General features: G+C 33.5%; 1 protein-coding gene across 2 annotated transcripts; it reads right to left on the bottom strand.

The window, feature by feature from the left end:
- Positions 1-532: 532 nt before the first annotated feature.
- LOC114164378 (ultraviolet-B receptor UVR8-like) lies at positions 533-7935 on the bottom strand. Of its 2 annotated transcripts, none has more exons than XM_028049028.2 (12): positions 7645-7935; positions 7249-7435; positions 6514-6660; positions 5671-5752; positions 4428-4583; positions 3979-4152; positions 3567-3638; positions 2924-2995; positions 2682-2803; positions 1659-1744; positions 1443-1495; positions 533-1047 (listed from the first exon to the last, which is right to left on the bottom strand). In XM_028049028.2, exons 1-12 carry the CDS (start codon positions 7733-7735, stop codon positions 961-963), a joined length of 1329 nt encoding a protein of 442 aa, XP_027904829.1. In that variant the 5' UTR covers positions 7736-7935; the 3' UTR covers positions 533-960. The 2 variants fall into 2 exon arrangements, with proteins under 2 accessions (XP_027904829.1, XP_027904830.1); XM_028049029.2 differs by having other exon boundaries at positions 2682-2800; positions 7645-7927.
- Positions 7936-52758: the final 44823 nt, after the last annotated feature.

The following is a 52758-nucleotide window of genomic DNA, read 5'->3' as shown; positions in this document are numbered from 1 at the left end:
ACAAGGTCCAAAACAAATCTTACACTACAAAGCCTATAATATGGAGTCCAAAATAAATCTATATTATTAAGAATTCTTCAAGGTAATCCACAAGAACAAGAGTTTGGACCCATCTTTAACAGATGAATCCAACTCTTCTTGAATACGCTTAACCATATTTCTTGTGATTGACCCCTTAACTAAGGAGTTGCCATTATACTTAAATTAAAAACAATAGACAAATAACACAAAAAAAAAACTTCACAAATTAGTTTACATATAAGTTAATTTTAACTTGTACCTTTTTCTATTATTTTAGTGTTTGGTTTCGTAATAAATTTCTCCAAACATGCCCATCATATATGTAAATTCACCAGTCAATTCTGAGTCGAAGATTTGTAAGTCTCAATCTAGGCAGCAAGTGGCAATTCTTAGCATGTGCACCATTTCCACCTTTCTGCATAGCATTGATCATGTCGCAATTCTAAACCTTAGAATAATAGATCGTGCAGACGTTTATTAGAATGAACAAGTGACATCGCAGCACCATAAATCAGTTTGAAATAAAATTTTAAATTAGGATACACTAAATGTATATATGTTTGGTAAATACATATAATAAGGAGATCATATGCAATGCTTCTCACACTCTCTCTTTCCTGAATGTTTGCAACATATTTTTTAATATACTTTTATGACACGATATTAGCTGAAATTTGTTAGGACTCACAAAACAACATGGGGTCTCCATTTTTATATCACAAGTATCACTCTTAAGTCCTGAGTCTCAACAAATTTTAGCCAAGAGTGAAGAGCGTGCTAAAACAAGTGTATTAAAGAATATGTTGCTGTTATTTCTCATATGGCTACAATTTACAATTACTATGGTGAAAGCCAAATAACTAGTGGCCTCTGAGTGGCTCCAGTGAACTGATGAGGCAGAGACATCAATAGCGTGCAGCCTAAGGGAAATCTGGCACATCAAACTCGGATCCGTTTCACATCACTTTCAGGGACACTGATATCAAGCCTATCTCCGTTGCTCGAACTAGCAGTTTGTCCTGAGACCTGTCAAATCATACATGTTGGTGACATAATAAGCTTTTCTAATCTTCAAGGCCATAGCTCTCATTCGAAAGCAATTTCTGTGTGAACAACGTGCTTATAGACACAACCAATCAGAAAGATTAAGATAATACTAAACTAAATCTAACATATTCCAACAGACTATTATTTTCATGGATCTTTTAGCATTTGATTAGATGTACGTCTAGACACTATGGTAATGCAATAACTACTCCTCATACCCAGTCAAAAGGACCAAGTTCACTCCTGTGTTTCTCGTAATCCTAACAGGTTGAAATGACCATTTTCTTTCTAGCTTTCAATACTAATTGTCACATATACAAGTCGCCTTTAGCCCCAGTGTAAACAAATAATGCAAGCTGAAACGTGACACTTACAGTTTCATCCGGAACAACTGCATACCTCTCAGATAAGGAGGCACCGCTTTTCCCTGTTTAAGGAGAAAACAACAGAGCTATCACGATGCCAGATTGCTTTAAGAATGATTAAAAATAAAATATGTGAATCCAAATTACACTACTAAATGGTATCATCATTAATGGCTGAAAACAACGGAACAATATTACTGATGAGTATTGAGCAGAACAAAGCACCTGACAAAAGATCAGTGTTAGAGGATTCTATTTGCTGCCCTGAAGATCCATCCACACTCAAAGCTTCAATAATCTTTGGAGAATTCCTAAAAGAATAAAATCATATCAAGACATGTAATCAAATGCACAAATTACCCAAAACAATGTTTCCAATTAATGATTTAGATTAGCTATATAACTTATTATTCTTAGACGAACATGGTCATAATTGCCACCAAAACTAATGACTTTTTCCAGGATGAATAAAAGATACACAAGGCCATATTCAAATGTCCATGACTGAAAATAAATAATTTGATATAAAATGAATAGGGCACCAAGAGGGAACCAAGGTGGTGCAACGAATGTAGCAATATGAAGCTCAGTTCTGATAGTTAACAAGGATACCCTGTACAGCTACATTATACAAGCTAGTTTTTGCTTTCTCAACCGCGGTCAGAATTAGACCATCCACTTCAAAGGTGTCATTACACACCCAATGCCAATCGTAATAATTTCAGAACCAAGATCACTGATCCAAAATCTAACAGATTAGAAAGAGCAGCCATTACAAATATGATGATATCAGACTCTACTTCCAGTTGATCTATAGAATCACTTCAAAAGTTTCATCAGAATAATTAATTTGTTTCAGATTAAAGGTCTTGTTTGAAGAAATTAATTAGGAAAAATAACAAGCCACTTAGAGTCAGCTGGTAATAAGTTGGGTCATTTGCATATCAGAGGTTCAAATCTCAGTGCAGTCATAACCCCAAAACAACTCAACACTACCAACAAAAAATTGTTTCTCCTATCAAACTCACTTTTATGACCAAAGTAAGAATATCTCTTAAGTCATAAACCCCAAAACAACTCAACACTACCAACAAAAAATTGTTTCCCCTATCAAATATACTTTTATGACCAAAGTAAGAAAATCTCTTATGTGCCTTCAGAAAACATATGAAGAGAAGAAAATTCCGGGAAAGATGAATGCATGCCTGAAAGTCCTAACAAATTTATTCAGGTTGTACATGCAATTACCGGTCAATGGTATCCCCATGCCCAAGTTGGCCATTTGTTCCTCTTCCCCAAGAATATACATTGTTCTTGTCAGTTACAGCAATTGTGTGCCTCCACCCACATGAGATCTGGACTATTTTCTGCTATGTAAAAAAATATATAGAATAGTCGGTGGATTGCTTAAAGAAAGACATTGACGGTATGATGCAAAATTGAAACATTCCAAATGAAAGAAAGAAAGGGAAGAATCCAGTTTCAAGTACCTGATCATGGGGGAACTTCACTTGTACAGGAGAGCAGCGATCAACATTGTCACCGACACCAACCTGTCCAAACTACAATCGAAGGAAAATAGGTAACAATTTTCCAAACTCGTCAATGATAAAAAACTTGTTATTGTGCAGAAAGAGAATAAAGTCTTATACAGTTTTTTTTTTTTTTATATAGTAGAATATTTAGTTGTCTGCACATAAATGTGCATTCTTTAAGCAGACACCTAATGTATCCTCTGCTATGTTCATAAATAATAAGTAAACTGGATTAGAAACTCAAGAAGGGAAAGAACTCACAAACACGGACTCTGAAAAATTTGTATAGAAGTTTCAAAAGTTCACAGATAAACCACTGGCACTTCGAGGGTCCAGAAAGCCTCCCCTAATCAACTAATTTTCTCATACTCCCCAAAACACACCTATATATATATATATACACACACACACACAAGCTTCCCAACGCAACAACAAAATTAACTACCAACATATTTTACAGCTGTTTGAATTAAAACAACCAGCTGTATTTTTCCTTTTTCCCTTGTTTCTTCTTTCATAGACCTTTGTAATAGGAGGTCATGTCTTAACATTATAATACTGTCACATGAACATGGAAGGATAAAAATTTATTGCAAACCTTATTCCAACCCCATCCATAGAGTAGTCCAGTAGATGTAAGTGCCATACTATGCCTCCATCCACCTGATACCTGAAGAAAGTCCAAGCCAAGTCAAGAGACAAACAAAAGAGCTATATATCTAACAACAAATATACTATTGCTCCCAGTGTGCAAGGTTTCAGGGTAGCACAAAATTTTGTTAGAACAATTTTTTCTTGTCCTTAGTAAACACACAACACATAAGGTGGAACCCATAGGTGAGAAATATTTCCAATCTTTTCCCTACCAGAGAAAAATTAACATAAAAAAATGAGACAGGAGGAAGATACAAGCCACTAAAATAGCAGAGCAAAGCGATATGCCAATGCATCCAAAAAATACAAGAAATTTCTATGAAAACACCAACACAGCATAAAATTAAAGGACTTACCTGACAGATTAACTCGTCACTCAGGGCTTGAAGCTTGTGAGGCACAAGAGAATCCTCAAAATTTCCATGACCTAGTTGGCCATATTTGCTCCACCCATATGTGTACAAGCCACCAGAAGATGAAACAGATATTGTATGCCGCCAACCACAAGCAACCATGACCATCTTGTCACACTGTAATGTAAACGACAAAAAAAGGGCAGTAAAATAAATAACTTCTCCATCCATTAGTATGCATGTACATCAATTGTACATGAATCTTAACAATATTATCCAGACAAATCACACAAAAAATCAAAAACCTGGAAATGCTGCTGCTTCTATTAAACAGCAAGAAAACTTTTCAGAAATTAAACAATATCAAATCACATACATTCCATTTACACATATTCCTTATACGATCAGCGTCTAATCAGGAAAGGTAAGATGATACCAGATTGAGGACATACATCAATAGAAGAAACTTTCTCAGGAATCCAGCGATCATTTCTATCTCCCAACCCCAAATTTCCATATCGGCCCCAACCCCATCCATACAGTTCTCCGTTTTCAGTAATAGCTACACTGTGTTCTGCGCCTGCAGCAACCATTTTGATAGGTACTTCCTACAATATAATACATGAGCCAATTCTTAATGGGATTATTCTTTGATGCATTATAACTATCAATGAATAAATAAAATAATATCTTAGCATTATTTCATGACGAGAGTATTGCTTTATTTTGTTGTTGATCTAGCTACTTTTCCCTTCCATTATTTTAAAGTAGGTGATACTTCTGAAATGAAAAACTGTTGATGTTCTCCCAGAAGATCAGAATTAGAAGATTGATTGATAAAATTATCTACCACTCAGTTTCAAGATTTATTACCAAAAGAAAAAGAACAAGGCTAGTGAAGTGGTAGAAGTAAACATCAAAACTGCTACTATTCAACCTATAAAGTTGAAGGGAGAGAATGGGGGCAACAAAGTCAACAGGAGCAATGAAAAACATTATCGATTTGAATTAAATGATACAGTGGGAAATTGGTTAGTGGAGAGAATGGGGATAGTACTATGAAGGATACCTGATGAATTAAGGGTATGATTCTGCATGATTATGGGCGTGGGGAAATGTTAGAAAGAGGGGATGATGGAGAGAAGAGTAAGGACCAATTCGGAGGAAGCTTTGGGCAGTCTAAGGCCTGAAGGGCTGATACATATTTTCAGGGTGGAGTGTTATAGAAGATCAAGAAACAGAACTGGGAAATAGGGAGAAAAGAAATAGTAGTGTTGTTGAGAACGTAGTTGAACAACAAGCGGAAAAAGGAGAGAATTTTCCTTCCAATTTACTCCTTCAACAAATGGATTCCAAAAGACTAGCCCTCTCTTCTTCCCTTTACCCATTTCAAGCTACGCCCCTGCTCTTATTACTCTCAAGTATGAACCACACTTAACAGATTTAATTGTGTTATTCCATCTAACTAATCCAATTATTTTCTCTCGCTTCTTGGCTTTCTTTATTCTTCTGTCCTGAGTCCCATCAAATGTAGAGAGACTGCATGCTTTTTAAATTGATTCAAAAAGAGGGTAAAAGAGTAGTAATTAAATATATGGTAGAAGTAACCTATCATTGTGTATTGATTCTTGATAACTTGATCATAGACTTTTATTTATCACAGATAACCTCGATGAATGTCTTTGAAATAGGTACCTGAAATGTTTGAATCTTTTGTGGCACAAGAGAATCTTCTGTCGTACCAAGTCCAAGTTGACCATTTTGATTCCTCCCCCAACTTCAATAAGAGGGAAATAATAACACAAGAGTTAAAGAGGAAGTGATAATAAAACAACCAAATTTGTGATGAACCAGATGACAGCTGGCTAGCAAATCAAGGTATAGTTTTAAAAATAAAAAAACTGGTCATCAGCCTCACAGAATAAAACAAGGATTTCTATAGGTATTTGTACCTTTTAAAAAAGAATGTGAATTAAAAAATGAGTGTAACAAGTGAGAATTCAACCTTGAGTACTAAAACCAGATGCCTGTACCATCTTCAAGGTAGCAGATCGAGGTTTGTCTGGAAGAAGTTATTTACAGTTTATTAAGACTTATCTTATGATATAAACACTTGTGTAAGCATTTGGAAGAGCTTATGAAAATAACTTATGACATGCCCATAAATTGTTTTACCTCCACGATAACTTGAGAAAAAAGTTCAACATCATTCTTTTCAACTATAAAAGCACCTTTATGTGTGTATGTGTGTTTCTAAAGTTGTTTAACCAAAAAAGCCCCTCCATTGCATACGAAGTCCATACAGTTACTCAGGTAATTAAAATTCTTTCTGTTCCGGTATCAAATATTCTATTTGACTACTCTTTCGGTGAACTGAGAAGACAAAAGATTGAAATTAAAAATCAGGCCAAGGAATCAGCAATCATTACAAAACTGCACTCAACATACACAACCGGGAAAAGTAATTAGTATATGAATATGCATAAAAAAACTGTCAGAACCGAGAGAACGCTAAAATTTTGTTCGAGAAATACAAACCTCTGAACCTCGCCTTCCATGGTAACTGCCAGACAATGACTATCCCCACAGGCAATTTGCTTTATCCTTAAACCTTGTAATGCTACAATAGGCTGAGGAATGAGCAAATCACTAGAATTACCATGACCCAACCTTCCGAAATCACCCCTAGAAAAACCAACCAAATTTGATCTGCTTGAGTATTTAAGAATAACAAAGACAACCATATACAAAACACTATTATTCATAAAAACAAAAAGAAAAATCAGAAATAGAAGGGTGATTAACAGCAAGTAAACTTGAATCCACCTCTCATGGAAAATTACAAAGAGACCGCCTAAAATTAGAAAAATTGTCTTTTAATAATCAATTAACCCAAAATAATAAAAAAAGGTGGCATCCCCTTGTACTGAGAAAGAAGTGACAAATGCAGAGATATGACAAAGAAAGACAATGGATACTAATTTAATCTTAAAATAAAACCCATCTCTTTCAAAATATTAACTTTATGACGACTAGTACAACTCACAACTATACGTAATATAAAAGTCTTGAAAGAAAGAACCAAGTAAACCGACATTTTTACTCTTATAGTAACTATTAAAGACCAATGCTAGGTCAAGTAACATCATTTGAAGCTGAAACTAGTCCCACATCAAAGGATCCACAAATAAACAAGCTTGATCCCATAATAAGAAACAACAGAGAAGCAAGAAAGAGTGCATTAATGAGTATATTAAAGGATGAATTGCAGACCATCCCCAACTATAGAGTTCATTCCGTGACTCGGAGTAGGCAAGGGTGTGATCAGCTCCACAAGCAATGGAATCTATTTCTCGAGCATCCAATGCACTGAGTTGCGTAGGCAAAGGCCTATCATCGGTGTCACCATGGCCTAACTGTCCATCCTCTCCGCGACCCCACGAGCACACAACACTCCCAGCTGCACAGGATCAAACCAAAACCAAACCACACACGAACACAAAGAAAAAGTCAAAATTAAAAAAAGAAAAAAAAACTTTGAACTAGGATTTCATCTCATCCCATTCAAGTGTTGACCCAATCATAAACTAATTTAGAGTGTAAGCATGAAAATGAATTGAAAAGTGTTGTTGTGGATAGAAATAGAAAGACGAGGGAGAAGGAGACTACAGAGAAGAGCGACGGAGTGGCTGGCGCCGGCGGAGATGAGGAGGACGCGAGAGGGAGGAGAAGTAGCGGCGGTGGATTGGGATTGCGTCATGAGAGTGGTGAATGAGTGACAGGTGTTGGTGTGTGGTTGAATGAGGGGAAATAAGTGAGGAGAAGAAAAAGCAGAGAAAGGAGTTTACAACATTGATGGGACCAGTGGAAGAGAGAGAGAGAGGGTGAAGAAGAGAAAAATGAAGAAGGGTACAATCAGGTGAGAGAAGGGAGAAACGAAGGCGGAGAATTGAATGTGCGGTGGGACCCATGTGGAAGTGTGCTTGTCAGCACGGCCAACCATTTTTTTTTCTTCTTTTTCACTTTCTTTGCTTGCCACACTATTGTCTTCTGTGTGTGGTCACCACTCTCTTACCCCTATATCCCCTTCTTCCCTTCATACCCTTTCACAAGCATATTATGTTAGATATTATCTATCATTTATTAAAATTTAAGTCCTTCCTTCTTTTAGCTTAGAGTTTATGTACTTCAACCTAAAGAATTGAAGTCTTCCTTTGAATAAGAGATTTTTGTATTTATATAAAAAGTTTCTTTCAAAGTCTTTCGATGTAATTTTAACATAATTCATAAAAACATAAACAAACGTATTTACAAATCTTTCATAAAAGAAAATCAAAATTAAACATGTCAAAATGGGTTGGAACCTGTGAGCCAACCTGACTTACCACTGGGTCGAAAAATAAAAAATTTTAGTGGTTATGAACTAAAATGGGTTTAGCTCATTTAATCCACAGGTCAGGTGGGTTTGATTCGGGTTAATGAGCTAACCCACAACCCATTTTAATTTAAACAATCTTAACTTTTAATCAAATTAAAATTTCTCTTTCTAAAATCAATTTGAAACCCTCTTTCGCATCCACACTACACACAACTTCACGAAGCAGCTTCGCCTTCTTCATCCCCACTATACTACACACATAAACCCTCTTTCGCATCCACACTGCACACAATTTCACAAAGCAACTTCGTCTTCTTCGTCCATGCCTAACTACACACAAAAACCATCTTTCGTGTCTACACTCCTCCAATATGTGTTCGTCAATGTTGTTTCGTGTCACTGCTCCTTCGCGTCTACGTTTGTGGTCCTCAGCGTCAGTGGTCGTCGACACATCGGTACTACTCCGTGTCACTACTCTTCCACGTCGTTGTTACCCCTTAGACATGTCAAAACGGGTTAGAACCCATGAGCTAACCCAACTCACCACAGGTTCGAGCTAGGCCGGATTGGAAAATTAAAAATTTTACTGGTTATGAGGTAAAACGAGTTTAGCTCACTTAACCCACGGTTCAGGTGGTTCGAGTCGGGTTAAAGTGAGCTGACCCACAACCCCTTTAATTTAAAAAAACCTTAACTTTTAATCAAATTAAAATCCCTCTTTCTAAACTCAATTAAAAACCCATAACCCACTCCCAATGGTTCTAATTTTTTGTTTTGTAATTGGAATTAAAATGTGAAGTTTGTTGAAGAGTTCTTAAGTAGTTTTGAATTCTTACATGCTTAGTTTCATTTGTTCTAGTGAAGTTAGTTGCCATGCCCAAGTTATTGTTAATGATGTTTTGTGTTAATGGTGGGGTCCATTTACATAAGAGTTAGTTCTAATTTTATTGAAGTTGCAATCCCTTATCTATAAGTTAAAAACAAACATGTACATTTTTATTTTCATCTTAGTTCTTAGAGATGTGGGCAGTTGCTTCCTTAGCTCTTTCCATATCCTGGTAGTAGATATGACTTATATTTTTTTTTACAAATTAATGTGCAACATGGAATCTAAAACTATTCATCAGAGTGTTAATGTGAATTTTAATGTTGATGCTAATATAAATAATGAAAAAGCTAATGAGCCAAAGCCATCTTCTGTTAATAATGAAGACAATGAGATTCAAAAAGAGAATAAGAAAGCTAATGCTTCTACCTCTGAAGTCTAGAAATATTTAACTAAAGTTGGAGTGAAAGATGGTAAAGAGAAGGCCAAATGTAATGCATGTGGGCAAGAATATGTAATTGGTGGCACTAAAATAGGTACTTCAACATTGTTGTGTCATTTGAAAAAGGGCAATGTTACCCCAAAATATGTAGGGGGATGATAATTGATAATATGGGAAATCTAAGGGGTAGGGAACTTGATCACAAACATGTTAGAGAGATTATGACAATGGCAATTGTCAAACATGGTTTTCCATTTAAGTTGTTAGTACAAATGGACTAGAGAATTCCTTTCATATTTGAATCCTAATGTGAAGCATGTGAGTAGGAATACAACTGTTTATGATTTGTGGAAATTCCATCTTGAGATGAAGGACAAATTGAAACATGAAATGCATTAATGTCATAATCGAATTTGTTTGACTTCAGATTGTTGGACGGCTTGTACTCAAGAGGGATATATTTGTTTAACAACCCATTTGGTTGATAACATCTGGAAATTGAATAGTAAAATTCTCGCCTTCTATAAAATGGAACCTTCACATACGGGTCTTGATTTAGCAAATAAAGTGTTTGACTAATTGGGGAATTGATAGGAAAATATTTTCCATAACTTTAGACAATGTTACTGTCAATGATCGTATGCAACAAATTTTGGGTGAACAATTAAGCTTACAAAATAACTTATTGTGTGAGGGTGAATTTTTTTCATGTGAGGTGTTATGCTTATATCTTGAATCTGATAGTTCAAGAAGGTTTAAAAGATGTTGAAATTACTTTGTGAAAAATTAGAGAAAGCATTAAATATGTGAAGGGGTCAGAGGCAAGATTAATAAAATTTATTAAATGTGTTGTTCAAGTGAGGGGTATTGATACTAAAGTGCGCTTAAGGTTAAATGTACCTACTAGATGGAATTCTACTTTTTTGGTGCTTGAAAATGGTTTTAAGTATCGTCGACCTTTTGGAAGTTCCATTATACGTGATAGAAACTTTAAACATTGCCCAACAATTGAAGAGTGGAAAAGAGCCAAAAAGATGTGTGAATTTTTAAGACCATTTTATAAGATAACCAATTTTATTTTAGGGACATCTTATCCAACCTCTAATGAATATTTTATACAAGTATGGAAAATTGAGTGGTTGTTAAGGGATACTCTAAGAAATGATGACACCTTAATGAAAGACATGGCAAAAAGGATGATGAATAAATTTGACAAGTATTGGAGTGAATATAGTACCATTCTTTCAATTGCCATGATTCTTGACCCACAGATGAAACTTGAAGCACTTAGATTCTATTATTCAAAGCTTGATCCTTCCACTTGTGATAAAAAGCTTAATCATATAAAAGGAATGTACAAACTTTTTGAAGAATATGTGTGTGTGAGGTCAAATTCACCCAATGCATCAAGTTCTCAACTCACTTGTTCACCAGAAGAACGTTTGAACATGGAAGAAGACCTAAGAGATTGGTCCATATAATGTAAGTTAGTCATTATTCCTAACTAATTTTGTTATTTATTATTATCTTATCTTTATTTTAACCAATTTTTATGTTTGCATTATATTGTTATAGGAAATATCAATTATGTAAGCCAAAATGTGAATATAACTAACAAGTCTGAATTGGATCTATATCTAATTGAAACACAACTTAAGCCAAAGTATTTTTCAAAGTTAGATGCTCTGAGCTATTGGAAGGATTGACAAGAACACTATCCAAATCTATGTAGACTAGTATGTGAGGTGTTAAGTATTCTAATAACAACTGTTGCTAGTGATTCTACATTTACCATTGGTGGTAAAGTTCGTAGCAAGTATCAATATAATCTTCTTCCTGACAATGTTTAAGCTCTAACTTTAACTCAAAATTGGTTAGATGGTTTTGAAAATATTGGTAATTTAATTTATATTACTTTTCAATCTTTTCTTTACATCATATTTCTTATTCTATATTATATCATTTGTTAATAATTTGTTCTTAATTTTAAAGATGAAGATAATGAAGATGCTAAAAAAGAAGAGGAAATTGTTCTAGATTTTTCAATCCATGACTCCAATGTACCTCTTATATAGTAGTTTCTATACTCTTTTTTTCCACAAAAATAAGTTTAAATTAAAATATGCACTACAATATTTTACTCCATTTAGATTTTCTTTATTATTCTAATTATTGTGCCTACCCTTAGCCCACCTTGGATTAAGCTCCTTTGAAGGTTACCTTGGGATTCTTATTATACTTAAAGTAACTGTGATGGGCTCATACTAGGTATATTTAACGTAAAATATTTGTGCTCTCTCATCCTCTCCACTCTATTGCAATCTTTTGTGTTCTCACAAAAGCTGCAACAAATGGGTTACAACTGAAAGGTGGAGATTATATTGAATCATTGTTTGGAGTTAAGGTAATGGCTTTTGATAAAAATGGAACAATAATAAGAGGATAGTGACACAATTTTCTCTTGTAGAAGACATTAGAATTGAAACTTTATTGTACTGGTAACTTATTAATCAAACAAAAGAATATTTATACACTCTGTTTAGAGTGTTCATAGTTTTTTTATGACTAATTTGATTTTTTTAATCAAACCTTTACCGGGTTTCAAGTATCGAGAGTAAATCAAGTCACCCTATGGCAAATGCACTAGTCGAGTATGGAATGCCTAATTTTGTCAGGCCAATCCCTGAAAATGTGGAGAATTTTGAAAATTTTGTTGGTGAAGGAGTTTTTGGTAAAATTAATGGGAATTATATTTATATTGGCAATAGAAGAATTGGTGCTAGGGCTGACTCCAAAATAGGTGATTACTACCATGTCCTTAGTTTTAGAAGTAGTTCTTGTAGTCTTTTTAAAATTTGTGATGCAAAGGTCTAGTTTTAAAATCAGTTTGATGTCACCATTTGTATGCTCAATACTACTTAAATCAGTTTTAAAATTGGTGATGCAAAGGTTTCAGGGGTGAGATTTTATTTTTAATTACCTTTGTTTGTTTTGAATATAGAGTTGGATCCTCGCTATCATCTAACTTGTTGTAAGTGGTAGTAAGATACTGAGATGAATATTTTATTTTATTTTTTAAGCATGGTGAGACCAACTTTGATAATTACATATAATAGATATTCAATGTTGTAATTGATGGTGGCATAAAATGTTTTTAGGATGTTATATTCAGATTCTTTGTTCTTCTTATCATCATTATGCATGTGTTTTTTATGCCTTAAGCTAAAACCTCTATTAGGGAGTGAATACTTTTAAGCCTTATCTTGCATAGCAAGTGGCGGCACACATCTACTCATCTTCAAGGTTGCCATGGCTTCTAGCCTAGCCTTGTAGTGGCGTGCTTCTCACATTTTTACCATTTCTTTCCTATCCATTTTATGTTTTCTTCTTCCTTTAATTGTTCTTTGTTTTCTATGGTTTAGTGCTTTCCATTTCCTTTTTGTTTTGAATCAATCCATTATCTTCTTCTTTTGAGCTTGGTGAAAGGAACCTTCACATCTAGATAGCTTGCTATCTTAATGTCCAGTGGGGATTTCACTTAGCTTTCTTAATCGAATCACACCATATTCAATCATCTTAAAAAAGAACAAGATAATCCTTCATCAATCAGGTAGGAACTTAATTTCATTGTTTGATTGGGATTGATGTTTTCAATCTTAAAGTATCTCTCTTGATTTAAGAAAAAATAGTAATTTAAAATTATATCAGTTTGTTGTAATAATGAGGAAAAGGAGAGTTGTTTTATTCAATGTTCTTGCTGTTTGGTTTTCTTTTAAGAGAACATCAATCTTGAATTTGATTTATGAGCTGTTCTATGTTCAGGAAGATGTTTTTCAGTTAGTGGGTGTTCCCTTGGCTAGAAACATCTTAGTTGGTTACAACATTACTATTATGTCATTTGGCCAGGTACATTTGGTTGCTTGTTTGTAAACTTTCCTAGTGACAAAACGAGTGTCACTTTTTGATGGAATATTGAGGATTATTTTTCATTTATCATCAGTGTTGTGCTTCTTTACTAGTCTAAGAGTAGTAGAAAGATTTACACAATGTGAGGTCCTCTAAGAAATATATATAAAATTTATCACTAATGTAAATTTGTATATATGATTAAAAAATAAGATATATAATTATGTCACGCATAGGTGTGGTAATCAAATATTAATGGACATCACAATTAAACAAGGTTTATCTATTCATTAACTTTTGTTTAAAGTATTTTTATGGCAAATGAAATCATACAGGTAGTCACCATGATAGAAAGTGTTGAACATTATGGAAATTAAACCGAAACCATATATATATATATATATATATATATATATATATTAAAGTTTGAATGATTGAATTTAGATTACTCAATCCTATCCAATAGAACCTTGAGGTAGGCATATGCTTCCGTCATTTTGGTACAAGTTTTCATGAATTTATTGTTTCTCGTTTCTCCTCTACATGCTTGTTACCTTTGTCAAAATTATTGCAGATGAAGGATGATTCAAGAAATGCTCCTTATATTGAGAATCTGATTGAGGAATACGTCACTAATTATGATTATGTGGCACAAATTTTGATTAAGGTAGGGAATCATGAAAGGCTACATTGTTGAAATGTATATGTAATTTATGAGAAGCTAAAAGCTTTGGTTTTGTTAGTTGATACTTTTCGATTAACTATTGTATACATTTGCCCATTAATGACAGCGACCTTTATTGGTTGTATGCTGCAGGACCTTTCAAGAGGTAAAAGGGAGTTGTTTGGTCTAAAAAAAATGACTCTGGCAAACCTTGTAGGAACACTGATTTTCTCTAGTCTCATTGTCAGCACCAAAGCATGACAACACTATGCGTTCTTGCATAAGGCTATGTACGGTTATAGTGTTAAAAAATAGAATTGTTTATGCCAACCTTAGGTGGTTGGTTCATAGTGAACCATATAAGTCTTTTGTTATAAATTTTGAATTTGAAAAAGCTTGATGTACTTAAATCTATATTTATTCCTAAATGTGTCCAATCTATGCACAAAATCAGGTAACATACTTTTGAAGTGTTCATAATACTTTAGTTGAAGGAAGAAAATCATTTTCAACTCACAACCTTTAGTTTATTTTTCTATATTTATTTGTAGTGTTAGATAGGTACATTGTTACTTCTACTTTGTTTAAAAGAAAATGTAACAAGATCTTATTTTCATTGTTCTGATTGTGAGTGTCAAAATATACAATTTAATATCATTTTTATATACATAAATAAATATCCACAAAGCATACATAAGAGCTGATGAGAAAATTAATTAAATTGTAATTAAAAGACCTTATATAAAAAAAGGAACACTATCAAAATCAATTGTCTTTATGTGTATAATTATGTGTCTTTATCAGTGTGAAATTTTGTAAAAGTAACATCTCATTGAATCTTTGAGGAAACCATTGGCTGAAATTAGAAAAACATTAAAAAACTTAGGTAAGAAAGGAAGACATTTAAAAATAAATTGTCATAATGTGTACAAATATATGTCTTTCACCCAATAGGTATAAACATTGTCATTAAAACAATAAACAATTGCACAAGAAATTGTCTTATGCTATTATTTTTGATTAGTTGCATGACGAACTCAAGTAACAAAGTAAGTGTCTTTTTATGGATAAACATTTGTCTTTTTTTTAAAGATTTTGTACACATAATATAGGTGTCTTTTTATGTACAAACATCTGTCCTTTTTTTTTATAAGATTTTGTACACATGGTCGTTCTCATTCAATTGAGTATTTCCACTAGCACTAATTTTGGTTACTCCCAATATACTATTCAGTTTTATCAGTTGCTTGACCAACTCAATGTCCACTGATACCACAAAAGCACATTTGAAAGGCTGCCTCCATACCATAGTAAGTGTCTTTCTATGTACAAACATAGGTCTTTTTCTTTGTAATATTTTGTACACATGGTTGTGCTCATTCAAATGAGTATTTCCAAAAACACTAATTAGTTACTCCCAATATGCTATTAATTTTTGTTAGTTGTTTAACCTACTGAACGTCCACTAATACCGCAAAAGCAAATTTGAAAGGCTACCTCTATACCACACCATATTATCAGTAACAAACGTAAGTGTCCTTATATGTATAAACATCTGCTTTTTTTTAGTAAGATTTTGTAACATGGTCGTACTTATTCAATTAATTATTTCCAATCACACTAATTGGTTACTCTCAATTTGTTATTAATTTTTATTTGTTGTTTCGCCAACTCATCCGTTCAATGCCATCACAAAAGCACATTGTAAAGACTTACTCAATACCATAGTACTAGTGAAAGACATAAGTATTTTTTGTGAACAATTATCTTTTTTTTCGTAAAATTTTGTTCGTGTGATCGTGCTTATTCATAATTCTCATAGCAATAAATAGTCAACCCTAAGCATGCAATGAAACAAAAGCAAATGATTTTAAATAATGTTATATATTGAAAATGGTTATTAAAAATTAAAAATCAAAATATAAAATCATACTAGTGGTTGACTATTCAAACATATATAATAAAATTCAAATAAAAATTTTCTCTTAAATCAAGTAGAAGTAACATTGTACCCAAGCTAACACTAATAAACACAAAAAAACACTTAATTGAATAAGAACGACCATATATACAAAATTTTATATAGGAAAAGACATATAATTGTACACAGAAAAAAAAATACTTAATTGAATAAGAACAAAACACTTAATTGAATAAGAACGACCATATGTAAAAAATTGTATTTCAAAAAAGACATATAATTGTACACAAAAAAACACTTAATTGAATAAGAACTATTAACACTTAATTGAATAAGAACTACAATGTGTACAAAATTTTATTTAGAAAAAGACATATAGTTGCACACAAAAAAACACTTACATTTTTCACTAGTATGTGGTGTTGACTAAAGCTTTAAAATGTGCTTTTATGGTGACAATGAACGGTTGAGTTGGTGAAACAACTCATGAAAATTAATAGTGTATTGAGAGTAACCAATCAATGTTATTAGGCTTATTTCATTAAATAAGCACAACCATATGTACAAAATGTCACCAAGAAAAAAATAGTTACGTGTACACAGACAAACAATTATGTTTGTCACCGCTACCATTTACTATTTGGAGCCTACTTAATTTTGGTAGTTTCCACACACGTAATTCTCACACACAAAATGGTCTAATAGTAACAAACTTAAATGTCTTTATCTGTACAACAATTATACTTAGATCTGTACAAGTATACTTAGATGTCTTTCTCTGTACAAGTATATGTCTTTTTATGTGTATGATTTTGCACACCTGTTAAATTATGAAAAAAAATTATAAAAGTCTAAAAAAATATATACTAGTATAGAAATAAAAATGAACAAAATCAATTGAACAATTTCAAAGTGCTGAAAAGTTAAAAGATACAAAAAAATAGAAAATATTAAAAGTCATTCTGAAATCGTAATACAATTTTACATTTAAATCTAATCCTAATTTGTTTACTTCCACCACTTAATCGTGAGATGGTGCACCACTTTACATATCTGCATATTCAATGAATAAAGAATATAAATAATTGAAATTCAAATAAATTAAGACTAATTTATGTTAATATGTATAAATTTAAACTATAAAAATATGCAAATGTACGATTAAAATTATGTGTAAGGACTAAAAAGATAAAATTGGTACAATTATAAAAATCAAATAAATAATTCAATATAATAAGAAAGCAAATGGATTACTATAATCATTCTGCAATTTTATTCGATGATTGGTGTTGGTTAGTAAATGGAGTCCAACCAATCAATCTATACCCATTGACTTTTCAAAAGCAAAATCTTTTGCCTCGTAGTATCTTTGGATGATAATCATAAATAATTAAATTTTTTAGTATTTTAATATTTATCATATCATCAAGATTAAATATATTTTTACATCTTTCAGGAAAAAGTAAAAACATACTTTGGAACCATTTACTACTTAAGAAATGGATTTAGTAATATGTTTTCCAATCAGCACTTAAGATTTGTTATCATAGTATTAAATATTTTCTTACATATATCATGATATCAATTAAAAGATTTTAGAAGGAAAAGGCTTACTTCCTCCCACTATGCCTCAGCCTGACGTAGATAAATGGTCAAAACAATTCAACCAGGCCTTATGTAGCTCTCTATATCAGTAAGACCTTCAAGAGACATTTACTCTTACTTTATGAAAAAGTGTCTTGTGCCTACTTAGTAAGGTCTTCAAGAGACGTTTACTCTTATTGGGGTATTGTTCTACGTCTTTGGCAGGGTCTCTTTCGGCATATAATCGCATTGAAGATGATTTGCGTGGCTCTGAAGGGTACTGGTGATAGCATAAACAGAAACAAATAGATAAGCTACTGAGGTTATTGGTGATACGCTAAGCAAAGAGCCATGATTTATGTGTGACTCACACTTTGTCTAGTATCATAAGGATTTGGTGTGGTGGGTCTAAGCGGATTCCCATCTCCTTCGCGACAATGAAAAAATGGTTGTCGGAGCCATTGAACTTGACCACAATAGCTTCCTTGTTAAGGCACAAGCAACAGTCGTGGACGAGGTTGACGACGGTGAGGCAGTTCTCACGCCGGTGAGGGCGCGCTCACCGGACACCAAATTGCAGTGCAGCCCCATAAACACATAACCGCCACATCACACGTATAAAACAGAGAAAAATCGAAAATGAAAAATACCCTAAAATCCAATACTTGCAAAATTGAACAACAACATTCAGTCAATCATAACTTTAACAAATAGAAAATTAAAATATGCTTACCAACAAAGAAAGCAACTCAAACCAAACCACACACCAAGCAACGAACTTTTGACTACTATTCGGAAGGAAAAAAATAGAGGTTCGAAACGACTTCGCTAAGGCACCAGAACCAGACGACACATTGGGATGGTTGTCAAGGGCTAGGGTTTTTTTAGAGCATCAAATGAAGGACTTTCGGGGAATGCTTAGACGCTTTTGTATGTGAAAGTTCTGCAACCACAACAAATATTTTAATGGTTTATGTGGTTCACGAGTTACCGAAGAAGAAACAGGAAAAAGAATGCAAACACCAAAAGGAATATCAACAAACATTTCCTCTTTCAAAGAATAACTCACCAGGACAATCGGTAAAGGTTGTGCCACCTATCGAAGGCTTCAATGACGACGAAGGTCTGAGCGATGACGATGAAGGTTTGAGTGACGAGGAAGGAAGAACCAAAACCCTTTTTTCATGCAGACCGCTTCATTCCAAAATTTCTTTCGACAATTTCTTTTTAAGTAGTGTACTCCATCACCCAATCTCACAAATGCACACGCGCTCTCACATTTCACTCAATTGCCATATCACACGACTCAAAAGTTAATTAAAATTTAAAATTAAAATGCCATTGCGGATAACACGTTGGTAGGTTAAAAAAGGGGAAGATTTATCGGGTTAAAGTATCATTACTCAATAAAAAAACAATAAAAGTTATTTATCATTTTATATCAATCATAATATCATTTTATATTAATCATAATCACAAAAATCTCACATTATTCAATATAATATGTTGAGATAAGTGAGTAAGATAACTACTGGGTCATTCAATTAATAAAAAATTCAAATAGTAATAATTCATTTGAAAAATTTAAAAACTTTAAATACTTAATATATATATATATATATATATATATATATAATAAAATTTCATTAAAAGTACTCAAATTTATGAGATACTCAAAATTTAATTAATCCTATATATTATACAAAATTATATTATGGCAAAAAAAAATATAAAAAAAATATTATAAAATGTTTCTTTCATTTCTTCCTCTCCAAATAAAAATGCTTTATAGTTCAAAATATAAGAAAAGCTACAGTGTTACCTAATGGGCAAAAGCATTATGGTGAAATTTTTTTAAATAATTATTGAAATGAGTAAATTTGAAAAAAAAAATATATGGTAAGTTGTGTGACCTTGACACGATTTCATTAAGAAGAAGTTGTGTCAAGATAATACGACTTTAGTGCATAACATTTTTAAGTTGAAGTTATGTTAAAGTGACACGACTTTAATTCAGCACATTTTAAACTAAAGTCGTGTCAATGTGACACGACTTTAGTTCAATTTTGGTAGAAGTTGTGTCAACGTGGCATAACTTAAGTTTAAAATGCTTTGAACTAAAGTTGTGTGATTTTGACACAACTTCAACTATAAAAATACTTTGAATTAAAGTTGTGCTACTTTGACATGACTTCTTCACAATAAAATTGTACCATCTGAGCACGACTTATCCATTTTCGTAATTTTTTTTAATTTACCCATTTTGATAATTTTAAAAAAATAGTATATTACAAATGTTTTTAACTTAATAGTGTAAAAAAAAGACTTATAAAACTTTACCTTGTTTATATAAGGGATTTCAACAATTCCTAGAAATTGAAATACCTTGTAATTTAATTACTTGCAATTGAATTCTTTTCATTTCTTTAATAATTAGTTTGGATGAAGTAATTGAAATATCTTAAATTTCAATTTTCTTATTTGGATAAAACAATTTAATTTCTATTTTAAAGTAAACTCAATTCTACATTTGAGTCTAACTTAACTTAGTTTGACCTTCAATTCGAGACTGCTCATCTAGATTTTTGCTTAAAGTCAACTTGAGCCGATTCAACCTCAACTCTCTCAACCTGGGCCGATTCAAACTAATTCGACCTCAACCAATTTGAACTAATTCGTATTGATTTGATCTGAGTTGATTCGACTCAACCTTTTGTTTAGGTTGACTCAATTCAACCATCGACTCGACTCAACCTACAGCTTGGGCCAACACCACTTGACCTAGGGCCCGAGCCGACTTGGCTAGACTTGGGACTTGGGCCTGACTCGCTCGACCTAGGGCCAAGACCAGCTCGGCTTGACCTTGGGCTGAGACCAACTCGGCTCAAACTTTAATCCGGGCAAACTCAACTTAACATTCAACCTAGGCACACTCGGCTCGACCTTTAATCTAGATCAATTCGGCTCAACCTTCAGTTCGGACTGACCCAACTTGATCTTTGGCCTAGACCGACTCGTTTGGACCTTCAACTCAAACCCACTTATCTCGACATTCTACCTAACCTGACAAAAATTGAATGTCAATATACGTCAACTTTTTGGATTTGTAAATTATTTTTGTTCTAACCAATGAAAAGTTTCACAAGTTGAAAATTTTCAATTTCCTTTTTTTTTTTGAAAAAATTTTAAATTCTACTACTTTATTTTTTTTATTTAAAATATATTCTTAAAATTTTTGAATATCAATTACCTCATTCAAATATATTATTTTCTTTTAAACAATTTTAAAATTTCCAAATAAATAAATTATTCGCTCATAAAAGACAATGACATTATTGCGTGAAATTTCTCTGTACTTCTTATATCAAAGTGATCGTGTTTTGAAAAAAAGCCAAAGAGAAAATTTTCCACAGTAGAAAACATTAAGCAAGGTAAAGAGAGACAAAGGTGGTCAAAGGATATATAGACATATTGGCGTTATTCAATGCTTTAGCAGACAAGACATGTAAAATAATTAGACATGATGTTTTCTTTTTCTGTAATTTGCGTATATATTTATATAGAAAAATATTTATATATAATTATTATTTATAGGATAATAATATTTTGATCTATTTTTTATTTATTTATTTTTAATTTATTATTTTAATTATTTTTCAATTATTTATTTTAATTTTTTTAATAATGTAATGTATTAATTTAAAAATGATTTGAATAATAAATTACAAATAAATAAATAAAATTAACAAAATATTATTATCCTTACTTATATAAATATAAAGTACACTTGTATAATAAGAGTTCACAGGAGTTTTAATCGGTGTCTCCACGTGAGAGTCCCAATAGAAAGAGTTTTGATTATCAAATTTGCAGACAAGAAAAATAAATAAGTTTGATAATATGTGACTTTCAGATGTGACCATACATGAATCCTACGCATCTTTCATAAAGCAAAATCTAACTCTAGAATAATTCAAATACAGCGTCTATTCAGTCATTTCATCGTTTTGGGGAGCAATGTGTACAATGTAGATTATTCAAGATGCTGAGAAAATTTGGAGCATATGAATAGTAGAGTTTAAATTTTGTCTTGTATTTTATTCTTGTGTTTTTAATATAGGCTGTTTTTTCTGTATTGAAATATATTTAATATATTAAAATTAATTTAGTTTGAAGAAATTGTGTCAACAACATTCAGCAGAACAATATAAATCCTTTAAATGTAAAAAGGGTTATAATAAATATTAAACTAATATACTTAATGAAAATCAACATGATATCTAATATCATATACCATGTATTAATATTTTAAATAAGTATTTAAAATAAATTTATTAATAAAAATATTAATTATTATAAAATATTAAAATTCTGATTTTATAAAATTAAGTTTTTTATTTAAATTTTATTGAACTAAAATATTTGTTTTGAGAAGATTAATTTTATTTAATTGTATATTTTAGAACAAATTTATTTAACTTTTCTCACGAAGCATAATTTTATTCATATTAATATTTTATTATGTAATTTTTTTAAAATTATAATTAATAATCATTGTTACTTGAGTTTTTATTTCAAAATTAAATTAGGATATAAGTTATATATTTTTAGAATGATTTTATTTAAACTTTATGTACAGGATAAACAAAGAACACCTCAATCCAGTCAAAGCATGTAAATTTGAAAGATGGTCCAAGAACAAGTATATTTCAACCAGGTGGCACACATCTCAACCAGTGATAGTAATCTAATGTATTTAATAGTCTTGATAATATAGTAATGGGCTAATTTGAATAGTGTGACGGTTAAGATAAGGTATTCATGAGATTCATCGATATTTATGAAAGAATAAAAATGGTCTTGAAGGAAATTAAGTTAGATCTTGAGTTAGGTAATATAAAAAGAGTTCAATACCAAAGTAAGGGATATCTATCAATACATAGATTTACTATTGATATCTAAGATTGAACCCTTGCTAACTTAAGCGTTGGAAACCCTCTAAGTACCTACCCCTAAATTTATGATGAGATAGTCCAGAATCACTTTAAAAAATTGGAAGAATAAGATCAAATATTGTTGAGACGACTCAGTTCCTTGCGAGAACACTTTACAAAATAAATATCAAATTGTAATCATAAATCTCTACAAATATAAAAAAAAAAATCTAAATGAGCATCCATTTGAGTGATAGAATGAATAATATCGAAATTTTCGAATTTAACAAATAAATAGGAGAATTCTATTAAACTGTTAACTGGAGACAATAATTGTCTGTTTTTTCACCTCACTTTAATAAACACTCGTACTCATAAACCCCTTGGAATTAATCTTATAAAAGTCGTTTTGAAAAATTATTATGATTAGATTTTCTAAGCCCGCCACCAAAACATCAATTTGATTTGACTAATAATAGAAAATGGAAAAGAAGTAATATAAATGTGATATAAATTTTAATAAAATAGAAAAAATGAAAAGGAAAATAATTAATTTATTATAGTAAAACTTTTAAATATAAAAATTAATATAAAACTTTTAAATTCATATATTTTAATATAAAAATTAATTTAATACAATAAAAATTTTAATTTTAATATAAAACTTTTAAATTCATATATTTTGCTTAAAATTTATTAATGGTTAACTAATTAAAAATGCGTGTAATATTTAATAATTATTGTGTATGTTAATTAAAAGAATTAATATTAAAATTTAATTATATCCAAAAACAATTATTAACAATTAAAATTTACAAAAAAATAAACAATAAAAATTTACTTAAAAATAATTATATATCAATGTTTTTTTTTTCAATAAATACACATAAAAACTACTAAAACATTTTAATCATTAACCAATTTTAATAATGAAATTAAATTTTTGTTATCAACTTTTTACCATACTAAACATAAAATATATGTATATATAGAAATTGTACTTCTAAACCATAAACTATAACTTCTAACGTCCCATTTAATAATATAAAACTACTAAATAAAGCGCTAAATATTAATGAAACTAAACATATAGTCATAGACATATATAAAATATTAATATATTTATTCAAAATAAATAACTATAGTAATATAAAATATATACAAAATCACTACAGATGTTCAAGAGTTTTTTTATAAAAAAAAAACACTGCATCTATACAACCCTAAGAAGTCTCATTATTGTCGACCAGAGGAGTATCCTCACTTACACTCTCTTTTGCTCACACCATTAAGTGATCATTGCAAAAGAAACAACCAAACACAAGCAATCAAAAAAAAAAAACACACACACACACAACAAACTAATGTGAAAAAGAAAATATCTACATAAAATTTAGATAATGCCAAACGCCTCCAATCATAATATAAAACACATCTATGTCTATAATCACATAAGTACTTGACAATAAACTCAATTATTTGATACATGCACTTGATATTGGACTCACTGGTGGTGTGCACCTGTGGTGGTTCGGTTCAGGCTGGGAAGGTTGTGGAGGGGGTGTCGAAGCAGTCAATGGAGTATGGCGGAAGGGTGGTAAACCATTCGAGGGCAGGGCCTTTAATGGTGGTAGGAAAGGCCTTGCAGAAAACAACATCATGGGAAGTGTAGAGGGCGACATGGATGATGTAGACCTTGAGGTGTTCGTTTGGGTCGGTCTCACCGGTGTAGCGTTCCAGTGTGAAAGGTTCTCATTGGGCAGGGTGGCGGCGGGGGTAGTAGCCGCATTATTTCCTGGGAGGGTGGGATGGAAGTGTGTATGATGGGTTGAGAGGATGGGAGTTTGTTGAGTAGTGGTGAAGGTGTGTGGGGTAGGATTGTACTCGATTTCCTTTTCAGTGGTTTGGAAAGCTAGGGACCTTGCAGCATCAGATGTTTTCTTAGCCTTTCCCTTTTGAGCGGGATCGATGACAATCTTTCGCCTTAGGCGTGAGTTCTCTTGTCGTAGTGCCTCCATCTCATTAGTACTGTGCTTCTTCAAATCAGCCAGCTCCTGTTGCATCTTGGCTTGACCGTCTAGGATGGCAGCCAAGTCCGGGGTGATGTTAGCGAGTCTTGTAGAACCTGCTTCAGCCTATTTTTTAACTCCTGCTCTGCTGCGGGTAGAAACCATCTTCGAGAGAATGCGGGTTGGTCCGTAAGGTATTATCTCGTGCCCCACGGTGGTCACCAATTGTTCCTGCAGAGAACAAATAAGATATGTCAGACACAAAAGTTACCTTACTCCAGTCCGCAATCTCCTCAGTAAACTTCCTCTCGGCCGATCTAAAGATAATAAGTTTGATTCTTTTTTCTTTTAAAATGTTTAATTTTTTCATTATTATCCAGTGCAGGACTCGCTACTGACACTTAAATTGGATCAAATTTGTTAACATTAACCTGACTTACCAAATAAAATAAACATCTAAATCAAATTAAAAAAAAAATATTATCTTAAAAAGAAAATCTGAAGACATAATATTGTGATATCATTCCATCTTTATAAGAACAAATATGATTATAATTATTTTAATAAGGAATATGTTCACATGTTAATAATGGGTGCAAGATTTCTAAAAGCTCTTGTCATTGATCTTTAAAGAATTAAAGTAATATAACTCATAGTCATGAATTAAACGTTTCTTGGAGGTATTATCTGAATAGTATTGGATTTGTTTGAATATCGTGGTATACCGACAAAAGCCTCAAAATCCTTAACCAGAAAATACTTCACATTCGTCTCATACTTTCACAAGAAAGAGAAACAATTTCACAGTCATCAGCCCCACGAAACTGACATGTTCAAAATATATTCAATGCCCTACCAAAATTTCCTATGCCCATTTCAGTTTGACTTTTCTCCTCAATTTGCCAAATCACACACTTTATAAACTGATGGCTGATTAACATGAGGAAATTTCTGTTCTAGATTATTGGTTTCTAGAATAATTTATAATTTTAGTTAATTTTGATTTGTGATTTTAGTTCTTCTATTTTGGTCTTATCATTTTAGAAAATTATAAAAGATATATATAATTAAGTTTTAAATATATTTTTTAGTTAAATATTCACTATTTTTATATTTTTGAATTGAGTTTTTACTGACTTTTTTAATTAATTTGATGACCTAAAAATTATCTTATTTAAACATATTTTTTTTACTTATTTTAATATTTTAAAATATAGAATTGTTTGGTTAATATCAAATAAGGTTGCGCTAAAATAAAACAAAAAGTATTAATAGCGATGACATTTACAATCCTTATATATATATATATATATATATATATATATATATATATATATATATATATATATATATATATATATATATATTTTGGCGAAACTTGAATAAAAATTGTAGGGATGTTAAATTATATTTGTTATATATAAATTAATTTTCTTAATTAAAAAAATAATTTCTTTACATTATTTTTTGTTCAAAATAAACACTCATGACAATAGGCTCCAAACAATATGACAATAATATCTATTAAAGAGTAATATAAAATTTATTATCAACAATAATATATATAACAAAAAAAAAAGACGTTTCCCGGTCAAAGTCAAGAACTATGTGTTAAGGATCAACTATTAAAATTTCAGCTTGATCCAATAGTTAATGAAGTAGGAACCTTCATTTTACAAAAAGTGTGCAGTGTTGTCAACAACCAAACTACAATGAATGCGATAAAAACTGCTCTCACTACAAAGCTCCGATTTAAAATCCGACCAATCAAAGTCAAGAACTATGTGTTAAAGATCAACCGTTAAAATTTCAGCTCGATCTAATGGTTAACGAAGTAGGAACCTTCTTTTTACGAAAAATGTGCAGTGTAAAAAATAGTAGTGTCACATCAATCAAACATTGGAGAAAAAGAGAGGGAGTAAGGGAGCTCTTTTTTGAAAATGAGACAGAATGAGAATGAGTGGGCTGAGAGAGGTCTTGGGATCCCAAATGGGCTGATCTTGAGCTCTCTAACCAAGTCAGGCCCAAACCATATTAGAACTTAAATAAAAAGAAAAGGGGTCTCACAATATATAAATAAAGTAATAATATATAAATATATTTTTTTAAAATATATAAAAAATAAAATAAAAATAAATTAATATAAATAAAACAATAACACATAAATATTATTTTTTTAAATATATAAAAAATAAAGTAAAAATATATATATATATATATTTTTTGATCATATAATTTTATATTCACCATAAAATTTCATATTTTCTTTTTAATAGAAAAATTAAAAGATAAAAATTTAATTAATAAATATAATTTTTTTTAGTGATTAATAAAACAAATATGTTCATTAAAAACTCAACTAAAAATTCAAATTAATTAAGAAAAAAATATTCTTATTATATTTCCTTTTTTTTCTTATACTCATTAAACCAATATTTTTATAGTACCTTATAGAAATATATAAGGTTTAAGGTTCAAAAATTGGTTGAATATGACTTGGGTGTGTTGCCTCACCAGTTGAAAGGAGATTAAAATTCTCAGATCACCCCTTTTGTTAAGTTGATAAGATGAGACATGAACAATAAATAAAATGATATAGTAATTAACAAAATCTTACAACTTCTCTCATTACCTGACGTGAAAATATTTTTTTAAATTCTAATTTTTTTACTTTATTTCCACGTTGGCCATGTTTTTGAATGAACGTGTGCAAGAGAGAGAAGTTTTCCGTGTTCGTGAGAGAAGTGAAGACTAGTTATTCAGTGTTGTAGAAGTTATAAAGTGGGAAAGCAGTTACATAGTTTCGTTTTCCCCTCAAGCTGAAACTGAACCCCATTTTTTTCGTTCATTCCCCGTTCGTTGTGGTTGTTGGCGACATTGTCGTTGGTGGAGAAGCTATAGGTTTACAAAGTGGTGGAAAGTGTTGGTGGGTAATGGTTCTTCTCAACCTTCGTGGAAAGGACACATTTTTCCACTATTGTAGTTATTGGTATGGATATTGTAGGAGGGACATTACGTTTGGGAGATCAGAAAGTTGTTGGGAGGTAAGTAATATATTCAAAAGTGAGTTTTAGTGTATATTTTTGGTTGTGGGTGTTGGTTATAAATGTGGTGTTGCTTGTTGCCTGCAATTTGATTTTGGCTGGAAGGTGAATATGTTACTGATTTGGTTTTTGTTCAAAAGGAAATGGCTAGCAAATGAAAAAGAAACCCTTCAATAGAAAATATGAAGAAGGATGTGAGTAAAGCAAAACCATCAAGGAGTAGAAAGAAAGCATCTATGACTTATGTGAAAGCTTCTGATAAGAAGGAGGTAAGTTAAATAATGAATTTATGCATTAAATTGTTAGATTTATGATATTGTTTACATTTTTGGTTATTGTAAGTTGAATTCTTTACATTTTGTTAAGTTCGCATTAAGCATAGATGCCAAACCAAATACATTGTCGAAGCAAATGCATTACTAAGCAATACTCATCGTGCAAGACTTGAATTAACACCTTTTTCTTCTTGCTTGCAGATAAAGATGAAGTTGAATATCAACTATGCCTTGATAAGAGAGGTCCTTAGTTGATGGGTTCCCAATGGGGAGTTCATCCAAATTAGGCAGCAGTTGGTGAAGTTTGTTCAGATGTCAGTATATATTTGGGGTAGAGTGTAACATGCGATGATGTTGTTTTTGATAGTGAGTTGTGTGGGGAAGTGAGGTTGTCGTTTCCTTCTAAGGAAATAAAGATCACACACATTATTGAAAGGATGCGGGAGTTGGTAAGTGAAGCAGATCATGTGGAGAGTGTTTACCGACTATATGGATTTTTATGTTTTGTTGTTTTGTATTTCCCTAGGACCTTTAGGACTGTCACAAACCTGCCTTTTAGGTTATTAGATAACCTAGATAACCTGAGGAAGTATTGGTGGGTGAGTTATGTTCACAATTTCCTCATTGCTTCTTTGAATCGTTCATCAATAGTTTACAAAGAGAGGGCAAATGACCACACGATATTTGTGTCGGGTTTAGTTGTTGTGGTTCAGGTATATGTGTTTTTCAATTTCAATAATTTAAATATGTTTTTTGTTTTGTGACGTGTATTAATAATGCAATATTTGTAAAAGGTTTGGGCTTGTCAGAGGCTTTCTTTGGGAGATATAATCGGTAGAGTAATGTTCCCCAAATATTTGTCTTGGTTGTTGCTCAGAATGCGAGGAGAAAAAATTATGAAGTTTTTTGAACGCAATCAAGTGTTATGTTCTATATATTTGTGCATTAAATTGAAATACATTTATGAGTGAGAAGAAGCACCCAAAAAAATTTTATATGCTAAGTATGCAGTGTATAACAGCCAACCCAATGGTATTGATTTGCACATTAGGTAATCCAGAAAATTATGACGTTCGTAGTTCAAAAATTGAAAGTTTGGGTTTAGCATTTAATTATTCAGCATTTAGAATAAGGTGCCATTGCATTAGTGGAATATAGAGAGTGCATTATTGTGTTTGCAGTTGTACAAAATAAAGTATTTGGTTGTATAACATTAGATAGTTGTCAACCCATGTAATATTATTTGCACATATTGTAGTCGTTGTAATTTGACAACAACAACTTTAATAGGCCTTCAATGCATTTAACTACGAACCCATGTGTTTCAAAGTGCAAATCCATGATATGTGATATGAACATTTACTTTATTATTTTGTTTTATGATAAATTTGACTTTGGATTTGGAACCCAATTGTGTATTGTTGCAGGTTGCATTGGATTGAGGGTTAACCTAGGAGGAAATGAATCTTCCTATCATGGTTGATAAGGCACGTCCAGTGGAAAATAAAAAGAAAAGCGAATCGCTAGACAAGTTGAATGCTTATACGAGGTTGCTGTTGGAATTGAAACAAGAATTAGAGTTTATGAAGATAGAATTTTATAGCAGGGTTGTAGTAAAAGGATGTCACATTCAATCTGACAACAATGGCAATTTAGAACCCCCAATTCATAGTGAGCAGATGTTGGTTGGTGCAACAACTACAATTGTTGAAGCTGTTGAAATTGGCGGAGCCTCAACAATTCATAATGAGGACATTGGCGCAACAACTACATCTAAAAGTGTTGAAGGTGATGGAAGTGCTGAAGCAACATATTTTGGCATTGAGGAGACAACTGCTGCTCTAGGGACAACAAGTGGTGAAGCTGCCACCATTGTTGGAGCTGCAACAACTGCTGAAGCCTTAATCATTGCGGCAACTACAATCAGTGTTGGCCTTGCCATTAGTGTTGCACCTACCATTGGTGATGAAAGTGGTCGATTTGTTGAAGCAGACATGAGTGGTGAAGTTCCCACGACTGTTGATCCGACCATAAGCACTGAACCTAAAATCAATGTTGAAGCTGCCCAAATTGGTGAAGAAGAAGAAATTCACAATGAACAGAAGGTCGTTGATGATGCGACTTTAAGTGATGATGTTGCGATAATTGTTGAGACACTAACCTTTGTTTCCCAACAGTTAGGCAATCTAGAAGCTGAAAACACTTTTGGTCCACACGTGTGTGCTTTTGAACATTTTGTATTTGATTAAGACACATGTAACACATAAATTTTGGGGCAGATAACTCATGACAAAGCCCATGCGTCCCATTCTGAAGTGACACATGCTAACTTGAAGGAAGAAATGGTAATGGACATTCAAGTAACTGATGACAATCATGATCTCTTAGCTATTGTTCCATACATGAAACCAAATAGTCCTTTTCCTAAAGTACCTGGTCCTCATGTGGAGAAGTTATTTTTGTACCAAGTTATAAAAAAAAAGCGGCGAGGTGGGAATTAAGTTATTTTCGTTATTGTCGGTGTTATTTTCATAATTTTAATATAAATTTTTTTCTCATTAAAGATGTATATATATTGAGATAAATGACCAGATACTCACGAGTAGTGAAACAAGAAACTTCGCGCCTCGTGAATGGATTGCCAACATGGTAAGGTTGGTGAGTTAAGTTATTTTAACATGAAGTGATTATGTTGACTACTTTGTGCTTGTCTGTGTATGTAGTCTATTTTCTTTGTAGCTAGCCACTTCATAGACAAGGAAAAATGTTTGACGGGGAGCATCAATACAGTTATTTTTAGTCAAACTTACATGGTACGTCTACTGCTTTATTTATAAACTTTTGAAATTCATATGCCGAAGTTAATTATATTTATATTTTATCCAAGATAAGGTCATTCAAGATTGTGCTAAGCGGAAGGTTAACAGGCACATCAACTTCTTTCTATAAAAGATGTCTTCACAACCAAATTTGTGAGTATTCTGAATGCTCTTTGTTGTGGTTATAGACACCTTGTGTGTTTCAATTATTTTACTCTAATTTCCTTAATTTGTTTCAATTGATGGCACCTGTTCTTCATGATAACCATTGGTGGTGTCTCTTCATTAGGAATCAAGAAAATTGTATGTTCTTGACTCTCTAGCACATAAGTGTCCAAGGAGAAAACATATTGATAATCATATTGTAAGTAGTGTGATGTTGTTTAATATGCAGAGATAATTTGTTTATTTATTTCGAAGATAAAGTAATATGACATCTTACTTGGTTTGTTGAAAGGCCCATAATTTGAAGTACTTGTTTTCTATGTTAATTTCTCCCCCACCAAAAGAGAAACTAAGTTTTGAAGTAATCATTGAAGACCTGCCACAACAACCAAACTTGTAAGCTTTTGTCTGTGTAAATTGAAAGTTGAGAGGCATGTCAGACATGATGACTAATGTGATACTTGATTTCATTAAATTTCATTTTCATGTACAGGTTCGATTGTGGTATTATGGTCCTGAAATATCTCGAGCTTTGGGAACCTGTGAAAAAGTACGATGACAAAAGTATGTCTGCTTACACTGGCGTAAGAACATTGTGCATAGTCCAAATTATTTGTTTGTTATAGGGATGTGATAATTAAAGTTCAATGTACTAAGATGTTCATTCATGATGACAAGAAAAATTGAAACAATTTAGACAGAATTACATTTGTGATTGGGTGTTGGATCTAGAAAATATTCACCGGGATAATGTTCTTTACGCAATTCAGTTCAACACTTTTGAATTCCCAACAATAGATTGATGAATTTTGAACATGGTTTTAAATGACAAGTTGTTTTTGATTTTTTTACATAATGACTTAAAGGATAAGCCATGTATATGAATTTTATTGAAGATAGTTATTCTATAATGCATTCATTATTGTTGTGCCAACTTTGACGCTGGAAACAAAATATTAATAGGTTTTGATGGTTGAATTACTATTTCCAATATATGTTCAAACCTACATGCGAATAAGTGCAAAATTATGCTTTAGGTTTTGTAAAGTTGTTATAGTGAAAGGTTTATTGTTTTTGTCAGTGAAAAGGTGGACATGTTAGTGAGTCCCAAACTTTAAAAAAAAATGTCAAATTGAATTAGTGCAAACCAACTTGTTATGGTTTTCACTTTAATATATAATCATAAACACTAACATATTCAGTTCATTGATACAATTACTTCGTTTGTTTAATTTCATACGTAACTACAAAACAATGAATTAAGTACTGCTAACCCAAGTGAGATGTTTTCATCCCATATTTAAGTGCAAAGTAATGACTTAGATTTTGCTAACCCAAGTTAATTGATTTGAACAACACCTTTCCTATGCTTTAGTTTCTTTATAAGTAGCACTTTGAAGACTCCGCTTGGTGCCATGAATAATATTTATAGTTTAGAAATTATGTGACCTTAATGCAAGTAGTCATAATTTTTTCACAAAATACTACATTTGTGTTATATAATGATAATTTGTAGTGTCCAGTTTATGTGTAAACCTGTGGGTTCTTAAGTGCTTATCTGTATTACTATGTTTTCAGTGATGATCATGTGGGTAGGAGGCCTTAAATATTTTGAACATCCTTCAGAACATGGAATTGGGGACTTTTGCTTGTCCTTGTAGGAATATATGCCACTCATTTTCACCCCTGTATACGTTTGTCTTCATCCCATCTTTAAGTGCAAAGCAATGACTTGTGTTTTGCTAACCCAAGTTAATTGATTTGAACCAAATCTTTTCCCTGCTATAGTTTCTTTATAAGTAGCACTTTGAAGACTCTACTTGGTGCCATGAATAATATTTATAATTTAGAATTATGTGACCTTAATGCAGGTAGTCATAATTTTTTCACGAAATACTACATTTGTATTATATAATGATAATTTGTAATGTCCAGTTTATGCGCGAACCTGTGAGTTCCTTAGTGCTAATCTGTATTACTTTGTTTTCACTGATGTTCATGTGGGTAGGAAGCCTTAAATATAGTTAATTTCCTTCATAATTTAACATGTATGCTTCATGTTTGTACTTCTTAGAATAAATTGAACTCATTTAAACCAATGCTTATGTTTCTCTTCATCCCATCTTTAAGTGCAAAGCCATGATTTATGTACTGCAAACCCAAGTTATATGTTTTGCACACCAACCGTAGTACCAAATACATACCTAAATTAAGGGTCAACGATGTCATACATTGATCACAAGTTAATTAACACAATCCACATAATTTCTTCCACAAGTTCAAATATCACCTAACGTAAGTAAACTTTAAAGTGAGTTTAGATGCACATCCAAAAGCATAATATATAATGAGTCATATTTGTGATGCCCCTATGGTTGTGACTTTGATGATTGTCTTGCTTAAGTGTTTTTGAATTTCTTGAATGGATCAACGAGGCTTTTAATCCTATCATGAATGTTGTTGTACGTCAATTGCTCATCATCACTGATATCCTCTACTATTTCTAGAAGGATTTTGCCCAAGTGCTCCACATTTGCATCTACATTCTTTTCTAAAGTTGTGTTAACATTGATGTGTACATCGTTGTCCAGATTTACTTCCACATTAGGATTCAAATTGGCTTGAACATAGTCTTAGGCATGTTCCTTTTGTCCCTCCACAGTATTTGAAGTTGCTACCTCTTAAATTGTTGGGCTACTGATGTCATGTTTGAAAACTTATGCCTTTCATGATAAGTTATGAAATTAAATATCTATTATGACTGCACCCCAACTTAATGTATAAATTATTAAATATCAGACCTTAACAATATTCCTTAGTGTGATGTTTAGGTACAACTTATCTGGATTAGGCTTCAATACGACCACTTCTTTCAGTAATATGACAGACCCAACACCAATTTGTGGACCACATTTAAGATGTGAAACTATTTTTTTGTGAACGTTGGCATAGGCAGTATGTTTTTAGTCCTGATATAAAACTTTATCTACATTATAATCTATATTTAGCATGTTATTTGGGGACAAATTCAGCACACTTTCAAAATAAGAAAAGCAACCTTAACAGTGACAAGCAAATCACCCAACCCATTTGACTTACAGTCCTTCACAACACAGGCCACAAAAGCCAATATGTCAAAAATTTTTGTGGTAAACATCAGAGTCACAATTTTTATGTCACCTTCCACTAAACCTACACTTGGTATAAGTTAAGCCATTCAGTTCATTTCACTGGTGAAAAAAAAATTGTTCATTATTATATATATATATATATATATATATATATAGAAAAGGTTGTTCCAGTATTATATTACCATGGTGTTTTATGAACATGGTGGCCCATTTTCATGCATTTATTCCAAAATCATGAGCAAATGTTGCTACAGCAATGTCCTCCATAAATTGTTGCGTTGACTGGCCTTGACTTGCCTCACAATTCGTCATCACTGATTGAAAATTTCTTGTAGGACCAGAGATAAAAGACGTTGTTTCACTACAGCGTCGCATGAATGTGTGCAAGTCAAATTCGTCTACGTCCAGAGCCTGCCATGGTTTCATTTTCCCATGCTGTAGTTACCCACAAGAATAAAAAGCTAAGGAAGTACACTCATTTAGTGGGTTTTATTATTTTAATAATATGCTAGATCATGAGGCGTTTCATGTGAGTTGCTGAAGAGAGTCTTGAGAGCATCAGAACAAGAGTAAAAAGAGTGTAGGGTGCACATTGGAGAAGGGAATCCAGGTCAATGGAGCCGCTATTTCCTGTTTTAATGATATTATATGCAATTGCGTTATATATTGATGCATGAAAGTCTTCTTTTGAACCAAATTATTTTATCGTTTAACCACGTGATCTTTGTTGTATGTGATTTTAGAGAGAGTATGTGTGTGTTTGTAGTTTCCGTTGTATAGGGTTCTCTTTGTGACCTCATCACTGCTATCATTATTATGATTCTTCTTTTTGGCTTGACATGATGTTTATAGTTTTTCTTCTAAATATGCCACACTTATTATTGTTATTATTATTATTATTATTATTACTATTATTATGATTTTTTTATTTTATTTTGCTATTATTATTATTATTTATTGTACCACACCTAGTCGGTCTAAGCCGAATAATAGTAATTACCATATACATGCTAAGGTACCCGGACTAAACACTAAGAAGCGACATTGATAAAACAAGCCAAAAACAATAATAACGGCCTAAGTCGTTAAAGGGTAACCGGCCTAGACCGACAACTCCACGAAAATAACCAAGGACTTGGCAAAAAATAGAAAGTTTCAATAAGATTCACCAGCCCACAATAATCGAACTAAGGGTTTGGGCTAGGGCGCAGGCCCACCCACAACCTAAACAAGGGCTTAACCCATGACGTGGCCAAACATAATTAATAATCTATAAATACGCATGGACCCCACGAATTAAAGGTACGCATTCATTACTTCCCTAATCACCAGATTTAACTTTTTGAGAGATTTCATTGACTTGAGCTTCGGAGTCCCTTCTGTAGGTAACCCGTCCCGGGTCCAAACCGATCGTTTCGAGATACCCATAAGCGATATATATCAACCGGGAAGAAGCCTACTAAGGAGATGGCGGACCAGGGTAAGGTAATACTTGTGTCTGACATATCTTGTTTGTTCTCTACAGGAACATTTATTGTTATTATTTTTATTTTATTTTACTATTATTATTATTATTATTTAATTTTCCTATCATTATTATTATCATTATTTTTAGTATTATTATTATTATTATTACTAGCGAACACATAGGCGATGTCACGTCTGTGTGTTCGTATTTTTTAATTTTCAAGAAATTTAAGTTAAGATCAATAATAAATATATAATTAATTTTTAAAATAGTTGTTAAATGTAAAATATAAAAAAAAAGATATGTACAAAAATGTTTTTTAAAATAATAGTTTAAGACAAAAAAAGATTTTAGAATAATGATTAAAAGTAAATTATTTATATTATAAAATAATTAATTTTTAAAATAATTAAGGGTAAAACTAGTATAAAATGTGGTAACAAAAGAGAGAATCCTCTTTATGTAAATTTTATCTTATTAGTGTTATTATTTTATTATTATTGTTTTATTTTATTATTATTATTATTATTATTGTTTTGTTTATTATTATTATTATTATCATTATTATTGTTCTTATTATTGTCATTATTACTATTTTATTGCCCATGTGATATTTTAGGGCATTGGTTATGTGTTCATCCTGGTTTGTATATTGTATGGTTGTCCAAGATTGTGTGTTAGGTATAATACTTTGTTTTGATGGTTTAATGTGGATTTATTGTGATTCTCTAGGATGAGTGAAAGCAAGGATATGGGTGTGTTTTATGTATGACCATGTGATATTGTGTACTTGAGTTCAATTTAATGATATGAAAGTGTATTTACTTGTCGTGGATGCATATTTTGCGTGAATTGAGTGTATTGTGTAAATATGTTTATTGGAACCTATTGTAGAGTGCCAAAAACCAGTAAATTACTAGTTACTAGTGTGGTGTTTGACGGAACGGTGTAAACCGCCAAGAGATAGGCCACAAAGTGAACTCTAGAGCAAAACCCAAGAGTTTGCGCTTGGCGACAGAAGTGCTCCTGCCAAGTGGTGTGTTGTAGAACTGTGCCTAGACCAATATCCAATGGGTTGGCACCCCGCGACGCCAAGTGTCTTGTCAGGTAGTCTGGAACGCGAGTTAGCCTAGCGACATGGGTGTTGCGCTAGGCGGTTTCGGATGCAGAGTTGAATTGCGTGGAGGATTCTACACAGTTTTGGATGGAGGTCTTGAGGCAATGCTTGGCTTGGGGCCTAGTTACGAGTGTAGCTTGTATTGGGGTAACACGCGGCCACTCGAGGTTGTACCCTGGTGGTTTGGAAGTCCAGTGGAGTGTGCAAGATCGTGGCACGTATGGATGGTTGTACCCTATCTGTGTGTGTTTGGCAATGATCATGTAACTCGTTACATGAGAGCAGAGGTTAATGCAGGTGAGCACGTGGATACTTAGAGCCAAAGAAGGGCCAACTTGGGGAATTGTACATGGACTTATTTTATGGATTTTTTATTATTGTGTAATCAGTTACTAGTAATAATTTTACTATTTGTAAGCGTTGAACGCATTTATGTTTTTTGTTATATTTTGGCGCTTATAAAATAGTTAAAAAATTTCTTGCGCTTTTGGGAAAGTAATTTTAATAAAGGTGGTTCTTATTTATTTTTATCTTATTTTTAATGTTAAATAAAAATGCGGTTCTTATTTATTTTTATCTTATTTTTAATGTAAAATAAGTAATATCCGGCTAGGATGTTACATATAACAGCTGTAGTGTTTTTGGATGCATTCAAGAAGTTCAAGAATCACTTAATACCATCATTTACTTCGACCAATAACCACCTTCCACCCATTGTAATGCTGTGTTTTCTGTCTTTAATGTTGTTCCTTACGTGTGTTTAATTTTCAGTTGCGTTGCACTTTATCAAACTAAATGCTATAGAATAATATTTATTTTGTTAAATCCACTCCTTACCCTCACATGAATGAGAAACATAGGTCTAAGGTTTTCAAAGCAATTTTACTGAACTCATTCAAGGCCCATACTGATGTTCCACGTGTGGATAAAGTTTAATCATTCTGATTTTAATTTCATCCACATATGCAAAATGGGGAACAAGATGACCCTATATGCTTGGATAACATTAGTTTATTACATGAAGATTGTGGTCTACGTACATCCGATGAGGAGGATAACTTTGATAGTGCTAACCTCATTAACCACCTTGAGGATGGTAGTCCGCCTACTGTTGGAATGCAATTTGACACTGCAGAAGACATTAAGACTTCTTACAAAAAACATGTTGTCAAATGTGGTTTTGGAGTGCGAATTCGGACCTCAAAAAAGGATGACAATGATCACTTGTGTTACCTTAAATTAGTTTGCTTAAGGGAAGGTAAGTATGTGTCCCAAATCCCGCCTGAATTGAAGATACACCTTACCCAAAGAAAAAAATGTCCAGTCTGCATAACAACTGTCAAAAAACCACAAGCATGGATAGTAAGGATTGTGGTTCATGAGCACAATCATGACATTAGTCCTACAAAATCAAGGTTAATACGTGGAAATAGAAGGTTGAATTTGAATCCAAGAGAACCCTTGATATTAACGACCAGACCGATGTACATTTGAACAAGACTTTTAGGTCCTTGGTAGGCCATGCAGGGCATTTTGAGAACTTAGATTTCGTGGAGCGAGACGTAAGAAACTACATCGGCCAACAAAGAGCGTGTTTAGGAAGGAGGGACATGGGCAAGCGTTGATGGTACATTTCTCAAGAATGAGAGAGTTTAATAATGAATTTTATTATGAGATTGACACAGATGCAGATAATAGAATCATTAATGTTTTTTGGGCAGATGCAAGGAGTAGAGCATCATTAGTGGATTTTGGTGATGTTGTCTCATTCGATACTACATACCTAACCAATAAATACCACATGTTGTTTGCACCCTTTGTTGGTGTTAACCATCATGGGCAATCAATTCTACTAGGTTGTGGATTGTTGTCTTCAGAAGATACCTCAACTTTTTCATTGCTCTTTCGATGTTGGTTGAGGTGCATAGGGAATAGGGCACCAGATAGGATCATAACTAACCAATGCAAAACAATGAAAAATGCTATTGCTATTGTATTTCCCAACACCAGACATCAGTTGTGTTTCTGGCACATCATGAAGAAAGTCCCGGAAATATTAGGTGGATTGACAAGCTACAAGACCTTAAAGCATGGTTTGAAACAATTGGTTTACAAGTCTACCTCTAGTATTGATTTCGAGTTAGGTTGGGAACAATTCATATCCAAGTTCAACTTATAAAATAACGAATGACTTTCAACGATTTACAAGGAAAGAAGTAGATAAGTTCCTTGTTATTTAAAGTCACAATTTTGGGCTGGTATGTCCACCACACAGAGAAGTGAGAGTATGAATGCTTTCTTTGATGGTTTCATTAATTCTACCATAGCATTCAAACAATTTATCATCCAATATTGGTCAAAGGCCAAGAAGAAAATTGAAGCCGACTTTGGTTCATTAAATACCACCTACCTTGTGCCACTCAGTCATTTATTGAAAGGCAATTCCAAGAAGAATGCACGCATGCAAAGCTTGCTGAAGTTCAGCAAGAGCTAAGGAGTAAGATTAATTACAATATCAAGAGTTGTGAATGTGATGACATCCATTCAAATTACATGGTTAAAGAAGAGTGCATACGTAATGGGGAAAATGCTAACAAAATGCATGAAGTTCTATTTGATAAAGTCAGTCTAGACATTCGATGTACTTATCTTTTGTTTAAATTTAGAGGTATTATATGCCAACACTGCTTTCTTGTTCTTGCATAAGAGAAAATTAAAAGTTTATCACCCAAGTACGTTTTGAAGAGCTGGAGCAAATGCGTTCGACAACGACACACTTACATAAGAGAGTCATACAAAGATAATAATGAGGAGCTCCATGTAGAAAGGTATAACTTAATATGTAAGAGATTTTATGAAATTGCAGAAGTTGCTTGTCAATCTGAGAATGAAACAAAGTCTGTGCTAACCCAACTTGACTCCATCTGTGCAAGTCTTGACTTACCTATATTGAATATAGTAAGTACCCCTTCACAGCAGGTTAAGGAAAAATTGACCGAAAATTCAATGCCCATGACAGACAACATGGTATGAAACCCTTTACATGTTAAGAGGAAGAGTCAACCTCGAACAAATAGGCTTCAATCAACAATGTAGAAGGTTTCCAAGAAATGGAAATTCGGAGCGACATCAAATAAATCCACAAGGGATCATGGTGTAAGTTATTCTCCAACATCACTTTCTTCTTAGGATAACTTTTAATTATATTTAAATGGATTCTTTCAAAATTACTTCATTAGGCCCCATATATGATGTTAAATTTTCAAGAAGTGAGCATTAACATGCAAACTGCAGCAGTCACAGTTCAACTAAGCACTGGCATGAGTGATTCACACAACCTCTTCTCACCCACACCTTGCTCAGGTTTTATGTCTATTGTTACGTCATTCCACAACAATATGGAAACACAGATGTCTGCAAATGAGGACTTCATTAAGTACTTTATAACTCTACTGTCATTCATTAAGATCCAAAGCAGTACACATATGTCATCACTTTAACCTTCTTTGCAGAAGACAGTGACATGATTTGGATGCTTATTTTGTCCTATCTTTTTGGACACCATGGCATACACAAAGAGTACTTTTGGATCTTTTGTATCTCTTTGATGATGACATGGTAAATGAAGGCTAATTGTGCACTTCTATTGTTATGTAAATTTTTTTCAATCACACGTAAAGGCCAAACATTATAGTCAACGGAGGTTAGCACTTATTTTGTTGTAGATTTGTAGATATTGTCCTCCATGCACTTAATTTTTGTATATTTTGGATAAATTATTTGGTCACATTCTATTGTGGTATAGTTCACCTATGCTGACGTTTAAGGTTACAATGAACAAAATTTTCATTACAAAGTTCTTATATTTAAGTTTACATTATCCAAAAAAATTTCAACTAGGTTAGCACATACTTATGCATAGGTTCACAATTATTTCGCACCAATATAGCACTGCCAAATAAAACATAAGTTCATCTTGGTAAAAAATAAATTCTTATTTAATGATTGCCACCTGAAACAATTTCAAATTACATGTCAAAGGTTAGTTTTTCTCCTTTATTATTTTAACTTGAGGCCTCCTAACAATATGGATATGAATGAAAAATAAGTCATATAGATTCACACTTATGCAGCCGCGGGTTAGCGAATAAAGTATAAACTACAAATTAAGAGTATATAAGACAAAATTAGTATTTCCTGCACAAATTACGACTACTTCCAATAAGTTCACATAATTACTAAACTATAAATAATATTCATGACATGCAGCGGGGTGTTCAAACAATTTATTGAAGTAATACATCAACATCAACATCAGTGAAAACCAATTAATTAAGATTACCACTTATGAAGGCACATTTTAGCACATAAAGTAGTCATTGCAATTTAACAGTATGTAAGACAACTTTAGTATCTACTGCACAAAGTATGACTACTTCTAGTAAGGTCACACAATTACAATATTATAAATATTATTCATGGCATGAAGCGGAGTCTTCAAAGTGATATTTATAAAGAAAATGAAGTTGGGCAAAGGTTTTGTTAAAAACATTTAACTTCATTTAGTAGTAGTTATGTCATTGCTTTGCAGTTACAGATGGAATGAAGACAAACATACGCGTGGGTTTAAATGAGTTCACTATATTCCAACATGGACAACCTTGAATATTTAAGGTCTCTTGCCAACATCAACATAAGTGAAAACGAACTAATACAGCTTAACACTTATGAAACCACAGGTTAGCACATAAAGTATCCATTGCAATTTAACTGTATATAAGACAAAATCAGTTATTCCTACATAAATTATGATTATTGCCAATAAATTCACTTATTTCATATATTATAAATATTAATCATGACGGACGGTTAAAAATGCAAGTTCTAAAGAAAGTGAATTACGTCACAGGTTATGTATAAAATATTTCACTTGGGTTAGCAGCACTTATATCATTGCTTTGCAGTTACATATGGGATGAAGTCCTAACTTATCCTAGGTTAGCACTTATGAACCCATGGCTTAGTAAATACATGATAGTGGAATTTAACATTAGTCATTCAAAATCTTTCTTTGCTGTATTTAACTCTTTAACCTAGGCACACATTTATCAAATGCGCACTTCAACATACAATAGGAATCGAACAAAATGATTCAAATCCATTGAACTTAGTTCAATAAAATACAAAAATAACAACCAAATAGTAAGGGGAATTAAGCAATGAACAATATTAAGAAAAATGATGTTCTAAACATCACTTTTACAATTTCATAATTAATCTACAACTTAAATCATAACAGGGAAGCAAAAATGTATCACACTGTTTACAGAAAATGAAATTAAATTCTAACATCAGTACAAAGATGCAACAACTTCTAAGTGAGTCGTTTCCTCCTCACGTAAGTCACAAATAGAGTTCGTATTGCTTGACTCTTGAAATGATTCCTCGGTTCATCCTTCAATCAGTGGTACAAATTACTGCTTTACGCTTGCTCCCTGTTATGGTGCCGACCAACCTCTTGCCCTTGTTGTTGCTGAGGAGTAATTTCAACAAATTCACACATATTCTGCTGCTCTTATTCATCAAAGTGTTCGTCTCTACCATATTCATATGCTTTTGTTGGAACCTACTGTTTGAAATTGTTATTCCTCGTATCAGTCATTATTGCTTTAAACTCTGCCATTGCCTTTCGTAGTTCTAAATTCTCTGCTTCTAATTTATCTACTTCTATTCTTAAGTGTTCCTCATCTTCTTCGTTCTCCTCAAATCTTGTACCATATTTCTCAAAATTTTCATTCATAAAAGGATGAGAAAGCACAAAGTTTGAAACACCAACATCCATAACCACCTACAACATTACCCAAAAAACAACTTCAAAAATAAAATTCAATAACTACAACTAACTACTCATACAAAATCAAGTTTCATACCTTGTTCTTATTCAAAGCAATAGTAATTTTGTCCTCTACTACTTTCATATCCATTCATTACAGTACTCGTGGAAACTTTGTGCTTGATTTTCCAATATTACATTTTGGAATTAAGAAGTGCTCAAACGACCATAACTAAACAAGTCAACAAAAACCAAATAACTCAATACATTCATTCCTATTTGAAAAAAATCAAAATTTAATTCAAAGGAATTGATTACGAATTACCTATAACAAGTACACACAACTATAAGACCCGAGAAATTTAATTAATTAATTAATAAGTGCGGGTAGTGGGAGCCTTTATGGCAATTAATGCTAGCTTGTATGATGTTGAATAGTACAAGCTTAAGTGATTGAGAGTACTTGATTGTGTTAGGAGGACTTGAGTTCGAGTCCTATGTATGCCATTTGTGAGTTATTTTAATCACTATTATTGTAATCATAATATGCTTGATCATGATGAGTGACAATATAATCTTAGAATTATAGGAATTATTATGAAACATGAATTGGTTGAATGGTTGTGCATTGACTTGACATTTGCATGGTTGTATCCTAGAATTATAGGAATTATTATGAAACATGAATTGGTTGAATGGTTGTGCATTGACTTGATATTTACATGGTTGTGTATTCGAACCTTGGTAGACATGAATTAAGTTTCCTTTTTGCCAAAATTCTATTTGGCATGAAGGTGAAGGGCAAACAAACCCTACCTGTCAAAGAGTAGCTAGGAAGGCTGAGAAAACTTTCATGGAACAACCATTGAATGTCAATTAAGTTTAGTTTAATGTAATCTTCGTTTTACCAACATTAAGCCTAATTAAGTTGTAGTAATGAGCATTGGTGAGAGGAAAATAGTGAGTTTTGAGACTTCCATAGGCTAAGAACTTTGGAGAGTGTGTTATGGAGAGCGTTGGTACGTGTGCTTGAAGGGAGGAAAGAGGGGAAGTCTTTTTGGAACCAAAACAACACTCGAATTATGCAAGCTTGAGCAAGAAAACCAGGTCAGGGGAGCTTCTTTACGTGTATATATAATTTGTGATGTTCTTCGTCGTATAATGCGTGAAGATAATGCCTTTGCATGATCAAATTCTCTCTGTTTGTGTTTTTTGAAAAATTTCCAAAAACCTCTTGGGGGGCCTTCAAAGTCACCATGCGACTCATGTTAAAACAATCCAGTTTCTGGGTTTTTGTTAAGAACCGTCTGGCAATGAAGAGCTACCGCCAAGCGATGCGTGGTAGTGTTCTTTTCTTGTAAAACGTTGCTTTCATATTTTCGCGCAACAGAAATCGCCAAGCCCTAGTTTTATACCGCCAAGCGCCAGGTCCCTGATTTCTGGGAGTTGGGCGCCACAAGTTTCATGTTTGTACAGTTTTCATAAAACTGCATTTTCCGGTTCGTTAACCGTTCGATTTAGGTGAAATTTTGGTAGATGATCCCTAACATGTCATTCTTTACTTTGAACGGTGCAGATTTGATTTGGAGGTCTGTAGCTAGAGATATATGTTACTCATAAATGTTGGTTTGGAAGTCTTTAAAATGCATGAATAATTTCTTGATAATTTCAAGTAACTACTAATATGGAATGAGTTAGAATCATGGTTGGGTTATGTTGTAAGTCTTTATGAATTTTAATGTTCCTTTGGGTTAGTCACATGTTGAGAATTGGTTTATTGGTGAATGCATGTGTATCAATATAAATTAAATTGTTGCATAGGAGGTGTAAAGTGGTATATTAATTTGCATTGGTGCATAGAATCATATGCTTAAGTTGTTAAAGTGTTGCTGCTTTATATTTGATTTGAGCATGCATTATTCATAAGTTGGAATTGAATGATAACATGGATTTAAATGGTGGAGTATATATATGAATATGTAGAGATTGATGCATATGATATATGGTGATACTTATGTACGCGTATGCTAAAGCCATCTAAATTGAGATTGTGCATATGAGTCATGTTGATTTCTAGAAGCCTATATTCTTGATTATGGATATGCATAATTATAAGAGCAGGATTGATTTTACTTTGTTTTGGGTGCTAAACTACTAAAGTTTCGCTACGGGTATAGCACATGGCGACACATGGGTGGCCGCCAAGTGATAGGACAATCAGGGATATCCCTAGAGCGGGTGGCATCTGACGGAAAGGAGTGACCCGCCAAGCAATAGTCTTAAAAATAGTGGGTCAAGATCTGAAAAGCGCCTAACAGCGAGAGGTGTCCGCCAGGCAGTCTGCATTGTAATGTTGCCTAGTAGCGCTAGGCGATAGTGCAAAGAGCAGTGTGTTCTGTTGGCTTGTGTTTTGCATGTTTGTGATGTTGGGCTTGGACAAGGTGATTCTTGACTGTGTCAAGAGTGGTTAGGTTCATGGCTGGTGGTGAACTCCTGATAATATGAGCAATGATGTTCATATTATGATGCTCATGTGAGGATACGAGCAGGGTGGTTCGTATGTTCTGTGCTCATTGTAACACCCCCGGATCCTCTTGGGCTTACCAGGCATCCCACCTGCCACCCTCAAACCGGTTGTGTTAGGTCTGCAGCCCAATACACCCCAACCCATCACCCTTCTCCGTCCATTCATACTGGGTGGGTTGTTGCCAGTGGGAATCGAACCCCCAACCTGACCTTTAACACCTCTGGCTCACCAGCAGATGCTACCAGTTGCGCTGGGTGTAATGTAAGATCCGGGAAAATTAAATAGTTATTTAATTAATTATTTAATTAGGACGGATAATGAGAATATTTAAAGCAATAAATGCGAGGAGCTATGACATGGAAAGGTACTAGCTCAAGTGGTTGAGAGTACTTTATTGTGTGTGAGGACTTAGGTTCGAGTCCTATGTGTGCCACTTGGATGTTATTTAAATTATGTGTTTTTGTGTGATTATATATTGAACTCGTTTGGATGATGATAAATCCTTAAAATTGTGGGAGTCATCATGAAATATGTGTTGGTTGAGTGGTCATGTATTTAAATTGTTAATTGGGTGGTTGTGGGTTCAATCCTTGCTAAGAACAAAACTAATTTTCTTTTTGGCAATTTTGGGTTGCATGGTGTTGAAGGGACGTAGAAAACCTAGCTGCAGATGAAGGCAGTCCAATGGGTAGGAAATCATTCAATAGTGGTTCATGAGTAGTCATTTGCTAGGACACTTAAGGTATTTTCGTTTTTAGCACTTAGCACCTTTAATTTGGGTAATAAGTGAGAGAGAACAAGCTTGTGGGAGAGGCAAAGGGCACCACAGTGGGTGCAAGGGTCGATTACTAGGTTTTCAGAAGGGAGAAACTAATTGTAAGAGAGTGGAGTGGCTGGAAAACATTGGGGACGTGCAAGAGAGGGTCAAGGAAGCTTTTTGGGTTGGAGATACATCAAGAATTCGTGGTTTAGCAAGGAATTCCAGGTTAGGGGAGCTGCTTATTATGTTTTTGCTTCGTGTTCGATTGGTTATGTGATGTTTGTTTGAATGCATGAGTTTCTCTTTCATTCTGACGCTGTTCCACGAAAATTCTGGGTTCTCGCCCAGAAACCGCCTGGCGGGCATGTATGTGCCGCCAGGCGGCACATCAGTGTAACCCTATTTCTAGGTTTTGTTATGAGTTGCTTGGCGGTGGGTTGAATTCCGCCAGGCGGTGCATTCTGGTTGTCGCTGTTTTGTCGTGATTTCGTGACTTTTACCTTGTGTTGAGATTCCATTGGGACATTTATCCTATTTGAATGTAAAATTGTACTTGAATGACTTCGTTGTGATGTTATAAATTAGATTGTGATTATAACCCTTAAGAGTTCAATTACACAAGGGTGTGATTCAATCCTTGGATTAAATCAGTATATTTTTTTGGAATGGATTAGTATCAATGAATCATGTTATTACTGAATTTATGAAGTGTGCTGGTCACTGGAAAGGAGTAGAGTGAGTGGGGTTCACGGGAGATGCAAGAACGCGTACAGGTGGTCTGGTTCTGGTGAAGCGCCTGGCGGCTCCTTGTTATCCGCCAGGCGAGGACGTGAGCAGCCCCAGTTTAAGTGCAGCGTGTGAGTGGCCGTGAGGGAGTTGGGGTATTTAATTTATACGTAACTGTTGGTGAGTGAAGAGAGAAAGATTGAAATTGTTGATGTTCGATAAGAGGTGGAAATGTCGATGAGGATAGAAGACTTGATATAAATAAATAGTGTGGCAGAGGTAATCATAATTTGGTAGTGAATATAAGACTCACGTTTCTTTTTTTGGTATACTCGTTAAGAATAAATGAGGAAGTTGAGAATGTACTAAGAAGGTTTATGCATTGGTTAGTTTGGCATGACAGAAGCGATGATGTGAAGTAAGAGATTAGACTTCTAGCTAATTTTGTGGGATGAATGGAGAGTCACTATTAATACAATGTTCTTATTATTTGGAAGAGTTGGACAGATGGATATGTCGGGGTAGTGTATAGACACTTGATTAACCATGATTGGGGTAGACTAACTACAGGGAGGAATCCTTATTGATCCATAAGAGTGAGTATGTAACTAACAGACTAGTTGAGGTGCTAAAACCAGTGAGGTACTGTTCTGGTATAGCGCCTGGCGGGCTAACTAAACCGCCAGGCGATAGCCTTAGCGTGAGAGGGTCTGCACTGAGCAGGCGCCTGGCGGCACGGTGTGATCCGCCAGGCAGTGACGAGAAAACAGTGGGGTCTGAAAGGCGTTGGCGCCTGGCGGTGAGTGAATACCGCCAGGCAGTCTGGAGTAGTTTCGCCTGGCGGCAAGTAGGCCGGGCCAGGCGGAGACGCTGTTGTTCTTTGCTTCCTGGTGTGTTATTTGACTGACGATGATGCTTTGCTTGGATCGGGAGATGCTGTGCCATGAGCGGGTAGGTTCATGGATGGTGTGACATGTGATGATATGAGCGGGGAGGTTCATATCAAGTTACTCTCACGTGGGGATACGAGCGGGGAGGTTCGTATGTTCCGTGCTCACGTTGAGAGATGCCACGTGCGGGGAGGTACGGGGGCTAGTGGATCACATGTGTTGGACTACGGGCGGGTAGGTCCGTAGAGCAGGACTACGAGCGGGGAGGTTCGTAGAGCAGGACTACGAGCGGGGAGGTTCGTAGAGGCAGGACCACGAGCGGGCAGGTTCGTGTGAGCATCAGATTCCCGAGTCCAAGGCTAACCAATTGTATGATTTGAAGACTGTTAAGTCTTGGGGTTGGGGTCTTGGCCAAGATTTATAGATAATGATTAAGATGGGTAAATGATCTATCTTGTGTTTTATATACTTGTTATTTTATTTTCTCAGCTCACCCTTTCTGTTTGTGTGTGGCGATGATCGTGTAATTCGTTACACGGGAGCAGATGTTGATACAGGTGGTGCTGAGGATGCTCAGATGGCGGAGTGAGGGCTAGCATGGGAATAGTGCTAGGGTTTTGATAAATTGTAATTTATATTTTAAATGCAAATTTTGGGAACTTGTAATCAGTTATGAATTCATTTACGAGTTTTGGCGTGCTATCTTAATAAATTGGAATTTTCCCGCTTTGGGATTTTTATCGAGATGGCTTTTAAAGCAATTATTTGTTTTATTATTTATTTTTAAGTAATAATCCCTAGGGATGTTACACTCATACTTGAAGGCTGCTTCGAGTGGGGAAGTTCGTAGCTGTTGGATCACGTGTGTTGGACTACGAGCGGGGAGGTCCATAGAGTTGGACTACAAGTGGAGAGGTTCGTAGAGGCAGGACCATGAACGGGAAGGTTCATGGAAGCATGTATATCCTTGGTCCATAGTCCAATATCGGTATAATGTGCTTGGAATAGTAGTTTCAGGTGCATAATGAGACATAGAGTTTTACACGACCTGTGACTTGTTTCTTTGAACAGGCGTGGTTTACGAGGCTATGGGTGATACCTTAAGGATGAACTTTGTTGTGGCATTCCTTGAGTTATGGCTCAAAATGGTATCCCTTGAGTTGTACCTCAGGATAGAGGGTAAACATGTGGCATACCTTGAGTTGTGGCTCGGAATGGCATACCTTGAGTTGTAGCTCGGGATGGCGAATGGACACGAGCATTCCTTGAGTTGTGGCTCAGATTGGCGAGTGTTGTCGGTATGAGTGTGTGAATTGTGGCCCGAACGAATGGGTCCGTGAAGATTGCCCTCTTTGACGTTAGCAGGTGAGTTTGGCAGTCTTGGGACAAATAGGAACTATGGTCCATAGTAGGTTTCCCACACGTATTCTACGAGTTGTGGCTTGTAGGTGGAGGCATCAAAAGGTATCTTGAGGTTATCATCTAAAGACGTAAAACATGGATAACATGGTGGTGGTTGTGTGGTATGAAATCAAATGATAGAGTTCTTTTGATGAGTGTATGCATATATATTTGAATTGTATATATAATTTGATATTGTTAGCTCAACCTATCTGCTTGTGTTTGGCGATGTTAGTGTAATACGTTACACGGGAGCAGATGATGTTGCAGGTGGTGTTGGTGAGGCATAGAGTCGGAGCGGGGATGCTTGGGGATTTGATTTTATTGTTTACTTTGATTACTTTGTAACTCATATTTAGATTTTCCTAACTTTGGAAATATAAACACTTGAAGTTTAAATTATATTTATTATGAATGACGATTAAGAAGGATTTTAAATTTCCCACGTTTTGGGAAAGGCATTTAATTAAACGTGACTTTATTTTTTTACTTTATATTATTTAAATTTAGTAATATTCGACCTGGATGTTACAACAACCAACAATGTGGAAATCTCTCTTGTTTCCTTTCTCCATTAAGAACATGGATGCATTGCATATGCTCCTAACTAAGTATTCATAAACAAGTCCACCCAATTGTATTTCCCAAGACTACTAAGGTCATCCACAATGGTAAAAAATATGGGGAAAATTGTTCCCTTGCGACTTGGACAAAGGAATTCGGATATTCCCAATAAAACATAAAGCCTACAATAATCCTCCAAGGTAACCTCATCCCTACATCTTACTAGAAAATCATATACCATGTCAACATCAACACTTTTGTTATTCAATAATTTCTTACACTCGCACTGCACATCAACCTCATCCAAGTTAATACTCTCACCATGAACCCTTAAACATAGTCTCAAACAAACATCAAATAAAGATAAACGAACAAATTCATTACTTATTAAAAACCCACCCCTCCTTCAACCCACAAACTAATTAACGAACTAAGAAGTTTCCTACTAATTTTTTGACTTCCTTTCAACATGGTGAACCATCCAAATGGTGTTCCTTCAATAACAGACCTTTGTTCAGCACTTAAATTATTATTTAAAGAAGCAATATACTTTGTCCGACAAAAATGCCTAAAAGTCTGCACATAATAATGACTACAACTTATAAAATGTCATTCTATAAATTAATTAATAATAAAAAAATTAAATATCAAACCTTGACCTCATGCTTCTTCTCACCACCGCATTCATTACTTTCACTATAATCAACCATTATCGTATTTCCTATGTAAACAATTGATGTCACCTCCTGTCATATATGAAAAAACAATACCTTGACTTAGCACTTAAAAACTAAAAGGTTAGCAAATATTTTTATTCCCACCTAACATAAATTCAAACCAAGGAAAGTAATGCATGGTGAAGTCATAAACTGATTACGAACTCTGATGTGCAAACACTATACATATACAATCCCAAATTCACAATCCATATCACCCATCGTCAACTCAAGCAAACAGGACATCATATGTGCAAAAACAATACCATGGCTTGGGCACTTAAACATTAACAAGTTAGCAAATATTTTTATTCTCACCTTACATAAATTCAAACCAATGAAAGTAATACATGGTGAAGTCATAAACTGATTACGAACTGTGATGTTCAAACACTATGCATATACAATCCCAACTCATTAACTATTCACAATCCATATCACCCATCACCAACTCAAGCAAACAGGACATCATATATGCAAAAACAATACCCTGACTTAGCACTTAAAAACTAAAAAGTTAGCAAATATTTGTATTCCCACCTTACATAAATTCAAACCAATGAAAGTAATACATGGTGAAGTAATAAACTCATTACGAACTCTGATATGCAAATACTATACATATAGAATTCCAACTCATGAACTATTCACAATCCATATCACCAATCCCCAACTGAAGCAAACAGGACATCATATGTGCAAAAACAACACCCTAGCTTAGCACTTACAAACTAACATGTTAGCAAATATTTTTATTTCCACCTTACATAAATTCAAACCAATGAAAGTAATACATGGTGAACTCATAAACAGATTTTGAAATCTAATGTGCAAACACTATACATATACAATCCTAACTTATTAAATATTCACAATTCATATCACTCATCCCTAACTCAAGCAAACAGGACATCATATGTGCAAAAATAATACTCTTGCTTAGCACTTAACAACTAACAAGTTAGCAAATATTTTTATTCCCAACTTACATAAATTCAAACCAATGCGTTGCAAACCAATATTAGTTCCTATAACAAATCAACCTTGCAAACCAATCCCACTAAATCACTTCCAATAACAAAAAAAAAAAAAAAACTTATGTTTGTTAAGTCTTTTGAAAACTTTAGGTCACTATCCCACAATGGGTTGGGTTCAACAACGACGCTTTCAACAACACATCATACATTGAAGAAAAAAAATACCTTTTCAACAATGTAGCGCCACAAGATCAACAAAAAGACCAAAGCTTGAGATTCCGATTGAGAATGACTATTTTATACACCAAAGCTTCCTTTTCCAATGTTCAACAACTTTGTAACAAAAAAAAATGCAAACTTTATCAAATATTCTCCAAAAAGGAAAACAAAAATGCCTCATTTCTAGCAAAGCAGCACAAACAACACGGAATACCAGCACTTTCCTGCAGTGGGTAAAATCAATGTCTTCTACACCACCAACGGGGAAATCAACAACCACTTCAAAAACAACTAGTTGGGAACTAAAAAAAAACTTTGGGGATGGAGGAACAACAGACTGCTCTCCACTTCTCTCACGGGCTTCACTCTTCCTCTCTCGCTTGCTCTCCACTTCTCTCACAAATCAAGGAAGCAGTTCTTTCTCGTGTTTTCTCTCTCTGGTCTTCACCCACTAAAAAACATGATCAAGCTGGAAATGAAGTAAAAAAAAAAATTTAAAAAGGTTTGTCACGTCAGGTAGTGAGAGAAGTTGTAAGATTTTGGTAGTTACTATATCATTTTCCCAACAATAAATAATACATTACACAATTACAAACTGAAATATAATTATATGTTTTTAGAGAATAAAGAACAAAATGATAAAAAATAATAATAATGGGTGTAAAATAAAAAAATAAAAAATAAAAAGGGATGGATTTTGAATTTAATTAATAAAAAAATAATAATGGGTGTAAAATAAAAACGGGTGGATTTTGAATTTAATCAATTTTATAGATTACGACTATTATTGTGTAAACTGATAATTTATGCTAGTAGAATAAAATCCTATAAATAATAAAATCTTATTATTAAATATTTAATGTGATGAAAGTGAAAATCAAAATTGAAATATCTTTTAAATTAAAAATAATATCGTGATTCACGTGCAAAGTAATTAGTTTTTAATAGAGTTGTCAAAATGGGTAACTCGGTCTGACCCAGCTCCACCCATCACGGGTTGATGATTTAGTGAGTTAACCTAACCCGACTCACTTTTTAGCGAGGCAAAAAAATTTGAACCCGACCCGGCCCACCACGGATTGGTGGGTTAAACGGGTTGGCTCACGGGTTCACTTAATTAAAAAAATACAATTTTTTTATTTTTTTTTCAGTCAAAACTAAATTATAATTCTAATTAAAATCTAAATAAACTTTAATACAATCCAAATACAAACCAAAATCAAAAAAATACAAATTATTTATGTGTTGGCTAAAAAAAACCTAATATGACCCAAATGTAAAGTTCAACTTGATAAAAAACATTTGTGTTACCCTTTTATCTGCGGGTTGGTGAGCCAACCCGGCTCACCACAGGTTCAATCCGAATGAACTTGGTTCTAGATGAGTTGGGTTAAAAATTAACTCATATTGAAATTTGTAAAAAAGATTTAACCCAATCCGAACCCGTGGTGAACCGAGTTAGCTCGCGGGTTTCAACCCATTTTGAC

The sequence above is a fragment of the Vigna unguiculata genome, chromosome 9 (assembly GCF_037176805.1).
Source record: "Vigna unguiculata cultivar grain cowpea cultivar isolate G323 ecotype 2 chromosome 9, ASM3717680v1, whole genome shotgun sequence".
NCBI classification, from domain to species: Eukaryota; Viridiplantae; Streptophyta; class Magnoliopsida; order Fabales; family Fabaceae; genus Vigna; species Vigna unguiculata.
Note: the sequence above shows the minus strand (reverse complement) of the source record. Positions and strands in the feature narration are given on the sequence as shown.

What these genes read in the sequence shown, in the direction of transcription:
- LOC114164378 (XM_028049028.2), bottom strand. Translation starts at nt 7,735, where the DNA reads ATGACGCAATCCCAATCCACCGCCGCTACTTCTCCTCCCTCTCGCGTC. An exon ending in AGAAAGTTTCTTCTATTGAT is followed by an intron (nt 4,153 to 4,427) that starts GTATGTCCTCAA and finishes TTTACATTACAG; the next exon opens with TGTGACAAGATGGTCATGGT. An exon ending in CATGGGGATACCATTGACCG is followed by an intron (nt 1,745 to 2,681) that starts GTAATTGCATGT and finishes TTATTCTTTTAG; the next exon opens with GAATTCTCCAAAGATTATTG.